Source organism: Chiloscyllium plagiosum, chromosome 35 (assembly GCF_004010195.1).
Source record: "Chiloscyllium plagiosum isolate BGI_BamShark_2017 chromosome 35, ASM401019v2, whole genome shotgun sequence".
Classification (NCBI taxonomy): Eukaryota; Metazoa; Chordata; class Chondrichthyes; order Orectolobiformes; family Hemiscylliidae; genus Chiloscyllium; species Chiloscyllium plagiosum.
In genome coordinates this window covers 39,488,311-39,541,305 of record NC_057744.1, presented here as the reverse complement: position 1 = coordinate 39,541,305, position 52,995 = coordinate 39,488,311, and the positions used below count along the sequence as shown (strand labels likewise).

General features: G+C 42.2%; 1 protein-coding gene across 4 annotated transcripts; it reads left to right on the top strand.

Annotated features, from left to right (window-relative positions):
- The first annotated feature begins 11,263 nt into the window (after positions 1 to 11,263).
- On the top strand, positions 11,264 to 47,129 carry tmem107l (transmembrane protein 107 like). 4 transcript variants are annotated; one of them, XM_043676966.1, is made up of 6 exons: positions 11,264 to 11,679; positions 13,455 to 13,575; positions 19,357 to 19,424; positions 26,153 to 26,253; positions 43,480 to 43,576; positions 45,959 to 47,129. In XM_043676966.1, the coding sequence occupies exons 2-6, from the start codon at positions 13,489 to 13,491 to the stop codon at positions 46,026 to 46,028; spliced, it is 423 nt and encodes a 140-aa protein (XP_043532901.1). In that variant the 5' UTR covers positions 11,264 to 11,679; positions 13,455 to 13,488; the 3' UTR covers positions 46,029 to 47,129. The 4 variants fall into 4 exon arrangements, with proteins under 4 accessions (XP_043532901.1, XP_043532904.1, XP_043532903.1 ...); XM_043676968.1 differs by lacking the exon at positions 43,480 to 43,576 and adding an exon at positions 31,050 to 31,146 and having other exon boundaries at positions 11,283 to 11,641; positions 45,959 to 47,124; XM_043676965.1 differs by lacking the exon at positions 43,480 to 43,576 and adding an exon at positions 31,050 to 31,146 and having other exon boundaries at positions 11,285 to 11,679; positions 45,959 to 47,123.
- Positions 47,130 to 52,995: the final 5,866 nt, after the last annotated feature.

Sequence of the window (52,995 nt, the reverse complement as noted above, 5' to 3'; positions counted from 1 at the left end):
GCATTCCATGTTCTCACAACTCTCTGTGTAAAGAACCCGCCTCTGACATCCCCTCTATACTTTCCTCCAACCAGCTTAAAACTATGACCCCTCGTGTTAGTCATTTCTGCCCTGGGAAATAGTCTCTGGCTATCGACTCTATCTATGCCTCTCATTACCTTGTATACCTCAATTAGGTCCCCTCTTCTCCTCCTTTTCTCCAATGAAAAAAGTCTGAGCTCAGTCAACCTCTCCTCATAAGTCCTCCAGTCCAGGCAGCATCCTGGTGAACCTCCTCTGAACCCGCTCCAAAGCATCCACATCTTTCTTATAATAGGGCGACCAGAAATGGGCGCAGTATTCCAAGTGCGGTCTAACCAAAATTTTATAGAGCTGCAACAAGATCTCACGACTCTTAAACTCAATACCCCTGTTAATGAAAGCCAAAACACCATAAGCTGATCAGGTCTTGGGGATTTATCCACCTTTATGCGTTTCAAGACATCCAGCACTTCTTCCTCTGTAATATGGACATTTTGCAAGATGTCACCATCTATTTCGCTACTTTCTGTACCTTCCATATCCTTTTCAATAGTAAATACTTATGCAAAATACTCGTTTAGTATATCCCCCATTTTCTGCGGCTCCACACAAAGGCCGCCTTGCTGATCTTTGAGGGGCTCTATTCTCTCTCTAGTTACCCTTTTGTCTTTAATGTATTTGTAAAAACCCTTTGGATTCTCCTTAATTCTATTTGCCAAAACTATTTCATGTCCCCTTTTTGCCCTCCTGATTTCCCCATTAAGTATACTCCTACTGCCGGTATACTCTTCTAAGGATTCACTCGATCTATCCTGTCTATACCTGACATATGCTTCCATCTTTCTCTTAACCAAATCTTCAATTTCTTTAGTCATCTAGCATTCCCTGTACCTACCAGCCTTTCCTTTCACCCTAACAGGAATATACTTTCTCTGGAATCAAGAAATGGTTGGAGACAATAGTTATTAAAAAGGCTATGGACCCCCGCAAAATCCCTGACAAAGGCTATGGGCCCTGAAGATGTGTGCTGCAGAACGTGCTGCTCCCCTAGCCAAACTATTCCAGTACAGTTGCAACACTGGTCTGTCTGTACCTGACAATGTGGAAAATTGTCCAAGTATGTCTTGTGCATAAAAAGCAAAACAAACCCAACCCGAACAATTGTTGCCTCCTCAGTCTTCTCTCAACCATCAGTAAATTGATGGAAGGGGTCATCAACAATACTATCAAGCAGTATCTGCTCAGCAATAACCTTCTCACTGACACCGAGTTTGGGTTCTGCCAGGGCCACTCAGTATAGCCTTGGTCCAAATAGAAACAAAAGAGCTGAATTCCAGAGGTAACAATGACAGTGACAGCCTTTGACATCAAGGCTGCATTCAACTGAATGGGGCATCAGGGAATCAAAGGATTTCAGGCATAAGCCCTTCATTCCACCATCGATTCTCCTGCTCTTCCAATGCTGCTTGACCTGCTGTGCTTTTCCAGCACCACACTCTCGACTCTGATCTCTAGCATCTGCAGTCCTGACTTTCTCCTCAAAGGGTATTAGGACAAGCTCTTTGTTGGTAGGAGTCACACCTGACACATAGGAAGATGTCCATGGTCACTGTAGGCCAGTTATCTGAGCTTCAGGTCATCTCTGGAGTTCCTCAGGTTAGTATCCTCAGTCCAGCCCAGCTACTTCATCAATGACCTTCCCTACATCATAAGGTTAGAAGTGGGGTTGCTCGCTGATGATTGCACAATGTTCAGCACCATTTGTGACTCTTCAGATACTGAAACAGTCTATGCTTAAGTGCAACAAGTTCTGTCATTCTCCCGGCTTGGGCAGACAAGTAGCAAGTAACGTTTGCGCTACACAAATTCAGGTTATGAGCATCATGAACAACAGACAATCTAACCACCACACCTTGGCATTCAAGAGTGTTACCATCACTGAATCTCCCACTATCAACATCCTAGGGGTTATCATTGACGAGAAACTCAACTGGATTATCCACATAGACACAGTGGCTACAAGAACAGGTCAGCAGCTACGGGTACTGTGGCAGGTAACATACCTCTTGACACCTCAAAGCCTGTCAACCATCTACAAGACACAACTCAGGTACGTGATGGAATACTCCACACTTCTCTAGATGAGTGCAGCTCCAACAACACTTAAGAAGTGTGACACCACCCAGGACAAAGCAGCCCATTTGATTGGCACTACAAGGACAAGCATTCACACCCTCTACCACCAACACTCAGTTGCGGCACCGTGTACTAAGTACAAGATGCACTGCAGAAATTCACCAAAGATCCTCAGACAGCACCTTCTGAATCCACGACCACATCCATCTAGAAGGATAGTGGCAGCAGATATATGGGAACACCACCACCTTCAATTTCCTCTCCAAATCACTCATTATCCTGGCTTGGAAATATATTGCCATCCCTTCACTTCGCTGGGTCAAAATCCTGGCATTCCCTCCCAAAGGCATTGTGGGTCAACCCAGAGCAGGTGGACTGCGGCAGTTCAAGGAGGCCGCTCACTACAAACTTCTCAAGGTCAACTAGGGATGGGCAATAAATGCTAGCCCAGCCAGCCATACCCACATCCCACAAAATCAATAAAAAAAGAATTGGCAAGCACACCCTGAATCCCATATGATTTCACTTTACTAATCAGTCCACCATGTGGAACCTTGTCAAAGGCTTTACTACTCTGCCCTCATCAATCTTCTTAGTTACTTGCTCTGGTAAGGTTCTGGGAACATCACTGATTTGCCCCAAATCACCAGTTTATTGCCTCTAACTGTCACCTACCACAATCAAACTGAAGAACAGTCATGCTGGACTTGAAACATTTCCTTTTCGACAGATGCTGCCAGAACCATTGAGATTCTCCAGCGTTTTGTATTTTGTTTCAGATTTCCAGCATCTGCAGTATTTTGCTTTTACTTGATGGCATGAGTAATAGTATGACCCCCTCGGTAAATGGAGCATTTGGTAAGATTTCTATCCTTTATAAGCACCAACCCTTTTTACTAAAAAATAGTACATTAACTGCTAGAAACCAGGCCCATCTCAATCATTGTCCCCAAAGCAAATTTGTGAAACAGTTTGTGATTAATGGTTCCCAGTGTAGAGCAGTTCAGATGTGGAGGTGCCGGCGTAGGATTGGGATGGAAAGGTCAGAAGTCACATAACACCAGATTTTAGTCCACCTGACGAAGGAGCATAGCACTCTGAAAGCTTGTGATTTCAAATAAACCTGTTGGACTATAACCTGGTGTTGTGTGACTTCTGACCAAGAACAGTTCAGACTCGTGAACCAGAAGCTATGGATCAGACGGATCTGGACAATACACCCTGATGACGGGTTACTTGATGCTCATGCCATTGGAATAAGAGATGCTCAGTGACCATGATGGGGAGGGGGAAGAAGCAGTAGGGGACTGGGTCTAATGGAATGTGTTTTCTTTTACTCATACTTTTTATGTTATGACCCTCAGGGACAGATGACAGGAAGTTTTTTTGTGTTTAATTTGATGAAATGCTATTTATCACAAGCTATATTTATGAATGACTGTGACCAGCTGATTCTGTTGTTGAACTCACACAAACCTTCCCCTCCAGTAATTGTTCCATGACCTATTTTAGTAAGACAACAGTTTAGTAAGACAACAGAAAATAGCTAATTAACACAAATTGTAATAAATATTTGCATTAAATACTTTAAATTATAATTTATTAATGTCACACAAATGCATCAGTTAGATTACTTACAGTGTGGAAACAGGCCCTTCGGCCCAACAAATCCACACCAACCTATCGAAGCACAACCCACCCATACATTTACCCCTTCATCTAACACTACAGGCAATTTAGCATGGCCAATTCACCTAACCTCCACATTTTTGGACTATGGGAGGAAACCCACACAGACACGGGGAGAATGTACAAACTGTACACAGTCAGTCGCCTGAGGCGGGAAATGAACCCGGGTCTCTGGTGCTGTGAGGCAGCAGTGCTAACCACTGTGTCACTGTGCCGCCTGTAAATTCGTGCTGTTCAGCAATAACCACCTAAATATTTGAGTATTTGTTGCTAATCACTTATTTCACATTATATTTTGTTTATTCATTTCTCCTTGATGTTAAGAAAAGAAACTCGATAAATCATATTACAAAGTTACTTCCAATTATCAAACATAACACATTTCAACATTTAAAATGTTTGCACTGAGAGGACCCCATTGCTATTCTAATGACTTCCTGGAAGATGAGAGCAGCTGGTATGCCTGGTTTGACAATAGCAACTTTGCTCATGGAGCACACATGAGCTATTAACCAAATAATTTGCATCTGTCTTTGTAAAGGAGAAAATACTAACAGGGCCTCAGTGACAGAGGAGGTAATTAATAAATGAGAAGGATTTAAAATTAATAAGGAGGAGGTATCTGGTGCACTGTTTATGCTTAACGCTGATAATCTCTGGACTAGATAGTTTGCATCCAATGATACTGAGGGAAGCAGGGTTGAAAATTACAGAGATTTGGGCCATAATTTTTCACTCTTCCTTAGGCTCAGGGATAGTGCCACATGACTGCAGAATCATAAATTATACATCCTTGTTCAAAAAAGGACTAAAAGTAAGTCAAAATGCAACAGACCAATTACTTTAACTTTGGTGGAGTAGCTTCCAGAAACAGTCATTTGGGATAAAATTGATATGGAGATGCCGTGTTGGACCGGGGTGTACACAGTTAAAAATCACCAGCAGGTTTAATTGAAAGCACTAGCTTTTGGAGCGCTGCTCCTTCATCAGGTGGCTGATGAAGCAGCAGCGGTCTGAAAGCTAGTGCTTCCAATTAAACCAGTTGGACTATAACCTGGTGTTGTGTGATTTTTAACTTACAATAAAATTAATAGTCACATCGACAAATGCAGGTTAACTAAGGAAAGACTATCATGGATTACTTAAGGGAAAATCATACTTAAAGAATTTACTAGAACTTGTCAATGAGGTAATAGAGGGTTAATGAAGCTGTTGACGTGATGCATGTTTATGTACATAGTGTACTTGCTTACTTGCTAGTATGACCTCTAATTCTACTATAACATGCTTCTACTTGAATTTGTCAGCTCTTAAGCACATTACTTGAAATAAAGTTTCAGCAATATCCAGCTGAGATTGTTACTTTTCAAAACTTCGAGAGAAAAAAGAACTGGGGAAAACAAAAACAAAACAGGAATTAATTAAAAACAATAGGCTGCAAGTTTGAAGTGATGGCTGAATTAGAAGGGTTGTGACTATTCCCTGCTGCTGTAGAAATGAAAGGACATAAGAGAGAGCTTGTTTCCTTTTCATCTCGATGGCAAAATTATAAAATAGCTATAAAATTAAACAAAAATTGGAGGTGTAGTGGACAGCGAAGAAGGTTACCTCAGATTACAACAGGATCTGGACCAGATGGGCCAATGGGCTGAGAAGTGGCAGATGGAGTTTAATTCAGATAAATGCGAGGTGCTGCATTTTGGGAGAGCAAATCTTAGCAGGACGTATATACTTAATGGGAAGGTCCTAGGGAGTGTTGCTGAACAAAGAGACCTTGGAGTGCAGGTTCATAGCTCCTTGAAAGTGGAGTAGCAGGTAGATAGGATAGAGAAGAAGGCGTTTGGTATGCTTTCCTTTATTGGTCAGAGTATTGAGTAAAGGAGTTGGGAGGTCATGTTGCGGCTGTACAGGACATTGGTTAGGCCACTGTTGGAATATTGCGTGCAATTCTGGTCTCCTTCTTATCGGAAAGATGTTGTGACACTTGAAAGGGTTCAGAAAAGATTTACAAGGGGCCCAACAAGTCCACACCGACCCGCCGAAGCGTAACCCACCCATACCCCTACATTTACCTCTTACCTAACACTACGGGCAATTTAGCATGGCCAATTCACTGACCTCCACATCTTTGGACTGTGGGAAGAAACCGGAACACCCAGAGGAAACCCACGCAAACACGGGGAGAACGTGCAAACTCCACACAGTCAGTCGCCTGAGGCGGGAATTGAACCCGGGTCTCTGGCGCTGTGAAGCAGCAGTGCTAACCACTGTGCCGCCCACCAATTAGGTTTAGGGTGAGAGAAGAAAGATATAAAAGAGACGCAAGGGCAACTTTTTCATGCAGAGAGTGGTACGTGTATGGAATGAGCTGCAGAGGATGTGGTGGAGACTGGTAAAATTGCAACATTTAAGACGCATTTGGATGGGTATATGAATAGGAAGGATTTGGAGGGATATGGGCTGGGTGCTGGCAGGTGGGACTAGACTGGGTTGGGATATCTGGTCGGCATGGATGGGTTGGACCGAAGGGTCTGCTTCCATGCTGTACATCTCTATGACTCTATGACTCTAAATACTGAGCAAATAAACGTAGCAACTCTGATATCAGGGCCAGGGAAAATAGTGCCACAAGGGCAGCATGGTGGTTCAGTGGTTAGCACTGCCGCCTCACAGCAGTAGGGACTCAGGTTCAATTCCACTCTTGGGTGCCTCTCTATGTGGAATTTGCATATTCTTGCCATGTCTGGTGCTCTAGTCTTCTCCCACAGTCCAAAGATGTGCAAGTTAGGTGGATTGGCCGTGCTAAATTACCCATAGTGTTCAGTGATGCCCGGGTAGGTGCATTAGCCATGGGAAATGCAGGGTTATGGAATGGGGGATGGGATGCCATTCAGATGGTTGGTGTGGTCTTGTTGGGCTAAATGGTCTGTTTTCACACTGTAGGGATTCTAATTAAGATGCTTTGCAATGTAGATCCACTGTGGAGCAGAGAACCTGGAAGAGAGGGATTTTAAAGGTTTTGAAGACCTACTTTGAAGTGTATTAATGTTATTTATTAATAAACTTCAGACCTTAGAAGGGAGAGACTGTTGATCAGTGTGTGACATCACTGTGATTCTACTGCAAGAGTGTGCCTCCTGAGATGGAGCTGAAAATGTGTTGCTGGAAAAGCGCAGCAGGTCAGGCAGCATCCAAGGAGCAGGAGAATTGATGTTTCGGGCATAAGCCCAAAACGTCGATTCCCCTGCACCTTGGATGCTGCCTGACCTGCTGCGCTTTTCCAGCAACACATTTTCAGCTCTGATCTCCAGCATCTGCAGTCCTCACTTTCTCCTCCTGAGATGGAGTCAGGAAGTTGGGGGAGGGAGGGGGGGGTTGGAGATTATTTACTGTTAAGAGGGCTATTGAACATTGCCGAAACTCTGATATTGTCAATTACATACTCTAGGCTATTAAGGAATAATTGATACTTTGCTTTAAGCTGATAGACATTCCAGGATAAATGACAACAGTATATTTAAAAATAGGAAAACATAACAGGAACAAACAGATCCTAGGCAAACTTGTGGGCGGCACGGTGGCACAGTGGTTAGCACTGCTGCCTCACAGTGCCAGAGACCCGGGTTCAATTCCCGCCTCAGGCGACTGACTGTGTGGAGTTTGCACGTTCTCCCCGTGTCTGCGTCGGTTTCCTCCGGGTGCTCCGGTTTCCTCCCACAGTCCAAAGATGTGCAGGTCAGGTGAATTGGCCATGCTAAATTGCCCGTAAGTTAGGTAAGGGGTACATGTAGGGGTATGGGTGGGTTGTGCTTAGGTGGGTCGGTGTGGACTTGTTGGGCCGAAGGGCCTGTTTCCACACTGTAAGTAATCTAATCAGACAACAATAACTCACACTCATGTCATTAAGAGACCTTAATACTTTAGATATAATCGATGGAATGTATGTGCAAAGACTGATGAAAGTAGGACTGACTATAATTAACATGGTTTTGTTAAAAATGATAGTTTTATTGATGAAAAAAGACACTTTTTAAAGCTTTTCACCTTGCATTCAGCAGGACATTTTTAAAAAGTACCAATATAAGGGGAAACAACATTTATACAGTATGAGAGGAGAGTGTTGATTGTTTGGTAAATGTACCCATGCAGACAATGATCCAAGGCTGGAACTGAACCCAGATCCCTGGTGCTGTAAGGTAGCAACACTAGCTACAGTGCCACAATGTGAAAAACAGACCAGTAATTGACTGAGGACTTTACTTTCCTGATATGTATTAATGACCTAAACCTTGGTATACAGGACACCATTTCACAAATTGCAGATTAAAAGAAATTGAAAGCATTATAAACTGTTAGGAGGATAATGAATAGGCATGTCCAACAACAGATCTATGGGCAACAATACGGCATTGCAAATGATCTTAAACAATCCACCATCCATGTTCTAATTGCAGGAAGTAGAAACAGAGGAATCTCGAAGTAGATGCTTGTTCAATCAGAGGCTGCTCCTTTCTCCCATTTGATGTTGACAAGTTTGCTATTGAGCATATCAGCAGCACATGCAGAAGAAAACAATGACCTCTGATTGGGAAAACAGTGAGCTGTGCAAACCTTAATAGCTTCATTCGGCCTGAGGTCTGCAAACTGGGAGCTGATTTTGTTTGAGGGTGAGGGGAGGGGGATATTTGCGTGCCCTGTTATTATAATGGAAACATATTCGGAGTTAGGGAGCAAATTGGGAGGAAGATAAGGTTCTCTCCTTCCTATGCAGGTGCCAATCTCTTAAAGGAAGCACTCAAATGGCAGTTAGCTGTGTGAAAGTGAGTTTTGCAGAATGAAAGAATGTATATGTGTGTGGCAGATAGCATGTTTTCGTGTATAAGTAAAATAAAAGTACTGTATGAGTGGGATGCTGATTGTAGTGTCAGTGTGGACTCAATGGCCTGCTTCCACACTGTAGGGATTACATGATTATATGTACTGGGGCACTCAGAGCTCTATAATCTCTCACAATTTAGATAATGTACTACTTTTGTATTCTTCCTACCAAAATTAATAATTTTCCCATGTTATCTGCCACCTGCCAGACCTTTTCCCATTCAATTAATCTAGCTTTATCCCTTTCTAGCCTCCTTAAATCCCTTCACAACTTACTTTCTGTGAGAAACAAAAGCTCACTCACTTTAATAATTTCAGTCCGAGACAAATATCTGAATCCGCCATTTATTTATACACCTATAGGTGGGTGCCCTGTCTCATTACCAGGTAAGGTAATGACAAAATGCACACCAAATCCAACAAACTCTCGAAATTTATACAGTTTGAATCCCCATATTTTTCCTTATTCCATTGTTTGTTCCCTGCTTCGCATACGTCACTCATTTCCTTAAGACTTATCCCACAACTTCTGTTTATCCTGTCTTGTCCGTGACAAACTCTTATCTCTGACTCCCATAAGGGTGTTTGACGTCAGTCTATTGTAGATTATTGATTAAGCATATCTTTTCTTCTATCAGCATCTATTTCCATCCAGAGGCCACTTTGACCTCTCTAATTAGGGTTTGTTCCTGTGTCTCTGTACAAGCGAGGAGAACAGATGTTTTCCTGTTTGCCCATATATCCACCATTGTTCTGTATTCATGTCACATGCTCACATATCCTTTCTTTTTGCTGAATATGTATTTTCTCATTCCTATTCTGTATCAGAATTTATACTTGCAGAAATAACATTAATTCATTTATATCCCACACTTTCCTATGTATCTTTGTGCCATCAGTAAAATTACAAATCATAGCTTTGTTCCCTTTATCTAAGTCAGTTCTGGATATCATATATTAGAATGCAAAGACATTTGAGAGAGTGTAGAAAAGGTTCACATGAATCATTCAAATGATTATTCTCTCGTTATTGAGATACATTGGAGAATTTTTTTTTGGAGAAGATTAAGAGATTTGATAGAGGCATTCAAATTCCTGGTGGATATGGATAGTGTAGACAGGGAGAGAATTATCCCATTGATTGAAGGGTATAGAACAAGAAGATAATGGTTAAACGTTAAAGGTAATTTTAGCTAAAGACATTTTGGAGACAAGCGGAGAAACTTACATGCAATGAATGATTAGGATCTGAAATGAGCTGCCTGGAAATGTGATTGTGAGAGGTAATTTCGGTTTAAACTTTAAGATGTGCCTGGACCACAGACTGATCTATAATAAAAGACAAAACTTTTGTTTCTTTTCTAGAACATTTTATATACTCAAAAGTAGAATAGTTTAAATTGTGCAGAATGCTGACAATTTGTGAGCAGAGTAAAATCAAACAGGCCCTTGATTGATGAAACCATTAACACAGGCAGGGAAGGATGAGTCCTTGACTGATAAGACTCCAGGATAGGGAAACGACTCGAGAGACATCTGTTACAGATTGAAGTCTTTGACTGATAAGACTACAGGGTGAGAAAAACAACAACTTTAGAGACTCTGGAGCCATTTGTTGCAGACTTTGTGATAAGAATAATGATGTTTTTAAGAATGTGAACCTCATGGCTTGTTAGAGCCAAGGAGAGGAGGGACTTGTACTGTATATAATGGGAGACTTTGTAAGCCTCAGCGCGCCTTTTCTTCAAGGGTGCCCGACTCTGCAGACTTGACTTGTTAATAAAACTTTGTTTTCCTGAATTTGTCTAGAGCGATTATTGAGAAGCGATTTTTGTTTCTAACAGTGATATTGGCAGATTCAATTAAGCTTTTCAAGAAGGATTTGGAATTAATTGGGAAGAATGTCTGTGTGTAGACACACACAGAGAGTAATGGAAATTGGTGAAATGCTTAGAGCTGCCAAATTGGCCTACTTTGTGCTGAAAAAATGAAGTGCATGTGATAAAACAGAAATTGCTGGAGATATTCAGGTCTAGTAGGACCTTTGGAAAGAAAGCATAGTCAATGTGTTGAGACTAGGGACATATCTTCATAACTGGATAAGTTTGTGACTGCAAACAAAAAAAAATGATAATCTCAGTGTGTTGAGCAGCATCCATGGACAGAGAGCAAGCTCATGTTTAGAGTCGAAATGACTCTTCATCAGAGCGATGGAGTCATCTTAGTTTGCTCTCTGCATGATGCTGTCCGACCCACTATAATATTTAGCTTTTTTTTGTTTTCAGTATAGATTGCAACGTCTGCAGTAATTTGCTCCTATATTGTGGTGAATTTGTGACTCTGTAATACTGTGTGCGAATTCTTCTTTGCTTTTGTTATCATCTACAACACCAGAGGGAACTGAGGAGTTATTTTAATTTTTGGTATTTGTTCCAATCCCCCCCCCAAGCTCAGAAAGTTAGGCCCAGCCGCCACTTTCACCATTCAATGTCACCTTCCCAGAATGCAACGCGAGGCAGAAAAAGTCCAATAGAAAGCGCGGCAAGCTTAAAGAGTTAAATTGCTGGCAACAGTATCTAAAGCGGAGGTGGTGAGATACTTGAAAGGGGGAATCTGGGGAGTGGATAGGGGAATGAGGATGATGTTATTTATGCTCCTGTTTTGGCGCTGCAGTGTGTTGAGTCACGGTTACCCTGGCAACCAGTCGCCATTTTGTGTTGGGCACAAGCAGCGGCGCCGGCGGCGGGCTCGATTCTTCCGAGAGTAGCAGTCAGCATCCGATTGTTACTCTAACAGCGACAGTCTTTACCAGTGTCCGCATTACTGGGCCTGACATTGATAACCAACGTTTCCGAAAAGTGCAGTGGAGCTTCAATCCAGTTGAATCCTCCAATGTCGGATCATCGGCGGAAGCTAGGCACGCCTCCTTTCTACAGCAGTAGCTGTCCTATTTTAGTGAGTCGATATGTTTAAATGACTCAGAGCTGCATTGAAAAGTCACGGAGAAAATGTAGTTAGGAATGATTAATGGTGGGTAAGGTAGGAAGGCTAACGGGTACGCCGATAGATTCAACAGGTGATGAGGGAATGATTGAGCTCAGGAATAGTTTGGCTGAGGGGTGGGTTGTCGGGAGTAGGTAATGAAGGAATTGGGCCAGATCAGTGAGGGGTTAGGATGTCAGATGGAGGAAGGGTGGGGTGTCAAGTGGGTGAGGCAAGGTGGGGTACGAATTCGGAGGTGTGGAGTGGTAGATGAGTGAAGCAGTCCAGGTGTCAATGGGAGAAGGGTTGGAGTGTCAGGTGGGTGAAGGTATGGCATGGAACTCAGGGCTGGTTAGGAATGTGTAGTCAGTAGTAAAGTTTTTGGGGATTTCGGGTGTGGGTGTTGGTAAAGTCGTTGCAGATACTGTCAACAATGAATAAGATAGTCAATGTTATGATTACTCAAGAATTACTGCAGATGTTAATTACTTTATATTCCCTGAATAATTATTCAGCTAATTCAGAACCTATCAAAGTTTCTTGATTTGGAGAACTTTTCAGAGGTTTGCAACAGTTGTTTGGGGCAGTTGAACTGTCATTTTAATAGTTATCCAGGAGTTAAAGTGGTTTTTGTACCTCTTAGTGTTTCCTGTTTAAATAAGGAATTACGTGACTTCATTGTGTCCTGATTTATTATCTGTATTAGCTACTGTTAGGGGGGCCTATAATTCCTGAATTTCCTTTCAAAAGTTTCTAGATGCAGAGGAATTTTCCATTGGAAATATGTGTTGTGATTCCACATACTTCCTATGCACAACTCAAGTCCATGCCAATGTGTCCTGCCATCTTCAATCTATATTTAGGATATTAACTGTTTTTCCCTTTTTGTTACCAATAGCCTCTACCATATTTGGCCATACCTGTATCTTTGGCAAAATAAATTAATTCTGAAATTCGATAATTTTTCTCCTTTTCCAATCTTTTCCTAAAATTGCTTACCACACTCTTTTCATTGAAACATTCAAAGCTTTGCTTTATATCTGATTTCTTTAATTTTTTTCTTGCATGGTCTATGTCAAAATCATTGACCCAGATCTTCAGGTCACTACAGACAGGATGTGCCCTGGCAGATGCATTGGGACCCTTTGAAAGCCATGACACATTGGATAACCACTGCATTGTCATACTTTCAAGTTTATGCTGCCTAAGAACACTTACCCAGCATCTGGAATCGTCTGACAAGACCCCAGCTTTGAGTTAGATTTGAAAATTCTGGAAGGTCATCCAGAAAAGTGGAATCAAGAGCCCTGGTTCATCTAGAAACATGTGCCTTCTTTGACCTTCCTCATTGATCCAGACATGCTAGTTCTGAATCTATGAAACCTTGCTTGTGTAACTCTTGACTTGAATTTTCCATGCAGATTTATGATTTTCCATGATTTTGATCCACTTTGGATAGGAGAAGGCAAATTGGCATTTTTTCTGAATGACAAAGTACCTATACATTTACACAACTTATTAATAGCTAGGCCATAGTAATCAGAAATTCACTGGATTTCAAAAGTGAGGAAGTTGTGCTTTGGTATACAAGAAAATTTTGGACACTAAACCCAAGGAAAATAAATTCACTTGACAAGGTGTGCAGTGTAGATTTATCAGAATGATTGAAGTCATTTTGTGTAAGCATAATTTCTACTAGTAGTAGTAGAAATCTGGAACTCACTCCTCCTCAATCTTCCCTTTCACAGGTTGAACCTCTGAGCTGACAATCCAGAATTGGCAATGCCGATACCAAGCAGCCTGATACCATCCCGGTTTCTGACACTTATGGCTCACTTAGTCATTGTTATTGACATCTTTTGGTCCAGGGTGAGTAAGAAGTGTGGCTGAGAAGCTAAGAGCAGATACATAGGACAAGCAATTTTCTCTCCTTCTCTTCCTGCAACTTTTTAAACCCATCACCAAAATTAATGAAATGCAGTTCCAGTTGGAAGAGATGACTGAGATGGGAAGGGATGCGGCCATAAACAATTTAAACATGAGGATGAGAGCAAGTTTTGAGAAGATTTGTAGCTCAGGTTGAGGTTCTGGATGTAGGTTTGCTCACTGAGCTGGAAGGTTCGTTTTCAGACGCTTCATCACCTTACTAAGTAACATCATCAGTGAGCCTCCGGATGAAGCACTGGTAGCATAGCCCGCTTTCTATTTATGGGCTTAGATTTTCTTGGGTTGGCAACATAATTTCCTGTGGTGACATCATTTCCTATGGCGATACCATTTCCTGTTCTTTTACTCAGGGGTGGTAAATGGGATCTAAGTCAATGTGTTTGATAGAGTTCCGGTTGGAATGCCATACTTCTAGGAATTCTCGTGCATGTCTCTATTTGGCTTGTCCTAGGATGGATGTGTTGTCCCAGTCAAAATGATGTCCTTCCTCATCTGTATGTAAGGATACTAGTGTGAGTGGGTCATGTCTTTTGTGGCTCGTTGATGTTCATGTATTCTGGTGGATAGTTTTCTGCTTGTTTGTCCAATGTAGCGTTTGTTACAGTTCTTGCAAGGAATTTTGTAAATGACATTAGTTTTGTTTGTTGTCTGTATAGGGTCTTTCAAGTTCATTAGCTGCTGTCTAAGTGTGTTAGTGGGTTTGTGGGCTACCATGATGCCAAGAGGTCTGAGTAGACTGGCAGTCATTCCCGAGATGTATTTGATGTAGGGGAGAGTGGCTAGGGTTTCTGGATGTGTTTTGTCTGCTTGTTGGGGTTTGTTGCTGAGAAGTCGACGGACTGTGTTCATTGGGTACCCGTTCTTTTTGAATACACTGTATAGGTGATTTTCCTCTGCTCAGCGTAGTTCCTCTGTGCTGTAGTGTGTGGTGGTTCATTGAAATAATGTTCTAATGCAGCTTCGTTGGGATGATTGCTTCTGTCGTTCAGTATTTGGTCAGTATGTGTTGTTTTCCTGTAGACACTGGTTTGAAGTTCCCCATTGGTTGTTCGCTCTACTGTGACATCTAGGAATGGCAGTTGTTGTTGCTTTCCTCCTCTTTAGTGAATTTTATGCCAGTAAGGGTCTTGAAGGTTTCCTGTAATTTGTTTCGTTTAGTGAGAACAAAGGTGTCATCCACATAGTGGACCCAAAGTTTGAGCTGAATGGTTGGCAGGGCTGTTTGTTCGAGTCTCTGAATTATTGCCTCTGCTAAGAACCCTGATATCAGCGATCCCATGCGTGTTCCATTGGTTTGTAGTTTTTGTTGTTGAAGGTGAAGTGGGTGGTAAGGCATAGGTCCACTAGCTTGATGATATTATCTATGCTGATGACGTTGGTAGTGTTTGGTGCATGTGCCTTTGGTTCTAATAATGTAGTCAGTGTTCCCTTGGCCAGGTTGATGTTGGTGGATGTGAACAGGGCTGTTACATCAAAAGAGACCATTATTTCATCCTCTTCTATCTAGGTATCTTTGGCCTGGAGTGGTGGATGGAATGGTGTGAGTCTTCAACTAGGTGTTTTTGTCCTTGGCCAGCCTGTAAGTTCGTGTTCCAAGTAGTGAAACTATGAGTCTGAGGAGGGATTCCTCGTTTGTGAATTTTGCATGACTTGTAGAAGCGTAGTGTGTTGGATCCGTTTGGTTTCATTTCTTGGAAGTCGGTCTTATTTATTTCTCCAGATTTCTGAAGTTTTTGAGCATTTACCACTCCCTGAGGAAAAGAACAGGAAATGACATCAGCACAGGAAATGATGTCACCAAACCAAGGAAACCTAAGCATCTGAATACAAAGCGGACCATGCCACCAGTGCTTCATCCGGAGCACTGTTACCTAGATGATGTTACCTAGTATGGTAACAAGACGACTGAAAATGAACCTTCCAGCTCAGCGAGCAAACCTACATCCAGAAACGGGAATGCATTATGCAAATTACTTAGATCTGACAATTACACATGGCAGAGTTGAAGCTCTGTCGATCTCTGCAGGATTGGTGGATTTAATGCATGAGACAGAGTCCACTGGGGGCCAGAAGGACCTTCAGAGGAATACTGATAAGGCAGTGAAAGTTGATTAACCTGCAACAACAATGTCCTGTGTAGGTCTAAAGATCTGGATCCAGCAATCAGTTATACATTGTACACTTTGACCTAATAGGAGACCCAAAAACACTTCACGACAGTTTTATGTAGCAAAATTAGACACCGAGTCATAGAAGACAATATTAGTCCAGAGCACAAAATGCTTAGTGAATGACTTAAGTTTTGAGGTGGGTTTTAAGGAGTGTTTGAAAGGAAGAATGAGGGATAAAGAGGTGGTAAAGTTGAGGGATGATTTCCAGCGATAAAGTAATTAAAATTGGAAATGCGTGAGACCAGCATGAGATGAGCATGGGTCATAGAGTCCTAAGCGTGGAAACAGGCCCTTCGGCCCAAACTGGTCCATGCCGACCAAAATGTCCATCCACGCGAACCCCATTTGCCTGCACTTGGCCCATATCCTTCTAAACCTTTCCTGCCCGCATATTTATTCAAATGCCTTTTAAATATTGTTAATGTACCTGCCTCAACTACTTCTGTTGGCAGTTCATTCCATACATGTATTACTCTCTGTTTTAAAAAAAAAAGTTGCCCCTCAGGTTCCCAGTTATTCTTTCCCCCTAACCTTAAACTCATGTTCAAGACCCTATTCATGTCACTCATGATCTTATGCACTTCTATAAGATCCCCCCTCAATCTCCTGCGCTCCTCAAGGAAAAAAGTCATAGCTTGTCCAACCTCTCCTTATAACACAGTCCCTTGACTCCTGGGAACATTCTTGTATATTTCTTCTGCACTCTTTCCAGTTTAATAACATCCTTCCTATAGTAAGGTGACCAAAACTGAACACAATATGGAGGAACCGCGATTATCCCAATATTGGATTATCCGGTGACGGAGAATTTAGCCCAATTAATCAGAGATCACAAACCCACAGATTGGACTGAGAACTGACAAGGATTTATTTAATAAACACCGATATTGTGGAAGAGACTTGACTCCACTGAAACAGCCACTGACAAGCTGCTCAGAAGGAACCACAGCTTCTTTCCCGAACAGAGAATACAGTGCAGTTTTATACCCTTAAAACAATAAAGTGTGAATTATGAGACAATGGTGTGAATTCTACCAAAAAGAGAAATAAACTTCATTAATTGAAGAGATTCAAGTGCCTGGTGTCTAACAATGAGTTTCTTAATTTACTCAGGAGATTCCGATCCTTGGCTGGAGTAGGTGTTAGTGGATTTCATCCTGGAGTTTGTACTGTTGAGGGGGCAAGCGAAGTACCTTTGGTGCCTCTTTGTCTGGGTACCCTTTGTGAAGGCTTGACTCCTAATGGGAGCAGCTGAGCCCAGGGAGGCGCATTATCAGTTTATCTGAAGAAGTATATTCTCTTCGTCTGGGGCTGGATGAGTTATGTCCTGAAGTATGTATGATGTCTGGGGTGGCTGGTTTCGCCAATTTGAGGCATTGTGAGTAGGCTTATTGGATAAGTGCAGACATTTTGTATTGTCTGTTTTGTGGCCATGTCATGGGGAAGGCGGGACCTGTATATTGCCCCACATCTGGCAACATTACAAGGTACTGATGTTTGGCTAGACTATGTTATCTGGCATTCGATTAACCGAATGAAATACTTCCCGCCTGTGTTCTTTGGATAATAGAGGTGCCTGTGAACTCCCAAGTCAGCCTCACCAACATTCTGTACAACTGCAACATAACTTCCCACATTCTATACTCAGTGCCCTAACTAATGAAGGCCAGTGTGCCAAAAGCCTTCTTCACTGCCCTGTCTACCTGTGACTTCACTTTTAACTCAGAAGATAGCAAACCTGCAGGGGCTTACTGAAATAGAGAGCGACAGTACCCTTGAGGGACTTTAAAACAAATATGTAAGTTTTAAAGTTGAGCTGCTGTTCAGCCAGCAGTCAGCACAGACCAGTGTCCATACTGGTGTTGGGTGAACGATATTTAGTGTGGGAGCAAAATTTTGGATGACATCAAATTTATGAAGGCCAAAATAATCAGCCACAGGAGTGTGTTAGAATTGTTATTGGCCAGACCAACCTTGTCAAAATATTCAGAAGATATTCTAGATGCAAACCTTTACTTAATTTTAAAAGTAAATATCTAGAGTTCTGTTCCAGATGCAGGTGGATTGGTTAGCCTACTGGACTTAAAGCAAAATACAAATTATTCATCCACCATTGTTAAAATACAGTAAAAGAAAAAAGAAATTGGAATACCTTAACTCTACTGGAAAATTTAACCAAATAATAGATACAGTAACTATTACTAATTAACTGTTCCAATATAGCGACATCCATGAACACACCCTTGGCAAAAGGCAAATCAGAAAATAGATTGTCTCACAGGCAGTTCTCCAATCCAGGAGAAAAAAACATTAAAGGGCAAGTCTGAGAGAAAGAGAGAACTCCAGCTTTCAGCTGTAGTAAAGAGAGATGTGGCAGCTTTTCACAAACCAAACAGCTTTTGCTACTGAAAAGCTAAAAGATGACAGATCCTGGGTCTATAGGAGTTTGACCACACCCTGCTTCCATTGTTCCAACTTCCCCAAAAAAACCAGGCTATTTACCTTTATGGGCTGTTCAACTGGACAATTTGTCACCTCTGTCTTAAATCAGCTCTTTTTTTTTTAAAAAAAAGGGACAAAATAACCCCTTAAAGCCACCATGTCATCACAGTTGTCAAATCCAGAGATATATAGGTTTGAATAAGGTTTCAGCAGCATTTGAGGTAAGGGAATTGTAGAATCGAGTGATGTTATTGCAATAGGAAGAAGATAGTCTTAATGACTATGCAAGTGATGTCCAGTTTGTGAATACATTGATTCAACCTTGTATAGTTACCAGAGATATCAATTGAGCTGAGAAATTAAATTTGTAGCAGGAACCAAAATGACAGTGTCAGTCTTTAATAAGGAAATAAAGTTATGCTCAACCATTTATTGAAAACAGTCTGATATTTAGCAATAGTAGAAGATTAAAAAAAGGTGGTGGTGAGGTTAGTATTGGTGAGAGACAGCATGCAGATAACTAATAGGAGGAGACAAGGAAACACTGGCCAACAGCAGAGGTGACTGTGGGAGCAGGAAGAGAATGATAATGCAATCCCATCTGACTGGGTAGTGCGTGAGTTGTTAGAGTGGGATGGCGTGGTCAACTATGTCAAAGGCTGCCAACAGATTAAAAAGGACATGAAGGAAAATATCACCTTTGTTCCAGTCATATTGGATATCATTTGACTTTTGTTAAATCCCTTTCAGAATTGTGGCCTGGGCAAAAACCTGAATGGAGTGATTCCAATAACAAGCTCTGGGAAAGATGGAAATGGCAATTAATGGTTAACGTTGGAGCAGAAAAGGATGTTGGAGGTGATGGTTTACAATGATGGCTGGGATCCAGGATTAGATCTTTTTGAGGAGAAGGATGATGGTGGCAGATTTAAAGCAGCAGACAGAACTTGAGCAGAAAGGACCATTAGCGAAAGTGGCTGCTGCAAGTATGGGGAAGTATTTTTTGTAAGGAGAGGGCCGATGGGCCTGTCCTGCACTGTAATGTTCTATGAGTCCTTTCTCTATGGTATTTCTTCCATCTCTTTTGCAGGAGAACAATGTTTTGGCCAGTCTTCCACCCACCCACACATCTCTCCAATATCAAAACCGTGATACAGAGTAAGTATCTTAACACCGATGAGAAATCTCTTACTGTCACTATGCACCATTCAATAGCAATATCCAGCACATTTAGTGGCTTGAATAACCACTGATTCAGATGGACAGGAGCAGCATGGTGGCTCAGTGGTTAGCACTGCTGCCTCACAGTGCCAGGGACCTGGGTTCAATTCCCGCCTCATTCTCTGTGTCTGTGTGGGTTTCCTCTGGGTGCTCCGGTTTCCTCCCACAATCCGAAGATTAGATTAGATTACTTACAGATTACTTTTTTTTTAAGATTAGATTAGATTACTTACAGTGTGGAAACAGGCCCTTCGGCCCAACAAGTCCACACTGACCCGCCGAAGCACAACTCACCCAGACCCCTACATTTACCCCCTACTTAACACTATGGGCAATTTAGCATGGCCAATTCACCTGACCTGCACATCTTTGTGACTGTGAGAGGAAACCGGAGCACCCGGAGGAAACCCACGTAGACACGGGGAGAACGTGCAAACTCCACACAGTCAGCCGCCTGAGGCGGGAATTGAACCCGGGTCTCTGGCGCTGTGAGGAAGCAGTGCTAACCACTGTGCCACCGTGCCACCCATTAAGATGTGCAGGTCGGATGAATTGGCCATGCTAAATTACCCATAAGTGCATTAGTCAGGTGAAAATATAGAGTAGGCGAATGGGTGGGTTACTGTTTGGAGGGCCAGTGTAGACTTGTAGGGCCAAATGCCTGTTTCCATACTGTAGGGAACCTGATCTAATTACTTTACACTGTGTGTGTGAAATAAGTCAGTGGCCAACTGCCTGATTTGTTAATACCTGTGAATTTCAAAATGTTGAGCAATGCATGCAGAACTGCCATCTACCCCAGTGTTTTTTGCTATAATTATGAAAGACTTGTATATTTAATGTCTGCTCTCTGTCTGAATCAGTGATTGTTCAAGCCACTTATAGCTTGGAGCCACAATGAAAATTCATTGATGTCTAATGGGTACTGTAAGCTCATGCATTCCTTGTGTGCATTTTTCCAATCTGATATTTTCTTGCGATGCAGTGGTAATATCTCTACCCCTGAATTGAGAGACCCGGATTCAAGTCCCACATGCTTCAGCAGTGTATAATAACCTCCTCTAACTAGGTTGATTAGGAAAATAGTTCTGATGTTCTGCATTTTGTCTTGCCTGTTTCCATGTTCGCCAGACTGGTCCAATGTTGTAACAAATGGCTAGTGTTCTGAGGGATCTCTCTTCAACCCTGCATGGTTTCTCTTAGGTTTCAAGCATGTTGAGGAACTGATGCTTATTTCAACTGAGATTCACTCAAGTATTTAGTCCAGAAAGTAAATTTTCCTAGAACCCTCTGCAACTACGTCTCTGGAGACACTTGTAAACCAAATTGTTTATTTTGTACAAATATGCAACTGAACAGCAATACATTTGCATACAGAGTTTAAAAATTTCCCTCTATTACTAGGAGACCAAAACTGCACACAGTACTCTAGGTGTGACCTCACCAAGGCTGCAAAGCATCTTTACTCAAATCCCCTCACAATGAAGGTCAGCATGCCATTAGCTTTCCTCAATGCTTTCTGGACCTGCACGCCAACATTCAGCAACTGTTCCATTATGACAACCAGGTCTTGTTGCACCTCAGCTTTTCCTAAACTGCTACCACTCCGATGATAATCTGCCTTCCAGTTTATTCCACCTGAGTGGATAACCTAAATTTATCCATGTTGTATTTGCCCACTCAGCCAGTCTTTCCAAGTCACCCTGCAGCCTCTTAGCATCCTCCTCACAATGCACACTTCCACCCAGCTTGGTGTCATCTGCAAATATGGAGATATGGCATTCAATTCCTTTGTCCAAATCGTTACCGTACATTGTGAACAACTGAGGAATCCACACTGAACCCTGCAGTATCCCGTCACCCAACCTGTTACTCTGAAAAGGACCCATTATTCCAATTTTCTGTGAACAGGCTCTCCATCCAAGTCAATAGTTATCTTCGGAATATCTCCGAAGAATACCTCAAAAGGATTCAGTGTCCCTTCTTCAGAACTGATTTGTAGCTAAGAAATATTTGGTGCACATGCTGGAGAAGAGAGTTGGGGCTGGGTGATCGTTTTTACCATCAGACTGTAGATTTTCCCCAAGTTCGTTGCTCACTCTGCATTTCTACCCTCCCCCCAATTCGTGTGGAGTAGGCGACATTTGTGAGCAGCAAACACATAAGTAAACTAAATTGAGTAAAGTGCAGATAAATCGCTGCTTCACCTGAAAGATGCATCTGGAGTCTTGAATCATGAAGGGACGGGAAGTAAACTGGCAGTAAACAACCTTCTTTGATTGCATGGGAAGGTGATGTAGGGATATGGGGATGTTAGTGTGTCCCATAGGGAACAGTCCTTGTGGAAGGCTGACAAAGGAGGGAACGGGAAAATGTCTGGTGGTGGCATCTTTCTGGAGGTGGTGGAAATAGCTGATTATGATCCTTAGGACTTTGGTTTGGCCAAGACCACACTTGGAATATTGAGTCCAGTTCTGTTCACCCTATTATAAGAAAGATACGGAGGATTTGGAGAGGGTGCAATGTAGGTTTACCAAGATGCTGCCTGGACTGGAGGACTTGTCTTACGAAGAGAGGTTGTCTAAGCTCGAACTTTTCTCTCTGGAGAGAAGGAGGAAAAGAGGTGACCTGATCGAGATGTACAAGGTAATGAGAGGCTTGAATAGAGTCAATAGCCAGAGACTTTTTCGCCAGGGCAGGATTGACTGGCACGAGGGGTCATCATTTCAAGATATTAGGAGGAAGGCGAAGGGAGTCGAAGGGTGGGTCAGTAAATTTGCAGATGATACGAAGATTGGTGGAGTTGTGAATAGTGAAGAGGGCTGTTGTCGGCTGCAAAGAGACTTCGATATGATGCAGAGCTGGGCTGAGGAGTGGCAGATGGAGTTCAACCCTGCCAAGTGTGAGGTTGTCCATTTTGGAAAGACAAATAAGAATGCGGAATACCCTCACTTTAGGAAAGGTGTGGAAGCTTTGGAGAGGGTGCAGAGAAGATTTACCAGGATGTTGCCTGGAATGGAGAATAGGTCGTACGAGGATAGGTTGAGAGTGGAACTTTTCTCGTTGGAACGGCGAAGGATGAGGGGTGACTTGATAGAGGTTTATAAGATGATCAGAGGAATAAATAGCGTAGACAGTCAGAAACTTTTTCCCCGGGTGCAACAGAGTGTTACAAGGGGACATAAATTTAAGGTGAAGGGTGGAAGGTATAAGGAAGATGTCAGGGGTGGGTTCTTTACCCAGAGAGTGGTGGGGGCATGGAATGCGCTGCCTGTGGGAGTGGTAGAGTCAGAATCTTTGGTGACCTTTAAGCGGCAATTGGATAGGTACATGGATGGGTGCTTAAGCTAGGACAAATGTTTGGCACAACATCGTGGGCCGAAGGGCCTGTTCTGTGCTGTATTGTTCTATGTTCTATCTAAGGCATAGAGGAGATGTCAGAGGTAGGTTCTTTACACAGAGAGTTGTGAATGCATGGAATGCTTTGCCAGCGGTGGTGGTGGAAGCAGAGTTATTAGGGACATTTAAGCGACTGCTGGACATGCACATGGACAGCAATGAAGTGAGGGATGCGTAGGTTAGGTTATTTTATTCTAGATTAGAGAGAATCCTCCGCACAACATCGTGGGCTTTACCGAAAGGGTGTGGAAGCTTTGGAGAGGGTGCAGAGGGTTCTCCAGGATGTTGCCTGGTACGGAGGGCGCTAGCTATGAAGAGAGGTTGAATAGGATTATTTTCATTAGAAAGACGAAGGTTGAGGGGGGACCTGATTGAGGTCTACAAAATCATGAGAGGTATCAACAGGGTGGATAGCAAGAAGCTTTTTCCTGGCATGCGGAACCATATTACTAGGGGTCACGAGTTCAAAGTGAGAGGGGAAAAGTTTAAGGGAGATATGTGTGGAAAGTTGTTTATGCAGAGGCTGGTGTGGGTCTGGAATGTGTTGCCAGTGGAGGTGGTACAGGCGGGAACGATAGCGTCATTTAATATGCATCTAGACAGACACATGAATGGGCAGGGAGCAAAGGGATACAGATCTTTAGAAAATAGGCGGCAGGTTTAGATAGAGGATTTGGATCGGCGCAGGCTTAGAGGGCTGAAGGGCCTGTTCCTGTGCTGTAATTTTCTTTGCGCTTTGAATGTGAATGCTGGTATAGTGGAAAGTGAGGACCAGAGGACCCTGGACACTACTCAGGGCACTATCAACTAGAGTAGCAGGGAATCCTTGTTTGAGGAAAAAGGAGGAAATTTCTTAGGTCCCTGAGTATGGAAAATGGCATCATCAGAAAAGATGTGACGAAGACCTAGAATCTGGCAGAATGGAATAGACTCTTTACAGGAAATGGGATGTGAGGATGTATAGACAGACTGAGCGACTGCTTTGCGGAACATCTGTGTTCTCTGCAAAAATTATCTAGAGCTTTTGATTTCCTGCCACTTCAACACTTCACCATGTTCTCTGGACAACATTTCGGTCTTGGGTTTGCTGCAGGACTCCAGTAAAGCTCAGCTCAAGTTGAACAAACAGCATCTCATTATCCACTTAGAGTTCTGAAGGCTGCAGAGTCTCTATCGGGTTCAACAATTTTAGGACCTGAGCACTTTCTTCCATGTTCTTTCCCCAATCCCACACATCAAGCCTTGTTGTCACATGTGTTGCATTCTCTACAGCCAAGCGATTTTCACCCACTAATGGTTCCTATTTACAGCTTTTCTTTCTCTCGGCTCGCATTTATCCATTATTTGTCTGGTTAATTACTGTTCTTCCTCTGGGCTCTATGTCCGTCTATTGGTTAACTCCATCCCCTTCCTGACTTAACCCTTTCCTTGCTAGAATCACTTCTGAAGAAGGGTCACTGGATGTGAAGCATTGACTGTTTTGTCTCTACATAAGCTGCCAAACCTGCTGAGTTTCTGTAGCTATTTCTGTTTTTGTTTCTGTCAGGATTCAATGCCATGACTATGACTCTCAATCAAATGAATCCAGTTGTAACGTGATTTTGAGTATGGTACATCTGCACAAATAGACTGGCAGAAAACTATGACAAATTGGTCCTGCAACTCAGATGATACTACTCAGTGCTGTCTACCATTTGTATTCGCAGAATCAGTTCAAAACTTGCAATGGGTACTGCTTAGATACTGGCTTTGAGAGCCCGGGAGCGGTCAAGCATCATCCACTTGTGCTTCTAATGAGTTAGGAGGAACTCTTGATCTTCAGGGATTCACATTGAGATGACTTAAAAATGTGACACATTTTGGATAATAAGGTTACTGGTCAACCTTAGTTTCCAAAACTGACTTTTCAGTCTCTCATTTGAATAAACAGTGTGCAAATCAACTGTTTGAGAATCACACCCAGAGAGTGACCCAAGCAGCACCTGATCAAGATGGTAGGTGACATCCCTGTCTCATTGGCTCCACGTGTGCCATGTTTAATGAATTGAATTTAACTGAATTTATTGTCCTATTTACAGAGGCACAGTGAAAAGCTTTGTCTTGTGAACAATACAGGCAGATAAATAGCATAAATAATTAAATAATAAGTAAACAGCATCAAAATCCAAAACACAGGTACAGGCAGATGCTCAAGAGTTTGAGAGTCCATTCGGTACTCTAACAACAATTGGGTAGAAACTGTTTCGAAACCGGCTGGTGCGTGTGTTCAGGCTTCTGTACCTTCTCCCCAATGGTAGAGGTTGTAGAAAAGCACTGGGATGGATCTTTGAGAATGTTGGCAGCCTAGTAGATGTACACTCTAGATGGGAGATTGGCCTTTGTGATTGTCCAGGCCAAGTTCACCACTATCTGTAAACATCTCCGATCTTGAATGATACAGTTGCTGGACCAGGTGGTAATACATCCAGACAGAATGCTCTTGATGGCATACCTACAAACATTGGCAAGGGTATTTGCTGTCATGCCAAATTTTATCAGCTGCCTGAGGAAGAAGAGACATTGTTGGGCCTTTGTAACCAGTGCGTCCACATGAAGAGTCCAAGAAAGGTTGTTGTGGATGACCGCTCCCAGGATGACTCTCCACTCGTTCCACCTCTATGCTGTTAATGTGTAGGTGGACATGAGTAACATCCCGCCAAAAGTCAATAGTGAGTTCCTTGGTTTGACCGGCATTGAGAGCTAGGTTGTTCTCAGTACACCATATTTTCAGGTTGTCCACCTCCTATTGGTAGTCTGTTTCGTTGCCATCTTTGTATAACCGAAGTAGCATCTGCTTAATACGTTCACTTTTGACATCTCAATTTAGAGGTTATATGGCCTTTGAAGTTCTAGTGATTGTTCAAAAGGGCGATTTGGAGAATGATTGAACTGAGATATGACAAAATTGGGTAAACACGGATTATATTCTCTGCCATATCACACGATCACATCATTGAATCTTGGTTTGGACAGGGAATAATTCTAAATCACAGACAATTTTTTTTAGCTTTAATTTTTAGGTTTTAATAAAAGACTATATTGAAATCCAATATAGTGTAATTTGAGGTTTTGCAGAATGTTTTCCCTTTTCTATGTTTTCCTGGTGTTATGCATTTTGCATATCTTATTCCATTTTTTCTACAGAAACATGTACAAAATAATTTATTGTTTTCCCCTGAATATTTCATAATCATATTTGCTGATTGTCATTCTTTGCTTTGTTACAGATTAATTGTGGCACTGTCAGTGACTCTGGGCATGTTTCTAATTGAGCTGCTGGGCTTCTTCTCTGGTGTTTCCATGTTCAACAGCACCCAGAGTCTCATTTGTATCCTTCAGGCATCTTTAGGACTAAGATTAAAAGTGTCCTTGAATGTTTGCAACACTGCCATCTCCTGTCAACTTTCCATTTTGTAATTGTACATACTGAGGGATTATAGTGTGAAAATAAGATTAACATTTTCTGTAACTGTCTGTTTAAAGATGTGTATAATTTATTGTGAGCTTTTGTCTTCTGTCTTTAAGGGAAGTTGGAGTTGTTACAGTTTTAATTTTATCCTGTGGCTTTAAAAGGGGCCATGTTTTGAAAGGTTCAGACCTGCTGTTTGGACTTGGGCTTATGACCAACCTTACTACCTTGAATTCATCATAATCAGAGAGAGAGTCCATGGTGTATCGATGACATCAGGATTGTGTTGGCATAAGTTAACACAATTGGTTGAAGAGTATGGAGAGTACAAATAGTTGAACATTATTTAGCAATATTGGCACAATGTGTCAGTGGGACATCTTGTACCAGAGGTATTGCTGTGTCGCTCACTGCCAAGTTTCAGGGTTTCAGTGGTTTAGTTATTGTAGCAGATGCCAGAAATAGTTGGTACACCCCATGAGTCTGAAGGGGCATCTCATGTCGGGTTTGTCCTACATGATAGACTAGAACTTTTAAAAAAGCTTTATTTATTTGTTTATTTATTTCATAATTTGTTTATCTATTTATTTATCTTTTTCAAGCCTTTATTCATATTCCACCACCAGGAACAAAGAAACACTCAAGTGGTCAGTGACAAGCAGTGCCTTTCTCATCAAAGGGCAATGCTCAAATGATCAATCAGTGAAGGGGGGGGGATAGGGAATAAATCGAAATAGAATTGATGGGAGAGATAAAACACTCCAGACACCACGGTGCCCACCTCTCTCTGAAAACCTAGAGGGTATTGGTAGACACCACATGCTCCTTCTCCAGGGACACCTGGGTCTGAATGTAACCATGGAAGAGGGGCAGCCAATTAAACTTCTAGTTTTTTTTTTAGATTAGATTACAGTGTGGAAACAGGCCCTTCGGCCCAACAAGTCCACACCGACCCGCCGAAGCGAAACCCACCCATACCCCTACATTTACCCCTTACCTAACACTACGGGCAATTTGGGAGAACGTGCAAACTCCACACAGTCAGTCGCCTGAGTCGGGAATTGAACCCGGGTCTCTGGCGCTGCGAGGCAGCAGTGCTAACCACTGTGCCACCGTGCCGCCCACATTAAACTTTTTTTCTTTTCAAGAAATACCAATTTACAGGGGAAAGGGACTGCTAGATGAATCCTCAAACCCCAACGTACAACCAATTCACAGGGAAGACACACCTCAAATCCCACCTTATCGCAAAGGAAACAGTAACACACACTCATACAAGACAGTCCAATCAACCGAACAACAAAACAGTGCATGGAATACAGACACCACTGGCAACCCAGCAAACCACGTCTCTCCCATCTTCTGGCCGCAAGGCAGCCTGCCTCTACACCCTTCTGGCTCTCACTCCACCCAATGCGCTTTCTGGCTTATCCTGGTTATATATTTTATTCCTCCTCTTTACCCCCACACTACCGCCAAACTGCTGTAATGCTTACATTTTCCCCAGCACCCATGTTGTATGTGTGCAGGTGTGAGACACAGTGAAAGACAACAGGTGAATCTTTTTTCAATTTCCACCACCAGGAGGAAAGGAAACACCAGGGTAGCCAGTGACAACACAGTGCCCTTCTCATTAAAGGGCAATGCCCAAGTGATCAAAAAGTGAAGGGGGGATAAGGATTAAATCGAAATCGAATTCAAGGGGGAAATAAAACACTCTACTCACCACGGTGCCCACCTCTCTGTGAAAACCTAGAGGGTATTGGTAGACACCACATGCTTCTTCTCCAGGGACACCTGGGCCAGGAAGAGGGGCAGTCAATTAAACTATTTTTATTGTGGTAAATGGAATCAATCAGACCGAGCAAAGAAATTGGTCCTCAGGCCAGACTTAAATATTCAGCTAATGTGCCTCCACAGGTAGAACACCTAACAGAATCATTAGATTTTGGGCCATTTGGCTGAAAGACAATAGTCAGGAGAAAGCCGATTGCCGGAGGAAGGTACATAATGTCTTTGCTCCATGGAATGGTGTTCTAAATTTCTCTTGTGTTCTTTGGCCATTAGCTTGGCAATATCAACATACTGAAAACATTTAGTTGCCAGTTTTTCAAATTGTTATGGAGTATTGTATTCCAAACATGGTCTTTCCAAATGTGCTCCAGAAGGTTAGTCAAACAAATGTCTGAATCCAGGTTTCTGTATATGATGCAGTGTTCTCTATCTGAAAAACATAGAGTTGGCCAGCTACTTTCAGTGGTGTGTCTATTGCCATGCAGTACCCCACTATTTGTAGCACAAGGTGAATTTCTGCTTTTGCCATTCAATAGCCATCTTCCCATGGGACTGTGCAGTGAGAGATAGGGGCTTATTTAATCCGTTGCAGTAAAATAGCAGGCAGGCCATTATCTAAGGAGATGTTATAAGGAAGCTAAGTAGTGAAGAATCAACATTTCAGCATCAAAAACAGAAATTGCTGGAAAATTTCAGCAGATTTGGCAGGATCTGTGGAGAGAAATCAGCGTTAACATTTCAGGTCATGTGATCATTCAGAACTGATCTGATTACTATTTTATACCATATTTGGAAACTTGTGGAACTACCAAATTCTTGAATTTTGAGCTTGTCAGGATTTAATTTAGTTATTGGCTGCATGAGGTAGTCTTCTGAGTGTCACTTCTGATGTATAATTGCAATTAAACTTTATTCAAGTTGAGATCTTAGAGGATATTGCATATCAAAGTTGCAACTTTCCTCAACCATACACCAAAGATTGCCTAGGCACGAAACAGACAAAAAAAATTAGCAGAAACTTGTTGTGTCGGTACTCCCTTTCAATTGATTCAAAATTTCCTCTGAGGATAGTAGGCTACATCTCCATGTTGCACTGCCATCATGCTGGCAAGGGGAATGTGGTGAACCGTGTATGTGTGTTGCTGATCTGTTAGGGAAGTACTTCAGATCAGTCAATTCCAGCTAATGCAATAGGTCATGGGTTTATGACTCCATTGACAAACCAGCTATGTTTTTTTTTGTAATTTTGTACATGAAGACCCCCTAATCCCTCGGTGCTGCAGCATTCTGCTGTCCTTCTCAGTTAAAGTATCGGCTTCTTTTGTCTTCCTACCAAAATGTATAATCTCACATTTCCCATATTATATTCCTTCTGCCAAATTTTTAGACCACCTGACTATCCTGTCTATATTCCCCTGTAGCTTATTTGTATCATCCTTCTCACTTGCTTTCTCATCTCTGTTCATGTCATCTGCAGACCTGATGATAGGACATTCACTTTCTGCATCCAAGTCATTAACATGTAATGCAAATAACTGTGTCCCCAGCACTGATCCTTGTGGCAGTCCACTAGTAACAGCTCACTAAGTTGAAAATGTGCTCTTTATCCTAACTGTTTGTCTTCTTTTAGTTAGCCAATTCTCTGTGCAAATATCCTACCCCCAAAACTGTGAGCTCTTTGTATGGTATCTTATCAAATGCCTTTTGGAAATCCAACATATTACACCTACGGTTCTTCTTTATCTATCCTGCTTATTAGCTCCTCAAAGAACTCTTAATAAATTTGTTAGGCATGATTTCCCTCCTTCTTCATGAAGCCATGTTGACTGTGCATCGCCAGATATTGTAATTTTAAATTATCTGCTATTATGTCCTTTCTTATAGAGTCATAGCATCATAACAGCACAGAAACAGACACTTTGGTCCAATCAGACCATGCCAAACATAATCCCAAACTAAACTAGTTCCACATGCCTGCTCCTAGCCCACATCCCTGGGGCGACACAGTGGCTCAGTGGTTAGTACTGCTGCCTCACAGCACCAGGGTCCCAGGTTTGATTCCAGCCTCGGGCGACTGTGTGGAGTTTGCACATTCTCCCCATGTCTGCGTGGGTTTCCTTCGGGTGATCCGGTTTCCACCCACAGTCCAAAGATGTGCAAGTCAGGTGAATTGGCCATCCTAAATTGCCCATAATGTTAGCTGCATTAGTCAGAGGGAAATGGATCTGGGTGGGTTACTCTTCAGAGGGTAAGTGTGGACTCGTTGGGCTGAAGGGCCTGTTTCCACACTGTAGGGAATCTAATCTAAACTTTTCCTATTAATGTATCCATCCAAATGTCTTTTAAACATTGTAATTGTACCTGTATCCATCACTTCCTCAAATTCATTTCACATGCGAACCACCTTCTATGTCAGAAGACTTGCCTCATGTCTCACCTTAAAATTGTGCTGTCTCGTCTTGAAATTCCCCATTTTGGGGAAAAGATAACTACCACCAACTCTATCTGTATCTCTCATTATTTTATAAACGTCTTTCGGACTCATAACATTTTGCCAATATCAGCTATTAAGCTAGCTGGTCCACAGTTACCTGTTTTATTGTCACCTTCCCCGTTCTGAATTAGGTTGTCACATTGACAGTTTTCCCTTCCTTTAGGACTTTTCCAGAATTCAAGGATTCTTGAAAGATTAATATCAGCATATCTCCTATCTCTGTACCAACTTCCTTTCATATCCTTGGATACAACCTGTGAAGTACAGAGGTATTTTTAGCTCTGAACTGTATCAAATTAGCTAATACTTTTCTCTAGCAATAGTTGTCTTATTGGACGTAATGAATTTGGCTAATGGTACTTTTGGGAAGTCAGGCTGTTACTGTACCTGAGCAGTCTTCGGCTCTTTCCTATTAATTATCTGTCAGCTATTGGAACACATGCCAGTGCCTCAGTAACTCTTCTCTTCTTCCTCTTTGAACAATGGCCGTGCAGTACATACTGGTGGATATTTGCTTTCTGCAGGTAGGTCATATACCATGTTCATTGTGTATGCGAACCATTTTCACTAGAAATTTAGCCAGTCTAAATCAGTTACATTACAGTTAGCGGCCTCTATTCCTCACAACATACCAGTTTCTGAAACTTTTTCCCCAAAACTGTACTCAGCATTTGTGAAAGTACATTGCAAACATTTTAAATAGAAAATTGCAAAAAGTGATAAGATTCAACTTTCTGCCACACAGCACGTTCCAGTCATTGGTGTCTCAGCACAACTGCAATACTGCTGATATCTGTCAATAAGGGATATTCTGATTTATGTTGAGAGTGTGGTGCTGGAAAAGCACAGCAGGTTAGGCAGCATCCGAGAAGCAGGAAAATCGACGTTTCGGGCAAAAGCCTTTCATCAGGAATGTCCAAACGGATGCTGCCTGACCTGCTGTTCTTTTCCAGCACCACACTCGTGACTCTAATTTCCAGTATCTGCAGTACTCACTTTCGCCTGCAGTAAATGTGCCTACTCTGTGAAGGGAAAGAGGGTATTTTAATAATGAATAAAGTCCCAAAGGAAAAATGCACTGATACAGGTAGCGAGAGACACGTGAAGGTGATATATCACAGATGAAATAATGGATTCCTGGAGGGACAACTCTAAAGCCCAAATTGATTGAATTTTTAAGAATGTAACCAAAATGATTGATGAAGGTAGAGTGGTACATATTGTCGATGTGAACTTTCGCAAAGCCTTTGACAAGGTTCTGCCTGGTAGACTGATTAGTAAAGTTAGATCATAGGGGATTCAGAAGCAGCTTGACAGTCACCCTCCAACAGAAAAGAGCAGAGAGACATCACTGAGGAACGTGCAGAGAGAAGTTGGCTCATTCATTATATGACAATACTGTCCCTTTAAAAATGTTATTTTTGTTTTTTTGGAGAGGTATTGTAAAAGGAGAAGTGCTAAAAAGTCTAATTTAACAATGGAAGTGGAATGGCCAGTTCCCACAGTTCAGGTTTTTTTCTAGTTTGTGATTCCAGGAGAGTTGCAAGCTTCAGTAAAGAATCCCTCTGACTTTGTTTGAAATTTTTCTCTGGATGTTGTTCTTTCCAGCCTGTAAGAATCTATGTTTGTTCCAATACAGTAACATCCCATAAATACAAAGATCGGTTAAGTTTTCCAATGGTTGTTATCCTAAATTCTTTCTTTTGTTTCAACTATAATGTTTAAATAAATTCTGTTTTGCTTAAAGCTGAGCCGTTTTACTAGTTGCATCACATCTGGGGCATTCAGATTGCATCTTCCTTTAAAATAAGAAAACGTTAGGGTCTAGTCTACCTTCTTAAAATATTTTGGGGAGGGGTTCTGGCTGGGTCCATAACAACCACAACTGAACAGCAGATCAGGGAAGAACATGTCAAGGAATCTATGTTTGTTCCAATACAGTAACATCCCATAAAATTTGTTAGAAAATTTGTTGTAGCCTAGAAGCTACCTGTTTGTAAAGATTGCATTGTAATTTAAGTTATCAGTTAATTAGAAATTACTGACAAAATATTTTGAGAGGGATTGCTATTGTGATGGAAGTGCTGCTGGTTGGTCTAAATGCGGGCTTAGGTGAATACCTGGCTGCAGTTATTCTGTTTTTGAGATCAGGAAAGAAATGGTGTTGGATCTCTTGAATAGGTCAATAAGTTCCAAGGCCCCAACAGGATCTACCTCCAATTGTTGAGAGAGGCAAGATTATTGACACCTTGACCAAGATCTTTTTATCCTTGCTTGCAATTGGAGAGGTTTTGGAGGACTGGCGAGTTGCTAATGTTGTTCTTCTGTTCAGGAAGGGAAGTAGGGTAATCTAGTAATCTAAACATCAGTGAGTCTCTCATTTGTGGTTGAGAAGCTATTAGAGGGAATTCTTAGGAATGGAATTTATGCACAACTGGAAAAGCATGGCTTGACTAGGGGCAATCAGCATGGCTTTGTGTGGGGCAGGTAATGTCTGACCAACGTAATTGAATATTTCAAGGAGATGACAGGTAGAGGAGTGAATATCTTACATGGATTTTAGTAAGGCTTTCAACAGGGTCTCTCATGGAAGGCTCCTCCAGAAGATTAAGATGCGGGATCCATAGTGATTTGGCCACTTAGATTCAGAATTGGCTTGCCGGTAGAAGACGGGGGCAATAGTGGAAGGGTGTTTTTCTGGCTGTAGGTCTGTGATTAGTGGTGTCCTAGACGCATCCGTACTGATGCCTCTGCTATTTATAAATCAAAATGCAGATGGATGTGTTAATAAATTTGCAGGTGACACAAAGATCAGTGGAGTTGTGTATAGTGTGGTCAAAGGGTACAGCACAATACAAAATGATAGCAAAGGAACAGGCCCTAAGGCCCTCCAAGCCTACGGCGATCCAGATCCTCTGTCTAAACCTGTCGCCTATTTTCTAAGGAGAACTGTGACCAGCAGTGTTCTGCAGGGATGGCTGCTGGATCCACTGTTGTTTGTCATTTATATAAATCATTTGGGTGAGAATTTAGGAGGAAAAATTATTAAGTTAGTTTGTGGATGACACCAAAATCAGTGTTATAGTTGAAAGTATCTAAGATTACAAAGTGATCTTGATTAATTGGGCCAATGGGCTGAGGAGTGGCAGATGGAGATTAATTTTGACAAATGTGAGATATTGCACTTTGGTAAAGTGAACAAGGACATGACTTTTACAGTTTAATGTAGAGGTAGTACTGTAGAACAGAGAGACCTAGAGATTCAGGTATATAGTTCTTTGAAAGTTACTTCACAAGAAGACAGGGTGGTTAAGAAGACATTTAGTATTTAGCCTTAGTTGCTGAGATCATTGAATATAGGAGTTGGAACACTGTGTTGAAGTTGTACAGGACATTGGTAAGGCCACTTGTGAAGTACTATGTATAGTTCTGGTTTCCCTGCTATAGAAAAGATATTATTAAATTGGAGAATGTTCAGAAAAGATTTTCCAGGATGTTGCAGGGAGGGTTTGAGATATTAGGGGAGAATGGATAGGCTGGGACTTTTCTCACTGGAGCGTACAAGGTTGAGAAGTGACCTAAAAGAGGTTTATAAAATCATGTAGGGCATAAGGTGAATGGCAAAGGTCTTTTCTGGAGGGTGGGGGAGTTCAAAGGTTGGGGGCATCTTCTTAAGATTAGATTCCTTACAGTGTGGAAACAGGCCCTTCAGCCCAACAAGTCCACACCAACGCTCCAAAGAGTAACCCACCCAGACCCATTCCCCATATATATCCCTAAAACTATGGGCAATTTAAAATGGCCAATTCACCTGGCCTGCACATCTTTGGACTGTGGGAGGACACTTCCAGACACTGGGAGAATGTGTAAACTCCACACAGACAGTTGCCCAAGGCTGGAATTGAATCTGGGTCCCTGGCGCTGTGAGGCAGCAGTGCTAATCACTGGGCCACCGTACCTGCCCCAGATGAGAGAGAAAAAATTAATTGGGACCTGAGGGGCCACTTTATCACTTAGAGGATGGTTCATATATGGAATGACCTGCCAGAGGAAGTGGTAGATGCTGGTACAGTTACAACATTTGGACAGGTACATGAGGAGGGAAGGTAAAGAGGGATATGAGCCAAAAACAAGCAAATAAAATAGTTTAGTTTGGGAAACTTGGTCAGCATTGATGAATTGCACTGAAGGTTCTGTTTCCATGCTGTATGACTTGAGGACAAACATTTGAAATTAAATATTACAGGAAATTCTATTGAACTTAACTTTTCTTTGTACAATACAATGTATTCAAGTAATTCAATAACTTTAGTATTTGTAATATTAATTCCATGCTAGTTCCACAGTGTTTCCAACCCCCTCAGTGCAACGTGGCCTTAGACCTTTCCCCATTGCACATTGCTGTTTGTGAATTGTGTGTTCACTGCTCATGTTGCAGAATAGTCAGTGAGTGTCTTTACTCAGTGCAGAGGTGTCAGAAGTGCCTGTGAGACATGAGGGTATCAGTGAGACCCTTGTCTCTTTCTCCTGTCTTCTCACACTCTTCCCCACCCCAGTTTAGGAATGTCACTAAGAATCAAACCTTCCAGTGTGTGCGCCAAGTGAGAACCCTTCTGCCTCCCTGTGTGGGTGTCAGTGAGATACGAGACACTCTTCCAATCCCACAATGGGAAGGGTCATCAAGATCCACTGAAAGAACAAAGTTGCTAAGTTCTTGTTCTCTTGACCAGCATTTCATTACAGCCTGTTCTACGTGAGGTGTTTCTTACAAACTGTCAATAGATTGCACCCTCTTTAAATTTTGATAACACACACAACTTATATATTGAATATTCTGGTAATGCTGAAAAGAAAAAAAGTAGAATGACTGGACAGCTTTTGAAGTTTAGTAATACAAACAAATGAGGTAGCTGACCAGATAGTACAACAGAGTGTTACAAGGGGACATAAATTTAAGGTGAAGGGTGGAAGGTATAGGGGAGATGTCAGGGGTGGGTTCTTTACCCAGAGAGTGGTGGGGGCATGGAATGCGCTGCCTGTGGGAGTGGTAGAGTCAGAATCTTTGGTGACCTTTAAGCGGCAATTGGATAGGTACATGGATGGGTGCTTAAGCTAGGACAAATGTTCGGCACAATATCGTGGGCCGAAGGGCCTGTTCTGTGCTGTATTGTTCTATGTTCTATAGTACAGGTCTGGTCAGCCTCCAAAACACCCTATGAACAAGCACACAACAGTCCATCAATCAAAAATTGACAATGTGTTTTCAAGTGTTGTGAGTACTTCCCTGAGGAATTAAAGCGTGACCTTGGAAACTTCTGCTGCTAAAGAAGATGAGTTTGGAGGTTTCTCCAGAGCAATTAGGATTAATCCAGTGGTAAAGAGGCCTGTTCTCATGTTGTGTGCACAGTTTCTACTACTGTTTAGACAGTTTGTCACCTTGAGGGAGGTTTCTTAATTTTGATCATTGCCTGATTGAGAGCCTGGAATTAAGACAAGAGGGATTCTGGGGGTCCAAAGGTGCTCTTAGCCCAGTAGCCATGCCCTACTCTATGGTGCCTCTGGTCGGCAGTTATCTGCAGGACTTTTGACACGCCAGTGTTTGATTGGCATATGGTTTGATGGGTTTTCACTGGAAGGTTCAGTGTGGATCCATTGTCTGACAAGATCTGCAATCCCTTGACAGCAGAAATCAGGCAAAACCAAGAAGTGTAGGGAAAATAAAAGAACAAACTGAAGGCAGCATTTATACACAGAGAATTATTGAACAGGCAAATGGATATAAATATAGCCAATATTGTATTAGCTAGCAAACGAGAGGTATAAGCTAGCATTTACAAAATTGAAGTTCAACATTGACCTAATGAAGGACATGGAATTCAACTATCCAGGTTTGAAATTATTTAGGATAGAGGAAGTAGTAATAATCAAAGACGCAGTTATAGAACTCAAAAATAGAAATGGTGCACAGAATATTTGATTGAATTAAAGAGTTAAAGGGGAGTGTTGATTAAGAGTTGTGGACGAAATATGACAGAAAAATTTGCAAAATGTCTGATTATTCAAAGATGGACAAAATTACAAGTAACAGCCATGGCAAATTCTCAAAGCAATAACATAAGTGACCTGTTAATCTGTTTTTGTGCAGTTAACTGACCTGGAAATGTTGGGAAAGACAATGAGGGCCATCCCTATTATTTGTTGATGTTGCTTTGACCTCTGACCTGCTCTCGACCTGTTCATTGAAAAATGTTGACTTTGTAATCAAACCTGCCTGCAACAAGGATGGTGCTGTTGTCTGGTGTACTGCCTATTGCCTTGCAGAGGATGAGGAAAGTGGGACACCATGACCCACCCACCAACATCAGGTTGTTGTTTCCATGACTATCACTAACCTCATCTCGTCTGGATCTCCCCCAGTCACAACCTCATAGCTCATAGTCGCTTACAGCCCCTTTCAACCTTCTTCCCAAAATTCACAAACAGGACTGTCCAAGCAGAAGCAATGTTTCTGATTGGTCCTGCCCCAGGAACTTATTTCTTCCTACCTTGATTTGACTTTTTTCTTGCCTCGTCCAGTCCCTTCCCACTTCCCACAATTTTTCTGAAGCTTTATGTCAGTTTCAAAGTTTCCAGTTTCCGAGCACCAGCTACCTCCTTTTTATTGAAGTGAAAACCCTCTAAACATTTCATCTCCTCTCCCCCTCCCCCCCCAAGAGTATGATCTTGAAGCTCACTGCTTCTTCCTTGAGAGACAACCTGAACCATAGAATCGCTATACTGTGGAAACAGGCTCTTCTGACCAACTGGTCCATACCAACCCCTCTGAAGAGTCGCCCATCCAGACCCATTCTCCTCCCCTATTCTCCTAACTAATGCATCAAACCTACACATCTCTGAACATTATGGGCAATTTAGCATGGCCAATTCACCTAACCTGCACATCTTTGGATTGTGGGAGGAGACCGGAGCACCCATGCAAACCAGAGGAAGCCCTGCAAACATGGGGAGAATGTGCAAACTCCACACGGACATGCACTCGAGGCTGGAATTGAACCTGGGTCCCTGGTGCTGTGAGGCAGCAGTGCTAGTCACTGTGCTGCCCCAGAACATTAGCCAAGTTCCTGATTAACAATCTAGTGATAATACAACTAGGCTCCTTCCCCCTTTCTCATTCACCAACCACTTCCACGTCTGCCTGAGTTTGTCCTCACTTTCAACAATTTCTCCTTTAATTTCTCTCACATTTTGTTCAGATCAACAATCAATGTATTTATCCACATGGACCCTACTTATGACTCTCTCTTTGTAAGGTACTTGGGTTACTCCTTGTTCGAGTTCTACTCAGGTCCCTCCCCAGATCTCTTTCTCTGGTACATTGATGACATCCTAAATTTGCAGAGTGCTGCTTCCTCTCTCATTTGGAATTGGAAAAATTTATAAATTTTACTTCCTATTTCCATCATTTCCTCACCTTCACGTAATCCATCTCTGACTCCTCCCTTTCCCTTCCTCAACAGCTCTGTTTCCATTTCTGGGGATCCGTTAAAACTTACTGACTGCCACAGTCCTCGTAGTCTGCATTCTTTAAGAACTCAGTTCCATTCTCCCAGTTCCTCTATCTCTGTCACATCTGTTTTGGTGATGCCACCTTCCACAGGTTGTGGCCTCAGAAATATCCATCTTCTTCCTGAACTGAGGATTCCTTGCTACCATGATCGACAGGCCCCTCAGCTATGTCTGATCCATTTCTCACACTTCTGACCTCGTGCTTTCTCTTCCCTTCCACGCGACAACAATGATATGTTTCCCTTGTCCTCACTTTCCACTCCATGAGCCTTCCCATCCAAAGGATATTTGAGCCACCATTTTGACCATCTCTGGTGACATGTCAAGATGAGACACATATTTCACAGCATTCCATAGGGATCATTACTTTGGGACACCCTGGTCCACTCCTCTTCCATTCCCAATACCACCTTGCTCCCCCATGGCACCTACCCATGCATTCAAACAGAAGGTACAACACCTGCCCATTTACCTCCCTCACTCACTTTCCAAGGCCCAAAACACATTGTCCAGATGAAGTAGTGATTTACCTGCAATTCATTCAATCTATCCTACAGTATCCACCGTTCACAATGTGGTCTCCTCTGCATTGGGGAGCCAAACACAGACTGGGCAACTGCTTTGTGGAACACTTCTGTGTAAAAATGACCCCGAGCTTCCAGTAGCCTGGCACTTCAACACACCATATGCCAACATTTCAGTTTCAGCCTGTTGTAATACTCCAATGAAATGCAAGCTGGAGGAATAACACCTCATCATTATCTCCTTGGGCACTTTACAGTCTTCAAGACTAAATATCAATGCAAAACCTGTGCCTACACCTCCACTTCCTCACCTCCTTCCAAGGCCCCAAAGGATCCTTCCAAATTTCTGTTGGATTTACCTGCACTTCCACCAATGTCATCTACCGTATCATTATACCCCATGTGGTCTCCTTCATATTGGGGAGACTGGACACCAGCTTGTGGATCATTTCAGGGAACATCTCTGGGACACCCGCACCAACAAACCCCACTGCGCCGTGGCTGAACACTTCAACTCCCCCTCCCACTCCAGCAAGGACATGCAGGTCCTGGGCCTCTTCCATCGACAAACCCTAACCACCTGACGCGTGGAGGAAGAATGCCCCATCTTCCGCCTTGGGACCCTGCAACCACATAGGATTAATGTGGATTTCACCAGTTTCCTCAGTTCCCCTCCCCCCACATTATCCTCGTCCCAAGCCTCAAACTCGGCACCTCCGTCTTGACCTTTCCGTCGCCTTTCCTATCTATTTGCTCCACTCTCCTCTCTGACCTATCACCTTCTCCCCCACCTTCATCTACCTTCTCAGCCCCATCCCTTCCCACTTATCTCTCAGCACCCCTGGCCCACAAGCCTGATGAAGTGCATATGCTGAAGCGTCAATTCACCTGCTCTTCAGATGCTGCCTGACCGGCTGTGCTTTTCCAGCACCACACTGTCGAGTCGGCGGCACGGTAGCACAGTGGTTAGCACTGCTGCTTCACAGCGCCAGAGACTCGGGTTCGATTCCCGCCTCAGGCGACTCTCTGTGTGGAGTTTGCACATTCTCCCCGTGTCTGCGTGGGTTTCTTCCGGGTGCTCCGGTTTCCTCCCACAATCCAAAAATATGCAGGTTAGGTGAATTGGCCATGCTAAATTGCCCGTAGTGTTAGGTGAAGAGGTAAATGTAGGAGAATGGGTCTGGGTGGGTTACGCTTCGGCGGGTCGGTGTGGACTTGTTGGGCCGAAGGCCTGTTTCCACACTGTAAGTAATCTAATCTAAAAAAGAGTCATACAATATGGACCAAGTTAACTTCGGCCAAGCGTATCCATGCAGATCATGTTTCCCAAACTAAACTAGTCCTATTTGCCTGCATTTGGCCCATATCCTTCAGAATCTTTCCTAATCGTGTCCCTGTTGAAATGTCTTTTAAATGTTGTAACTGTACCTGCATTTACAACTACTTCTGGCGGTTCATTCCATATGCACACCACCCTCTGTAAGAAGAAGTTGCCCCTTGGGTCATTTTAAAATCTTTCCGACTCACCTTAAAGCTATGCTCTCTAGTTTTGAACTTCCCTACCATAAGAATAAGAACTTTGCTATTCAACTTATCTAGCCCCTGATGATTTTATAAACCTCTATAACTCCACCTCTCAGGGAAAATAGGTCCCAGCCTATCCAGCTTCTCCCTATATCTTAAAACACCCCAGTCCCGGCTACATATAGAATCCCTACAGTGCAAATAGTAACCATGAGGCCTATCAACTCTACACGAGCCCTCTGAAGAGCATTTCATCAGACCCATTCCCCCTGTAAGCCCATATTTGCCATGGCTAACATACCTAGCTTGCACATCTGTGGTCTCTACAGGGCAATTTAGCATGGCAAATCCACCTAACCTGCATGTGTTTGAACTGTGGGAAGAAAGTGGAGTACCCAGCAGAAACCCACACAGATTCGAAGAGAATGTACAAACTCCACAAAGACAGTCACCCAAAGCTGGAATTGAACCTGGAACCATGGCACAGAGAGGCAGAAGTGCTAACCACTGAGCCACCATCCTGCCCATCCATATAAATCTTTCCTGCACCCTCTCTAACTTAACAATGTCATTCCTAAAACAGGGCGATAGAACTGTACACAGTACTGCAAAAGTGGTCCCATCAACATCCTATACAGCTACAACATCCCTATACTCAATGCTCTGAACAATAAAGGCACACATACAAAATGCCTTCTTCATCGCCCTGTCTACCTGTGATGCCACTTTCAAGGAACCATGTACCTGAACCCCTAGGTTTCTCTGTTAGACAATACTCCCCAGAGCCCTACCATTAACTGTGTATTGTCCCTCCCTTAATTTGTCTTACCAAAATGCAACACCTCGCAGTTATCTAAATTAAAACTCTATCTGCCACTCCTCGACCCTCAGCAAAGAGCTTGGGCAACCATTACTATCTTGAAATGCCTGACCCACAGATAGATTGTGGGCTTCAATTTTTTGATCTTTATCAAATTCACAATGTTTATTTGCAAACATTAAAGTCATTTCATTTGCCTGGTGGCATCAGTTGTGAAAGCTTTAAAAGATCAAGAATGATTGAAAGCTTTATTGGTCTGTCGTGATTGGAGGTTTTTAAAAAAAAAAGTTTTTTATAAGATAGTGAAGTTATAAAATATTCCTTTTTTTTGAAGCATTTGATTACATGTACAACAAACTTAGGATTTGATGATATCTGTGGTACATAGTGAATCAATGGGCATGGAAGCTGAAGGGGTGTTATACTGAGATAAGGAGGAAGTTCGAACCTTCTTTTCAAAAGACATAGTCTGTGCACTTATGATATCTCTGTTGTGCGCTGAATCATGACCTTTTAAAAACCTGATCTGAAACTATAAAAGTTGTGCATAAATACACAATTCCGATTGCTGCAGTTTAATTGGCCAGGTCAGGGTGTCACCCCATGACCTGCACTAGTCCACACTTTTGAAATGCCCTGGTGAAATTCATAAAGCCTGGGAATGCTGTTGAGAATCCTACAGTGGGTCTTGTCACCTTTCTTAAAGGGGTCTCAAGTCAGTTAAACTCTGAACTCAGTTTCCCCACCCCCCCCACCTTTTCTTTTTCTTCTTCCCGATTCCCAGTATCAATAATACTTTAGCAAGGTTTGTATCTGTTCTTCTTTAATGCAGTAACTCGAAACTTAGCACCTTGGCCAGGTCAGATGGTTTTGAACTCCACATGTAACTATATTTTTAATTTGAGGCCTTTTTTGTAAAGGTCCATCATAACAGGTTAGTGGGCAAATTTGAAGCATATGGCATTAGGGTTACATACTGCCATGTCTCAAGAATTGCTTGATAAACAAGAAACAAGAATTGAAGCAAACAAATGGCGGACAGTTATTCATGATACATGTAAATGATCTCAATGAGGGAACCAAATGCAACATTTTCAGTACTGCTGATGATACAAAACTATGTGGGTCTGTGAATTTTGAGAATTCTAGGTGTCTTCAAGGTATTTTAGGCCAGTTGAACAAACACATGGCAGATGAAATAAAGTATGGCTAAATGTGAAGTCCATTGTGAAAAAGAGAAAGTCTGAGTATGATTTAAATGATGGTTTATTAGGAAATATGGATGTACAAAGGGATCTGGGTATTCTTGTACACCAGTCAATGAAAATAGTCTGGTGGGTACAAGAACCAATTAAAAAGACAAATTATATGTTGGCCTTCATTGCAGAGGATTTAAGTTCATAAATGTAGGGATGTCTTACTGTAAGGCTTGAGTATTGTGTGCAGTTTTGCTCTCCCTACCTAAGAAAAGATATACTTGCCTAGAGTGAATGTTCACTAGGCTGATACTGGGATTGGCAGGACTTTGCAATAAAGATATTGATTTGACAGTATGGAGAGGTGAGAGGGATCTGATAGAACCTTATGTTTCAAACAGGACTAGATTAACTAGATGCAGGGTGGATGTTCCCCTTGGTAAGGAGAGTCTAGAATAAGGGAATTAGTCTCAAGATACAGGGTAGACCATTTAAGACTGAAATTGTGAATTTCTACTACAAAAGGCTAGGGAGGCCAATCACTGAATATGTTTGAAGAAAAAGATAAATTGTTTGATTTTGATGACATCAAGGGATTTGGGGAGAAAACAGAAATTACTCTCAGTTGTTTTGTGACATTTGTTAGTCCTAATTTCTAGAATACCGTTTCTACTTCAAGATCTTCTAAGACCAAATCTTTCTTCATCACTTTTGTCATCTGACTGAATTTGTTAAGACTTGCTTTTGTGTCGTGTAAGTTTATCCCTCCTCCTTCAGTCTTGGAATTTTCAAAACTTAAAAAGATAGTGTTGCCTTCACAACTTCTATGTGGAATGCAATGGTTCTTGCCATGGTGTCCTTGCTTCCTTCACTCTGCATTACCAGAAGGTAATGCATTTAAAGAGCCAAAAAGGCATTAACTGCTTTTCTCCACACCACCATGTGAATTATAGATTCGAAAGTCTAAGGTTGTAGAGATAAAGTGTGAAAAGGATAAGGCAGAATGTGCAGCAGTATCATTACAACAACCATTTGGTAGAGTTTTCTTTGAAGGATAGGATATGAGGAATGATTATCATTCAGAAGAATGAAGATGCATTTGTGCAATAATGTCTCCACACATTTAGGAAGTGGATTAGAATGAAAGTAAGACTGCTCTGTGTCTGTCTGTATTGGTTCTGTCTGCTACAGTCTCTGTATTAATTTTTTTCCTGAGTTGTGGTTCAGCTGTTGCAGCACATTGCAGTGCTTGCATCTGTCTTTCCTTCTTTGTCTTTGAGAAATGGGAGTGTTGGACCTACTGGTATATCTTTAGCTTCTGCAGGTATCACTGATTCATTTTCATTTAATTTCTGTCCTGTATTAATTGTCTGCAAGATGGATTATGTATTTGGCAATAAATATAATTGGAATCATTACCAGGTCAGAGATAAAAATTAAAAATGAATACATATCGGACTCACCTAGGCTGCTGTAGGCTCACCACCAGTCCAAAGGTCCAATCATGATAAATCTAAAAGCAGCTACTCATGAGTACCCATATAGATAGATCAGATATTGACACATCAACCATCAGGGCACAAGCTCAAAATAGACCCAGGTATTGACACAGAACCATTCATAATAATGCCTCTTCTTTCATTCACACAGAATATGGTTTGATGGCAGAATTATCAGCAGCTTTCCTCTCCAGATCAAAAACTACAAAGACAAACTAGGTGGATAAAAAACTGGTTGAGCAACAGGAGACAGAGAGTAGTAGGTGAAGGGAGTTTCTCAAAATGGAGAAAAGGAGTGGTGTTCCACAGGGATCCGTATCGGGGCCACTGTTGTTTGTAATGTACATAAATGATCTGGAAGAGGGCATTGTTGGTATGATCAGCAAGTTTGCACATGACACAAAGACTGTTGGAGTAGCAGAAAGCATAAGGGACTGTCAAAGAATGCAGGAGAATATAGATAGACTGAAGTGCTGGGCGGAGAAGTGGTAGATGGAGTTCAATCCAGGCAAATGTGAGGTGATACATTTTGGGAAGTCTAATTCTAAAGCGAATTATATGGTACACAGAAGAACCTTGGGAAAAGTTGATGGGCAGAGAGATCTGGGAGTTCAGGTCCATTGTACCCTGATGGTTGCTGCACAGGTGGATAGAGTGGTCAAGAAGGCACATTGCATGCTTGCCTTCATCAGACGGGATATTAAGTATCAGAGCTGCAGGTCATGTTAAAATTGTACAAGACATTGGTTTGGCTGCATTTAGAATACTTTGTACAGTTCTGGTCGTCACATTACCAAAAGGATATGAACGCTTTGGAGAGGGTGCAGAGAAGGCTTACAAGGATGTTGCCTGGTATGGAAGGTGCTAGCTATGAAGAAAGGTTGAGTAGGTTAGGATTGTTTTCGTTAGAAAAAAGGAGATTGAGGGGGGACCTGATTGAGGTCTACAAAATTATAAAGGGTATAGACAGGGTGAGGGATTCAATAATTAATGGGTGGCACGGTGGTACAGTGGTTAGTACTGCTGTCTCACAGCTCCAGAGAACCGGATTCAATTCCCACCTCAGGTGACTAAGTGCCTGGAACGCGTTGCCAGCAGAGGTAGTAGAGGCAGGCATGATAGATTCATTTAAGATGCGTTTGGACAGATGCATGAGTCGCTGGGGAGCAGAGGGATACAGATGCTTAGGAATTGGGCGACAGATTTAGACAGTGGATTTGGATTGGCTCAGGCTTGGAGGGTCGAAGGACCTGTTCCTGGGCTGTAAACTTTCTCTGTTCTTTGTTCTTTGTACAACACAGCAGAGAAAGCTAGAAGGGCTGAATAGCCTACTCCTAGTTCTACGTCCTTTGTAACACACACTGATCTTCCTTTCTCCATCCCTGTACTCTTCTGCCCACATACGGAGCTGAATTTAGTCACTGTTCCAGAAAGACTCAGATTTTTTTTTGTTAAAGCAAACTCTTCTCTGAAGTAACCAACACTCATCTGTCTCTATTTTGAAATTGAAATTCCAATAAAGGAGAGTATATTATGAATTATACACTCTTCACCACGCCTGAGCTTGCTCCCATGCCCAACAGTCATGCTTAATGTTACCAACATTTTGGCACAAAATAAAGTTTGCACTCTGAGAGGGAGTGCAGTGTTTCAGATTATACGGTAAACTGAGGTCCCATCTGCTGTTACAGATAAAAGGTCCTTTAGCATAATTTGAGGGAACAGCAAGGGAGATCTGGTCATCTGGCTAATATTTAGCCTTCAATCAATTTCATTAGCTGTTAACCACTTTGAGGTACTGAAGTTATGAAAAGCACTCTTTATATCGAAATATTTCTTATATTGTACCAGATCACACCTGACACATTGCTGGGTACACCTAAGCACATGGATCTTGATCTAGGTGAACTAACACACATCCATCAATCACAGCATTGAGGACACCAACGCTGAAGCCTACCCAAATAATCAGCACTGTGTACACATGTGTGCTAACACCTTTTTGACGACCCTGTACTAACTCAATGGTGCACAAGGTACAGGGAACTTCTTTGACAACAGAACCATGACTTGGTATTGCTGCATTAGTGTACAGAGACATAAGCTTCTCATTGATAACTCATGTTTTTTTTCTAGATTGTCTAAAATGTTTGTACGTTGAAGAATGTTTACTGTGATATAATATAGTGGTTCTGGTTGTCTTTTAGTGCTCTTCCAGCATGTATTGAAATCATTCTGATGATCGGAGTGTTTGGGCTGAAAAAGAAGCCATTGTGAATGTACTGAAACCCCTAATTAAAAAAACTGGAATCCATCAGTAAAGTAACAAGAATAGTGGAAGACATGACTAATCGCAATGGATCCCCACTCAGGATTGTGCAGTGGGCAATGGATACCAGCAACATTTAGAGAGTTTCAATGCCAGGGTACTTTATAAAACATGTATATCATTGTCTGTATTGTATCTCCTTCTTCATCATAGCTCATGTTTATCTTCATCATATGGATCTCATGTTTTATAAATTGTTTACATTATATGTTACATTACAGAACTATGCATCAGATAATTCAATATTGAACATGTTTTTTTAGCATCTTCAGTTTCAATCATATCTGTCACAACCTACATTACGGAAGTGTACATCAGTATCTCAATTTCAGAACATGAATATCACAGTTTATATTACAGAACATGTGTACCACTTGGATCTCTGTTCTAGAAAATGTGTAATCAGTCTCCATTATAGAAAGTATGCATTGCCATCTTCATTATCATGCTTTGTGTTGGGGGTATTGAGATGCCTTTTTGTTTATATGTAAACCGATGAGACTTCAGGCCAAAGTGGTCATGATTTAGGAGTGACCTGTATAATGAAAGGGGAGCAGTCAGCTCTCTAGCAGTTCAGTTCAGAGCTGGTTGGGGGTTCAACAGTGAGCTGTTTGGAAACTCTCTCTCTCCTTCTGCCCTTCTAACTTCAACTTGTAAGCTTCTGTTCCTTTTTTTAAAACTGGTCTTTAAGTGGGGGTTGCTTATTGAGACTGTTGTGTATATCCGGAACAGTATAATTAAGTCTAGTTTGGATAATCTGAGTTCTGTAGGAGTTCTTTATTCTGTTCTTTGTGTTCAATTGTGTGATTCTGTGAATAAATTTTTGTCTGTTTCAAAACCTGGGAGACATCCGAGCTGCCTTACTCTGGGTAACTTTTCCTGTATGCTTACCGAAACAAACTGCAAAGTTATGGTCTGGGCTGTCTGCTTAAGAATGTTTTGAATGGTTTGGCCGAGTCCATAACAGTCTGGGGGCACTTTGTGGGATATTAAACAGCGAGTGGTAGGTGCTAGTGTCTTTATTTCAGATGTCGGTTTGGTTGGGTAGACAAAGCTTGGGATAGTAATGGCTCTTTCAGTGGCCAAAAGTTTTCTGGATGTGGATGCAGTGACTTTGGAAGTTTTGCAAAAGGTGAATAAGACCAAGCTGGAATTGGACCTGCCTGCTTCTGTGAGGAAAGGAGAGAAAATTACAGAAGTAGCTCAGCATTTAAACTTGCTGGAGAAACCATCAGAATCTCTAGAAATGGCAGGAATTCGATTGCAAATGGAGCAGCTTGAGTTGGAGGCGAGAGATATGGAAAGGGCAGCAGAAATGAAACAATTTGAGTTACGATTAAAAGCAGGAGAGAAAACAAAGAGCAGCAGAACAGAGAGAAAAAGAGAGCTTTTGAACTTCAAAAACTGACACCTACAAAGGAAAGTCAGCTTAAAAGGCTGGAGATAAAGGCTGAGGGTAGGCTTAGTGAGGAAGAGAGTGAGGAGGAGCAAGACCCTGGTAGTCAGAAGCCTAGTGAGAAAGTGCTTAAGTATTTTCATGCATTGCCTAAATTTGTTGAGAAGGATGTGGAAGCCTTTTTCATCTCATTTGAAAAGGTGGCTAAACAAATGCAGTGGCCAGTGGTAAGGTGGGTTTTGTTGATACAAACAAAACTTGTCAGTAGGGCTAGTAAGATCTATCAGAGAACGTATGTAGGGAGTATGAGGAGGTGAAAAAGCCATTTTAAGTGCATATGAGCTTGTGCCAGAAGCCTATAGACAACATTTCAGTAATCTAAGGAGAGATCCAGGTCAAACTTACATTGAGTTTGAAAGGATCAGAGTAATTTCGAGAGATGGATAAGAGCTTTAAGAATCAAACAAACCTATGATGCCCTTAGAGAGGTAATTATTTTGGAGGAATTCAAAAATTCACTGCCTGAAGTAGTGTGAACTCATGTGGAAGAGCAGAGTTAAAACAGCAAGGTTAGCAGCTGAGGATTATGAGCTAGTCCATAAAACATGGTTTGACTTCCAGAATCACTTTCAGTCCATGAGGGATAGAAAGTGGGGTAAAGAAAAATCTTCATGTGGATAGGGAAAGGTAGATCTCAGTGAAGATCATAAAGAGAACTTACCACAGGGTAAAAATGAAACCCTTGAGGGGGACACAGAAGTTAAAAAGCTCCGGTGTTTTCATTGTAATAAAATGGGCCACACAAAATCACAGTGTTGGTGGGCTAGGAGAAAGCCAGATGTAGAAAAACCAGACAGGCCTGGGAGTTTTGTTGGACTAGTAATAAAAAGCACAAGGGATGTTAGACCACTGCATCAGAGTGTACAAGATGGTCAGAGGTTGGTTACGGAGGAAGTATCAGATCTGCTTAATGCACGCGTAAAGTTTATTCACATAGACCAGGAGTAGCAGGTAAAGAAGGGACACAAGATCCTCTCAGTCTGTAATGCGGAAGGATGAAGAGATATGTACTCCTATTGTCAGAAAAGGTACTGGTAACAGGAATTCATGGTGAGTCAAAAAGCGCTCAATTATGTAAAGTGAGGCTAGAGAGTCCAGAGAACAGTGGAGAATTTGTGGTAGGAGTACTGGACGAACTCTAAGCTCCAGGAATACAAATGATATAGCTGATTCACCAGTAGGTGTGCTGCCTATTCTATTTGAAAAGCCAGTGGAGATGCAGGCAACTGAAGAAAGGAAGGATCTTTATTCAGGAATTTTTCCTGGTTGTATGATCACAAAATCACAGAGGCACAAGTTGAAGCAAGAATGATCAAGGGGCACAGACAAGGAAGCTGGCATAGCTTTATCTGAGATGTTTTTGACCAAATAAGTGGGACAGAAAAGGAGCAAATAGGTAAACATGCAAGTATTTTAGCTCTGCTAAGCTGATCGAGTTATAGCAGAAAGATGAGAACTTCAAATAATTATATCAAAATGTGTGTTATTACTTAACAAATGATGTCTTAATGAGGCAGTTAAGGCCATCACATACTCAAGCAGATGAGAAATGGGCAGAGATTTTTCAAATTGTTTGCCAGTAGGATATAGGAAGGAGATGCTGTGAGTGTTGCATGAGCTACCACTTGGAGGTCATTTAGGAGTGAGGAAAACACAGACTAAAATACAAAGACATTTTTACTGGCCTGGACGACACAAGGATGTAGCTGAATTTTAACAGATGTGTCATACATGCCAGCTAATCTGAAAACCACAGGCAGTAATAAAATATGTATCTTTAATACCTATTCCAGCATTTGAGGAATCTTTCATAAGAGTCTTGAATGATTGTGTAGGTCCCCTATCTCAAACAAGAAGTGGGAATAAGTATTTATTAACAATAATGGATGTGTCGACTAGATTTCCAGAGGCAATCCCATTGTGCAACATTACACTAAAAAGGATTTTAGAAGAATTACTTAATTTTTTTTTAACTAGATACGGACTACCAATAAAGATCCAGTCAGATCAAGGATCAAACTTCACATCCAAATTATTCAAGGAGGTTATGGATATCTTGGGAATAAAGCAATTCAAATCTACTGCATACCATCTGGAATCACAGGGAGCACTAGAGAGATGGCATCAATCACTAAAGACCATTTTGTGGGCTTATGGAGAGGACTATCCAGATGATTGAGATAAGAGAGTTCCGTTTGTACATTTTGCGATCAGGGACACACCAAATGAATCAACCAAATCCAAAGAACAGAACAAAGAAAATTTACAGCCCAGGAACAGGCCCTTCGGCCCTCCAAGCCTGAGCCTATCCAAATGTACTGTCTAAACCTTTCGGTCAATTCCTAAGCATCTGTATCCCTCTGCTCCCCACCTACTCATGCATCTGTCCAGACACATCTTAAATTAATCTATCGTGCCTGCCTTTACCACCTCAGCTGGCAACATGTTCCAAATGCCCACCACCCTCTGTGTGAAGTACTTACCACCTGTATCCCCCTTAACATTTCCACCTCTCACTTTGAAAGCATGACCTCTGGTTATTGAATCTTTCACCCTGGGCAAAAGCTTGTCTCTATCCACCCTGTCTATATCCTTCATGATTTTGTAAACCTCAATCAGGTCGCCCCCCACCCCCCAATCTCCTTTTTTCTAGTGAAAAAATTAGACTTGCCTAAATGCATCACCTCACATTTGTCTGGATTGAAAGCTATCTGCCACTTTTCTGCCCAACTCTCCAGTCTATGTATATCCTTCTGTATTCTCTGACAGTCCCTTATGCTTTCTGCCACTCCATCAATCTTTGTGTCATCTGCAAACGTGTTGATCATACCAACAGTGCCCTCTTCTAGATCATTTATGTATATTACAAACAACAGTGGCTCCAATACTGACCCCTGTGGAACACCACTGGTCACCTTTCTCCATTTCAAGAAACCCCCTTCAACTACTACTCTCTGTCTCCCGTTGCTCAACCAGTTCTTTACCCACCTAGCTAGAACACCATGTGACTTCACTTTTTCCATTAGTCTACAATGGGGAATCTTATCAAACACCTTACTAAAGTCCATGTATATGACATCTACAGCCCTTCCTTCATCTAACAACTTGGTCACTTCCTCAAAGAACTCTTGTCAATGCATTGGTGATGCATTTAGGCAAGTCTAATTTTAAAGCGAATTATATAGTACATGGAAGAGCCTTGGGAAAAGTTGGTAAGGCACGATCTCTCCCGCACAAAACCATGTTGCCCATCACCAATAAGCTCATTCCTTTCCAAATATAAATAGATCCTATCCCTCAGTACCCTCTCCAGCAACTTCCCCACCACTAACATCAGGCTCACTGGTCTGTAGTTACCCGGAATATCCCTACTACCCTTCTTGTATAGGGGGACAACATGAGCAACCTTCCAGTCCTCTGGCACCTCACCTGCATTTACAGATGCCACAAAGATATCTGTCAGGGCCCCAGCTATTTCCTCTCTTGCCTCCCTCAGCAACCTGGGATAGATCCCATCCGGTCCTGGGGATTTGTCCAACTTAATAACCTCTAGCCTACCCAACACATCTTCCCCATTCATGCCAATGTGAACCAGACTAATCAAACTTTTATCTCAAATCTCAAGATTCATCATGTTCCTCTCCTCAGTGAACACTGATGCAGAGTAATCATTCAGAATCTCACCCATTCTCTCAGGTTCGTCACACAGCCTTCCTTCATTATCTTTTAGTGGACCAATCCTTCCTCTAGTTACCCGCTTGCTCCTTATATAAAGATAAAATGCTTTGGGATTTTCCTTAATTCTGCTAGCTAAAGCTATTTCATTACCCCTTTTAGCCCGCTTGATTCCTTGTTTAAGACTTGTCCTACTCTTCCGATATTCCTCCAGGACCCCGTTCTGTCCTCAGCTGTACGCTTCCCTTTTCCTCTTGGCTAGTCGTACAATTTCTCCTGTCATTCACGGTGCACAAATCTTGCCCTTCCTATCCTTTGCCTTCAACGGGACATGCCTATCCTGCACTGCCGTTAACCTATCTTTGAAACCTCCCACATCTCAAATGTGGACTTCCCTTCAAATAGCTATGTCCAATCCACATTTCCCAGCTCCTGCCTAATTTTGATATAATTGGCCTTGGCCCAGTTTAGTACTCTTCCGTTAGGACCACTCTCTTCTTTATCTACGAGTATTGTAAAACTTACAGAATTGTGGTCACTGTTCCTAAAGAAATCCCCCACTGCAACTTCTACCACTTCACCTGGCTCGTTCCCCAGTACCACGTCCAATATGGCCCCTTCCCTCATCGGACGATTAACATACTGCTCTAGAAAACTCTCCCGCATGCTTCGTACAAATTCTACTCCATTCAGACCTCTGACGCAAAGTGTATCCCAGTCAATGTTGAGAAAATTAAAATCTCCCATCACCACTACCCTATTGCCTCTACATCTTTCCATAATCTGTTTACCTATTTGTTCTTCTACCTCACATTCTCTGTTGGGAGGTCTGTATTACAGCCCCAACAATGTAACTGCACCCTTCTTATTTCTCAGCTCCACCCATAATGCCTCACTACCCAAGACCGCCATAGTGTCCTCCTTTAGCACAGCCGTGATATCGCCCCTGACCAGCAATGCAACTCCATCCCCTCTTTTACTTCCCTCCCTGTCCTGTCTGAAACGTCTATATCCTGCAACATTCAGTTCCCAATCATCATGCCCTTCCTTTAACCAAGTCTCTGTGATTGCAATAATGTAATACTCCTAGGCACCAATCCAAGTCCGAAGATCATCTGCTTTACACAATATACTCCTTGCATTAATGTAGATGCATTTCAGGTCACCAGTTCTTTTGTGTTCACCTGCTCTCTGCCTACTCTTCCCTTTATTAGTGCTATCTTCATGATTCTTACAGTCTGCAGTCTCCACCTCACTGCCTACTTGTTTTCTCTTCTGGTTCCCAGTCCCCTGCCACATTAGTTTAAAATCTCCCCAACAGCAGTAGCAAAATCTCCCCCAAGGACATTGGGGATTCAGTCCATTTGAATTTATTTTTGAGAAGTAAGAGGACTGTTAACAGTTATTAAAGAGAAATTAATAAGTCAGAATTTTTTACTCTAGTGATGGAGGGCAAGAGTTATAGCTGGGGGCAGGGAAATTATGATGTGGTGAGGCACGACCGAGGATGCGTGGCTTGGAAAAGTAGGCTTCAAGGCTTGGGCACAATTGATATGTGGAGCTTGTTCAAGGAGCAACTATTGAGTGTCCTTGATAAGTATGTACCTGTCAGGCAGGGAGAAAGGGTCGGTGTGAGGGAGCCGTGGTTTAATAAGGAATTGGAATCCCTTGTTAAATGGAAGAGGGCGGCCTATGTAAAGATGAGGCGTGAAGGTACAATGGGGGCGATTGAGAGTTATAAGGTAGACAGGAAGGATCTGAAGAGAGAGCAAAGAGCAGCAAGG

What these genes read in the sequence shown, in the direction of transcription:
- tmem107l (XM_043676966.1), top strand. Translation starts at nt 13,489, where the DNA reads ATGCCGATACCAAGCAGCCTGATACCATCCCGGTTTCTGACACTTATG. An exon ending in TATCAAAACCGTGATACAGA is followed by an intron (nt 19,425 to 26,152) that starts GTAAGTATCTTA and finishes GCTTTGTTACAG; the next exon opens with ATTAATTGTGGCACTGTCAG. An exon ending in TATATCTTTAGCTTCTGCAG is followed by an intron (nt 43,577 to 45,958) that starts GTATCACTGATT and finishes GTTGTCTTTTAG; the next exon opens with TGCTCTTCCAGCATGTATTG.